The 72,089-nt window shown below is 38.4% G+C and overlaps 4 protein-coding genes across 8 annotated transcripts in view; 2 read left to right on the forward strand and 2 right to left on the reverse strand.

The window, feature by feature from the left end:
• Positions 1-3,850: 3,850 nt before the first annotated feature.
• il11b (interleukin 11b) lies at positions 3,851-6,779 on the forward strand. Its single transcript, XM_053638844.1, has 4 exons — positions 3,851-4,081; positions 5,415-5,504; positions 5,788-5,946; positions 6,461-6,779. The coding sequence occupies exons 1-4, from the start codon at positions 3,917-3,919 to the stop codon at positions 6,608-6,610; spliced, it is 564 nt and encodes a 187-aa protein (XP_053494819.1). The 5' UTR covers positions 3,851-3,916; the 3' UTR covers positions 6,611-6,779.
• Positions 6,780-13,446: 6,667 nt separating this feature from the next.
• slc2a3a (solute carrier family 2 member 3a) lies at positions 13,447-44,009 on the reverse strand. Of its 2 annotated transcripts, XM_053638241.1 has the most exons (10): positions 43,041-44,009; positions 36,706-36,804; positions 32,698-32,858; positions 28,756-28,996; positions 27,030-27,192; positions 19,125-19,312; positions 18,922-19,026; positions 16,838-16,936; positions 16,541-16,744; positions 13,447-15,052 (listed from the first exon to the last, which is right to left on the reverse strand). In XM_053638241.1, the coding sequence occupies exons 1-10, from the start codon at positions 43,053-43,055 to the stop codon at positions 14,681-14,683; spliced, it is 1,647 nt and encodes a 548-aa protein (XP_053494216.1). In that variant the 5' UTR covers positions 43,056-44,009; the 3' UTR covers positions 13,447-14,680. The 2 variants fall into 2 exon arrangements, with proteins under 2 accessions (XP_053494216.1, XP_053494217.1); XM_053638242.1 differs by lacking the exon at positions 18,922-19,026.
• Positions 44,010-52,388: 8,379 nt separating this feature from the next.
• On the reverse strand, positions 52,389-59,534 carry si:dkey-14o18.2 (neuronal pentraxin-2). The gene is made up of 5 exons (XM_053638125.1): positions 57,809-59,534; positions 54,919-55,429; positions 54,578-54,828; positions 52,829-53,008; positions 52,389-52,713 (listed from the first exon to the last, which is right to left on the reverse strand). The coding sequence occupies exons 1-5, from the start codon at positions 58,547-58,549 to the stop codon at positions 52,504-52,506; spliced, it is 1,893 nt and encodes a 630-aa protein (XP_053494100.1). The 5' UTR covers positions 58,550-59,534; the 3' UTR covers positions 52,389-52,503.
• A 9,367-nt stretch (positions 59,535-68,901) lies between these two features.
• cacng6a (calcium channel, voltage-dependent, gamma subunit 6a) overlaps positions 68,902-72,089 on the forward strand; it is a 5,873-nt gene continuing 2,685 nt past the window's right edge. The window contains exons 1-4 of one of the 4 annotated variants that reach the window (XM_053638836.1): positions 68,902-69,304; positions 69,396-69,484; positions 70,139-70,496; positions 71,124-71,198. In XM_053638836.1, the coding sequence (XP_053494811.1) occupies positions 70,196-70,496; positions 71,124-71,198 (376 nt within the window). In that variant the 5' untranslated portion in view covers positions 68,902-69,304; positions 69,396-69,484; positions 70,139-70,195. Of the gene's footprint in view, positions 69,305-69,395; positions 69,485-70,025; positions 70,497-71,123; positions 71,199-72,089 lie in introns of those variants that run through there. The other 3 variants (XM_053638835.1, XM_053638837.1, XM_053638834.1) reach the window with 3 other exon arrangements.

Genomic DNA, 72,089 nt, shown 5'->3' on the forward strand with positions numbered 1-72,089 from the left:
CTTTGCAATAAAAGTTTCGTTGTTTGTCATAATCCAAACGTTCACCTTGTCAGATGTTTGTGAAAATCTAAAACTAAGGATGGTATGAAATGCTTCAAAAAATGTATTGAATCTTCATTAAATAGTCTATGCAATAAACGCTGTACAAAAATATGAAGCAGCTGTCAACTTTTTGATTTGCCTGTGATTTGCATTTGATTCTTACATGATTATGTTTAGAGAGGAGAATGATGCTAACTATGCATTCCTGTGCAATCAGAAAGCATCACATGCTAAAAACACAGCCTGGCTCTTCCCTGCAGGAAAGAAACTATTGCTTGGTTGCAGTGCCAACCCAGAAATGCAGGATAAAGAATATAATGTGACAGGTTTCCTTAACTGAATTAAACCTTGACAATGAATCATTATATTAAATGCCCCCCCCCCTCCCTTTATATTATCAATAATTATTTAAAAAAATATTTACCAATGACCAAATCCATTTTTTGTGTACTTTTCAATTTTGATATTCAAATTCAATATATGGCTAAAACTAAACCAATAATAAATTAGTGTTATGTTAGTTGCAGAGAGATGCTTCCATATTGCAACATGTAATGAGGTCTGGGTGAAATTGTATACTGCACACTAAAATTAACTGAATTTCTGAGTTACCCAGTCACTTCCTGAGCAACTTGCAGCCTGCATATAATCCCCAAACAGCACTATCCTGCTCAGTACTCTTATCAGTCTTCAAGTGAGAAGCATTCAGTAGGGGAACAAGAGAGAGCATGTGTGTGTGTGTGTGTAAGTGTCTCAGTTGAAATATCTGGCGGATGTGTCACAGGGTGTCGAGTAGTTGATGTGTGGATGAAGAAGACAGTGAGCAGCCGGGGGAGACTGTGGCATTTGTTTTTTTAACAGAAAGAATAAAAGAGAGGCTGTTATTCAGTTTTTAAATACTGCTGGAATAGTTTGTACTGCCATATGTTCTCATATCTCTGAATGTGTATCTTTAACTTGACATCGATCTAGTGTTAGGTAATAAGTGTCCTAAAGATTTCTCATACTGTATGTACTGTCAGACTACCAACTGGTCTCTGTGTGTGATGATATAGGGAGGTAAGCGATGTCTTGTTAGAGATGTCTAAGCTTATGTGATTTTTTCCCATACTGACATGCAAGACTTGATTACATTAGAAAGTGTTTTTACCTTTAATCTGTATGATCACTTTGCTTTCAAAAAAATGTGATATTTTGCTGATATTGCACTTTAGAAAGGACACTACTCATTGAGACCGAACAGAACAACAACAACAAACTAAGTAAAGCAAAAACAAGTACTGAAAACTGATTAATTAAGTTCTTTAAAAGAAGATAATATGTTTTTTTTGTTGTTGTTGTTTTTTTAGGGGTGGGGGGCGGTGGGTGGGGGGCTGGGGGGGATGAGTGTGGGTGTATTTTTTGTGAATGAACAGAATGAGTCAGAGCAAAAGAGGGTGTCATAGTCATACTATAAATGGGGACTCTTACACTACTCTAAACATTAGTTGTGTGATAGATTGTGTGCTTGTCAGAGCCCCAGTTTACTGCTAGATTGTTTGGGATAGCCATGAAATGTAAGTTTATTTTGTATCCTCTATATGATTCTGTTGTCATTCTATCATAAGACTCTTTGGTCTTTGGTGTGAGTGTGTGCGTGTGCGTGTGTGTGTGTGTGTGTGTGTGTGTGTGTGTGTGTGTGTGTGTGTGTGTGTGTGTGTGTGTGTGTGTCCACACAGTCTCATGCCCATGATAGAATTTGTGTGTGAGTAAATCACTGTCCTGACTAATATTTTAGCACTCTGTAAACTTTAACTTTATCATTTATTTCTGCTACATATTGCAATCTGAAAGAAAACCAGTAATTGATATCCCACTAGTGACACAAGAAATTTTTTATTCAATTTCGATGATATTTATGTTTATTCATAGAACTTTTTAGTCATGGGATCTTTAAATAATATTCCCAGTTTATTCAGACAGTGTTATGTTTTTTAAACTGACTTTGAAATTTCCATAGCAATGACTGTCTGAGTGGACTTTCACTGAAAAGTACTTTCACTGAAAAGTGCTACATTGCCTGGATATTGACCTGTCAGCATAAGAGCATAATGACTCGGAAGCTGATTATTAATGGCTATTGCATGTTGATAGAAACTGTAAGTTCATTCTAAGGCTAAATCTGTACAACACAGGTTAATTTTTTTTTTAAAACATAATTTAAAAACTATGGTATTAATAAAATTTTCAATCAAAGTTAATACATTTTATAAAATGTAAAAATTTATGTGAAAAAAATTGTTTCCAGATGTGTAGAATTTGTAGTCAATAAATACATACTTTCACTTGATGAATGTACTTGAGGCTAGCACTTTCTCAGAACTGTGTGAAGAGAGGTGAGATGCTGTTATCACTGGAAATCACAGGAAGAGACTTGTTTATTTCCAGTGAAGTAGAGGCAGTTTACTTGCATCAAAGACTACAGGAAATAACACAGACTAGAATTTATCAGACAATTAGATCTTACAGTTAGTTCAACTGTGTTCTAGCATTGCTGTGACATACATTCAAAATAAAAAGCTTGTCTTGCTTGTGAGCATCCATTTATTAAGCAACAAATGGCTTTTTCTGTATATAAAGAACACATTAATACACAAAAGTCCTATCAGGTTAACACTAACAGAACCTATTAAAAGAATTAAACCAGTAATCTGTTAGACAGATTCAATTCAATTCAAGGCCTGTACTCATCATACTAACTTTGACCATGGCTCATTTGTGTTTAATGTTCCTAAGAACTGAACCAGACATCAAACAAGTCTGATGTTAGCATTAATTGTTTGTGTATGACAGTTTCCTGGATGTTTGGCCTTATGGCAGTCTGTGATATAACTTGGGAAGTTACAATGCCATTTAAGTGCGATTGGCGATTATGTCTCTCCTCTTAGCTGCATTAAGAACTATAGTTCAGAAAGTAAAAAACAAATGCTATCTGAAGAGGTTTGTTACAAATGGTGGCCATTTTCAGTATACCAGAATGAAATATTTTAACACGGATACATTTTAAATGTTTTAAGCAATCTCTAACCATATCTGACTTTAGAAATCTGACTTCAGATTTCAGGGTACAAATAGCATCATTTTGCATCATTGTGCTTTCTATGGCGTTCTGTATATATATATATAGCAATCCTATCCAGAAAGGGCCAGTATGGGTGCAGGTTTTCATTCAAGCAGAAGCCACATCTATTGAAATCCAAGATCAGCTGATTAAACAGGTGGAATCTGGTGTGTCTCCTGTTTGATTGGAAGGAAAACTTGCACTCATTGTGGACAACATTGGACAACCCTGATATATAGGAGAATATACATCACTTGGTCTCCATGCCAGAGTTGCCAGAGAGACATTTACAGTAAATTTAAGAATGATGTCAGACGAGTCACTTCCTTCTTCAGAAAAGCGTAATGTGTGTATCATAAACAGGTCAGCAACAGGGTAGCTTCAACAGTTACAAAGCCATTAAAGCCCTGAAGTAACTGAAATACCTTTTGACATTTGTAAGTACATCCAGCACTACATAAATTTAAGGGTGAAAATTCCAAAAGAATGAGACCAATTTGTGCCTCATAAATTGTGACTATGGCACTTTTATGAAACCATAACTGTTGCTAAAATCTGTTGCAGCAGCAAGTCTGCTCTGATTTGCTTTTTAAATATAAAAAAAGCTCTCTCTATGCCATACCTTAGTAATAACACAGTGATATCAGCATTTGAAGGATTGGAACACTTGCTCAAAATGTGCTGAATCAGGGTAGATGAAAGGTAATTGTTAAAATTACATGTTGGACTATCCAAAAAAATAAATAAATAAAAATCCTTTCTTCTCTTCCTTTGATGACAGTACTAACCGAGTCATCCTGCATGTTATTTTTATTGCTACTGGTGGAACTTCCTGTCTTAGCAATGTCTCGTCCAACCCCAATGAGACATCGCAAAGACAGCCTTACAAAGCTGTCTCAGAAGATGCGTCGGCTGATAAATATAGTGCAAAGGGCCGTGGTAAGTTTAATGTTGTTTCAGTACGTTTTTTTTATGATTACTAAATCGTTCTTATGAATTTGGTGCAAATGAATTGTTTGTTGGATGGGAGACCTCCTGGGGAAAATTAAGGTTGCTGCTGGAAGTGGTATTAGAGCGGTCAGCAGGGGGTGCTCACCCTGTGGTCTGTGTGGGTCTTAATACTCCAGTATAGTGATGGGGACACTAGAGTAGTACATTACTTTATTTGTCCCTGTGGGAAAATTGGTTTGCAGCACAATCACAAGGCATTTTATCATAAACATCACAAAGTAACCAACATAACATACTCATACACATACCCTGCACCTTGCTAGAGAGAGACTGGCCAAACCATCTGAACATCCCACTTATTGTTATGTATATTACCTGTATAAAATCTTAATGGATTGTGGAACAAATGAAAATTTTCATCTATTTTTAGTGAATAGATGGAGGCAATACTGTCACCCAGTTGGCAGCAATACAAATGAAGAGGCAAGGGGGTGCCTCTTGTCACCCACAATGTTGTTTGCCTTATTCATTACTCTCTCTCTGTAGATACATTCCATACTTGATAACTTAGTCTCTAGCAGTTTACTGGCCATTATTATCGTTTTTCTAACAGACTGTTTCTGTGCCTCCATAGCATTTCCAAACCAACAAATGATTCAGAAGGTTAGAACACTTTCAATAAAAGCACAGAAAAACATTTGGGGCATTTTTTTGTGGACATTAAAGGATAAGAATTTCTTTAAAAAGTACATTCTTTGTTGTGTCATAGTGCCTATAGTGCTTTACTGTATTATACTGTAAAAACAGCACCGTCTTTCAGATGAGACGTTAAACTGAGGTCCTGACTCTCTGTGGTCATTAAAAATCCCAGGACATTTCTCGTAAAGAGTAGAGTATAACCCAGGTGTCCTGGCAAAATTCCCCCATTGGCCCTTATCTATCATGGCCCCCTAATAATTGCCATCCCTAAATTGGCTACATCACTCTCCTCTCTTCTCCACTAACAGCTGGTGTGTGGTGGGGGTTCTGGCGCACTATGGCTGCCGTCGCATCATCCAGGTGGCTGCTACACACTGGTGGTGCTTGAGGAGATTTCCCCCCATACAATATAAAGCGCTTTGAGTGCCTAAAAAAGCGATAAATAAATCTAAGGAATTATTATTTATTATTATAAGTCTGTATTCAGAGCATTCCCAGGACTCAAATGGTGACTGCATACTGTATTTATCAACTTGTATTTATCAACTTTAACAACTGGGCTTCTGTATGTAACGTTCTCTCCTAATCTCACGCACTGACTATATGTATTGTAATTTATCAGCACCACCTTGACACCAGTTTACCCTTCGAACACAACCTTACCTCTCTGCCTACTTTAAACTTCAGGCCACGAGACCTAGCAGCAGTGAAGGTAAGACCTATTCAACATAATGTAAACATTTCATTGTAAATGCTCACATAGATATTAAACAGAATAGAACAGGATACATGGTACCAGCTATTACATTTCCAGATTATTTAGTTTTAGTTTCAGTTTTATATAATTACATTAAGAGTAGATTTTTCAGTACTTTTGGAAAACATTATCTTCCTTTGCTTTCACATTTTGGCAATGAGAGGGTTACAATCTTCAGATACGTGATGTTTTTTCATACATATGCCATTTTAATATATTATTCATTTACACCCAAAAGAGAAATAGCACCCTATCACAGCTCTCTTCAGGCCTCCACTCTTTCAAGCTGCACTTTGACTGGCTGCTGTACTGGCACAACCAATCAGGTTTGGTGTCAAATAAAATCAAGGAAATTGCAGACGAAATCCAGTCTATCAGCATGCTTGAACAAATACAGGTAAGAGGTACAATTCTGGAGTAGCTGCCAAGTTAATTTAATGCAGGACATTCTATATACAGCTATAAGTAACAGGTAGAAGAAGTACAAGATAGTGCACATAGTCACCACTATGCATTATATGTAATATCATCATATGTTGGAATATTAAATGAAGTGAATCATTAATGTAAAAATTTTAAAATGGATCATAAGAATATATAGGATAAACAGTGTAGTCAGTCATTCTTAACTTTAGTTTATCTTCTTCTTGCTGTTGTGTTTTCTGACATTTTTGAAGTCATTGAGTGAAAGAATAAAAATTGTGTTTGATCTTATACCTCAAAACTACTGCTAAGGAGGTATGGCCTCTTATATACCTGTTTTCTGGTCTCTAAGGAAATTTACCCAAAGGCATTGAAAGATGGTTCAATGATTAACCTAATATAGGTTCTGAGCAGACAGCTTAAATAATGGTAAATTGTGTGGTGAACTGAAAGTGAATTCTCCCCTAATTTCCATTATTTCTTTTTAGACAAATTCATCTGCACAAAATACTCTTCTCTCCATGCCTCCTCTTACATCTGCCTGGGACATATACAGGACATCTGCAGTAATTCACAAGAGACTACTGGACTTCTGTAACTGGTATCTTAGAGCTCTACAGGTCCTCATCTACAACTGATGACAAGAGAGGCCACTACCAAGAAGGACACCGCTAGATTTAAAAACGTGACAGTGTTGGATCTGGAAGAATTAGACAGTGGCCAGTTATTTCTGCCTTTGACGATTTTTTTTTTGTTAAAATTAATTGTTTTTACACTTAAGACACTTTTTGTCTCATACAGATTTCACAGCTGACCAAACACATCTATTTATGTTTTTCTGGCAAATCTGGAACTTTTCTATTTAATATTTAAGTGTATTTATTGAAGAAAGTTGTGTTTACTGAGGAAGCACTTTACATTATAGGATATTGTTGTTTCAAGAAGTTTTTAAGAAAAAACATTGTGTTGTTTGTTTATTTCTACACTCAAATGAAAAAAATGGGCATAAGACACAAAATTTCATACTCAGGAAGTATGTCTTGCTAGACATTAGTTTGAACAGGACAGTACAGTAAAACACATACTGAAACCAAAGTTATATATAAAAAGATGAATTCTTGAACTTGAACAGTGTCAGTAATAATTAATAACCATGTGACAAGATTAAAATAGCAAATATGCTTTACAAAACAAGATCATGTAGAGGAGATTGTAATGGCCTAATACTTCTCACTCAGTCTAGTCCACTGCAATTACATACTGTTCTTTTACTTAGATTTTAGCCCTTCATGTCTGATTCATATTTTTTATATGACAATCCTAGTTATAAAGTTACACATATGGATATTATTGGCACTGTGGATACATTAACTCATAGTAAATTGGATGCACATCACCCGATATGTCATCGGTAAAAGGGACAAAGTGAATCAAGCCACTGACATTTTCTCTCACTTGTTGTGCCCAAAACAGTCCCACATAATTCTCATTCCACGACCACAATCTTGTGAAATTTTTACAGAAATTTCAGTTGTTTATCAAATTAATGGTTATTGTATGATAAATAATACAGCATGATTATTTACTGTTCACTATGATTAAGAGGCTGTCAATACAGAAGTTTTCTGGTTAATACCTTAAGAATGCACTAGACTTGAATGTTTGGTGTATTTCACCAATTAATATCTGAATTAATTAAATGAATGAATGAAATAGGGAAGCCACACCTAATCTAGAAATGTATTAATGAATCCCAGATAATGCCAATAATCCTGGTGCATCACTGATTAGTATGATCAGGTACACAATGTATATGGCCAAAAGAATGTGGACACCTGACCATAATATCAGTATGTGCTTGTTACAAAGGCATTGCATAAATATAGAGTTGGCCCTGCCTTTGTTGATATACCAGCCTCCACTTCCAAACCAACCTTGGAAAACCATGCTTTCAAGGAGCTTGATTTGTGCACAAGAGAATTGTCATGCTGAAACAGGTTTGGGCCTCTAAGTTTCAGTGAAGGGAAATTGTAATGCTACAGCATACCAAGACATTAGAGACAGTCATGTGCCTCCAACTTTGTGGCAAATATTTGGGGAAGGCTCACATAATCAGGGTCATGGTCAGGTGTCCACATACATTTGGCCACATAGTTATGTTTGTTATGTAGAATGCATGAAACACTCTGACCTTCAGAATTCTATCAGCAATCTCTTCCAGCATGTGCCTTAAGCTTAGAGAAGCCACTGACTCTGTCTCTACATGTGAGGCAGCTGTTCTAAGCTCTTGCATTTGGCCCATACCCGCTGTCATCTTCTCGGTCTTCTGTGGTTTCCCAAGTAGGACAAGAAGGGAATTTGAGAGGGAATTGAATTAGCCCAGGCGTGCAACAAGACTGAACTCCACCATGATTCATTTTAACTCTCACAAGTTTATTCCAAATGTAAGTTGAGCAGTTGGTGTTGAAATCCTTATATTGGGTTGAAGTGAATTTCCTCCACAAAATCAGCAATGGATGGAAAATACCTCAGGAAGAAATGAATATCTTGAGATGAATCATATCTCAGGAGGATGCAAATACCTCAGGACAAAATGATTTTCCATAGATCATGCTTTAACATGCTGTTCAAGGACTTTTTGCATTCTAAAAAAAATAGGATCATTTACTGTTTAGAGTGCGGATGTTTGTGCTGTGCCCTAATTCTGGCTTCCTGCCTGGCCATCTCTTGCCTGTCTGCAATTGCACAATATGGTATTGTATTATGACATTTAAGTTCACATTAAGTTCACATTAGTAGAGATGCACACAGGTTAAAATAAAACACCTGGGCAAAGCAGGTGAGGTAGAAAAGAGTGACAAAAAAGACATGATACTCAATTCTAAGAAGGGAGCTTATGACATTAATTCTATTCAACGTTTCAAATGTGGACCAATGTAAAAAGGCTTCCGTTTATCACGTCCCTCCAGAAATGTCCCTCTCATGGTCACTTGGATGACCTGTGGTTGCCGACTGAGGAATCTGTCCATCAAGATTTTTCTTCCATTAATTAAAAAAAGACAGGTGTAAAAACCCCACATCTACTTAGAAAGAAGTGACTTGATGGGTGTTAAGGTTGCTATTCTGTCACATTACCAGTTAGTGGTATTTCTTTTACTCTTGGTGTTGATTAAGCAGTTAATAAGGTGTTTTACTTGCCTGCTGATGAAGTAGATTGTCTTTTGTTTGGAAATAGTATGTTAACCAGTAGTGATAATAGCTTTGGTGTTTTGTACCTGCATTAATTTGTGAAAAAGTCTGCTCAGTGTATTTTTATATATACCTGAAAATACACAACATTCTATTACTATCCTAACCGTAGACTATATGGATAACAAAGGCTCAAATGTTTTGTAATGACTTCCTAAAATGAAGTTTAACAAACACCGGAAAAGTAGTGCAGGCATCACATCTCTGGTTTGGTAATACTGTAAGGACATAAAGAGAGCCTTAATACTGGAAGTGTTGCCTCTCAGATCCTCTCTGAATGTGCAAAACGGGTTGATAAAATCACAGTTTTTCTGCTTTGGCATCACAGTCAATATTACCTTGTCACAATAAACAAGAGGTATAAAATAATAACAGAAATACTTTGGAGTTAATTAAGTTAAGGAAAAGTACAAAACAAGTGCAAGAATCAGTAGTTCGGTCATAGGGATACATTTTTGTTCTCTTCAAGGGAATGATGTTATTAATTAATTGTTTATTTATTACATATTACATGTTTATGTTTATTTTTGTCTTAGCCTATAGCCTTTGCCATTCTAAGAGAAGACTGTCCTCCTTATGGGCCTTTTTTGGGTTCCTTCGCATATAGTATCTGTGCTAGTGTGGTGGGAAGGTACTAGGAAATGATTACTGTATAATGGCACTGTTTATGTTAAATACTGCATCATGTGAAATTACAGTTTTCAGACATTGAAAGTTTTCATACCCCCCCCCCCCCCCGATTTTCATACCCCCTTAATATTATAAATAAATAAATCTTTGTAGTTACACAAAGAAATTCTTCTAGCTTGATTTACAACCTAAAACCTAACCTTCCAGTTAAAGCTGGAAACAGCTTTTCTGTTTTAATACATTATTGTTGTATTTTACTCAATTACAGCTATGCACAAATAAATATTACAACAATTCACAATCATTTTATTTATTTATTTATCCAGTGATTAGAGGGACAATCTTTTATACACACAAACATTCAGAAATGTTGACTGTTTCACTGTGAAGGGAAAAATATGTGAAGATGTGTATATTCTTTCTACTTATATACTCTCTTAATATTTGTCTAGAAGCAGAAGAGGAATCAAGATAAAACATCGATAATAATTTAAATATGGATACATTTACTTTAAAATGTTTAAAATATTTATTTATAACAAAATACCTCTATAGCTTTGCACATGAAATGGTGTTTACAGTGAAGCCACTAATGCAGGTTGGTGATTACAATGTATGAGTAATATTTGGTAATATTTTCTTTACATTCTATGGTAGGGTCTTCAATCTTATCCTGAAAGAGCTGATGTGGCTGCAGGTTTTTATTACAGCCAAATTGGAGGCACACTTGATAGTTGATTGGAGATTGCAGCCATACTGGCCCTTTCTGGATAAAAACAGTGGATAACACCCCTGTTCTATGGCATATCATTAATAATAATAATAATGATAAAAAAGATTTGGTTCCTGTTGCAGCAGCGGTGTGGTCAAGCGTCAGTTGTGGACAGAGGTGGCGGATCGAACTGGCAGGTAACACGTGATGATTCTCACCTGTGCCTTACTAGCCCGAGTTTATTTATGTATGTCTTTTTGTACTTTCAGAGTTTTTCAATAACGCACGAGCAAGCGTTATTATAAAGCATGCCACGAAGCGTGATATTGAACCTGACAGAGTGAAAGACACAAATTTTTTTGTTGTTTTCTGTTGTGTTTTGAAAGTGTGCTGAAACCTTGGTTTTAAAGTAGACTCCAACGCCACCATGGAAAAATCCCTGCTAGCTGAGATACCCTTGCCACCCTCCACCAAACTCAACATCAAGCACTCCCCGACCTACACCATGAGCAGCAGATGCACTTCAAAGCTCTCGTGCAAGAGCAGGTCGAGAGCCAGCGGGTACTCAAGAAGCTGTGCGACTCCTCCACTGGCTATCAGGGGAAGCCCAGCTCGCCACCCGGAAGCTGCCACCATGCACACAGGTGGAGTATTCCAGCATGAAGTGGGCGGTTCTGCAGTGCATCGACCAGACACCTGAGGAGCACCACTGACACTTCCGGTTGCTGCAACTCCCCGAGGTTGGCCGCCCTTCAGCTACACATAGTAGCTGAAGGACTCCTGTGGCCAGTGGTTGATGGCAGATGAGTGGGAAGCAAACCAGATAATCGAGCTGGTGGTATTGGAGCAATTAGTCACTCAACTCCTGACAGGAACGGCGAAGTGGGTACTGTGCCACTGGCCCACGCTCCTCAATGAAGCTGTGCAGCTTGTGGAGGATCACTTGGTGGCTGTTCCAGGTCCAGGCAGCTCCCTTCTCCCTTGCTCTCTCTCTCTCCTACTCCTCCCCTAGTCCCAGCTCCCCAAAACCGAGGGTATTCAGCTAAGGGAATTTGCCCCAGGAGATAAACTACTCATTTTACTACCTACATTGAGCTCTAAATTACTCGCAAAGTGCCAAGTCGAGTATGAGATCAGATGACTGGATAGAGGCGAGGCACTTCAAATATACCACGTCAATCTCTTGAAACCGTAGAGAGAGGTGGTTCCTGTGGATCTAGTGATGGTGGTTCCTGAGAGTGAGGAGCTGGGACCAGAGGTAAGTCTAAAATGTTCAGCTCAATTCACCCCGATCCCCTGTGGAGACCACCTCTCACCATCCCAGGGAGCACAGGTTGCCAGGTTGCTAGGTTGCATGAAGAATTTTCTGATGTGTTTTCGCCTCTACCCGGTCATCATAGAACTCCAAATTGAGACTCTTCCAGATGTGGTTTTACACAGGCACCCATACAGGTTGCCTGAACACACAAAAAATGTGGTTTGGGATGAACTCAAGGCTATGCTCAACATGGGAGTAATCACATAGTCCCACAGTGACTAGAGCAGCTGGGTGTTTTTTGTGTGGACTTTAGATAAGTCAATGTGGTGTCTAAATTTGATGCCCATCCGCATTGATTAACTGCTTGACCGGTTAGGCATGGCTCGCTTTTATTCAACACTGGATTTAACTAAGGTGTATTGGCAGATTCCCTTGTCTCCAATATTTGTGAAAAAAACTGCCTTTTCCAGTCTGTTTGGGTTACACCAGTTTGTCACCCCTCTGGGTTATCTGGAGCCCCAGTGACATTTCAACATCTAATGGACAGAATCCTCTGCCCACACAATGCATATGCTGCTACTTACTTGGATGACATAATCATTTATAATAATGATTGTCAGTAGCATTTACAACATCTGATGGCGGTACTGAGATCCTTGAGATAGGCAGGACTCACAGCAAACCCAATGAAGGTTGCAGTTAGAAGTACGATATCTGGGCTAGAGCAGAGTCTCTCAGCTAGAGCAGAGACTGAGACCTGCCCAATATCCAAGATCACAAAGGGCGTGAGGCAGTTTCTGGGGCTGGCTGGCCATTATTGAATGTTTGTTCCTAACTTTTTGGATGTCACCAGCCCACTGACTGACCTCACTAAAAAGGGGCGCCAGATCTGATCCAGTGGACAGAGCCATGCGAGCGGGCTTTTTGCCAGCTGAAAGTGGTTTTATATGGGGGCCCACTGTTGCATTCTCCTGACTTTTCTTTCCATTTTATTTTGCAGATTGACACGTCGGACAGAGGGTTGGGGGCTGTTTTGTCCCAGGTGGTGGAGGGAGAGGAGCTTCCCATTCTGAACATCAGCCAAAAGCTCTCAGTGAGGGAGACAAGGTACATCACCATTGAGAAGAAGTGTCTGGCCATCAAGTAGGAAGTCCTCACTCTTCGATACTGCCTACTGGGGTGCCCTTTCACCCTGTGTTCCGATCCTGCCCCACTCCAATGGCTCCACCGTATGAATGACGCCAACACGCCAATCACTTATTGGTGTCTGGCACTTCAGCCATTCAGATTTGAGGTGGTCCACAGGAATCAGGGGGTAGGGGGTGGCGGGGGCCTGGTCAAGCGTCAGCTGTGGACGGAGAGGAGGTGGGTTGAACTGGTAGGTAACATAAGCCCGAATTTATTTGTCTTTTTGTATTTTCATTGTTTTTTCCATAGCCCATGAGCGAGAGAAAGAGACAGAGTGTGAGTCTGCTTGGCAGAGCTTGCGAGACATACACACATGTACACATACCATGAAGCATGAACTTTAACCTGATGGAGCAAAAGCGGCGTATTTTTTGTTGTTTCTGTTGTGTTTTGAAAGTGCAATGAAAAGCACGGTTTGAATAAACGTGAGCCTGGAGCTCAGGTAAGATTCCGCCTGTCTCTTGAGTCTTCTGCCACACTCTCCCACACCAGCATACAGTTCTATTTTAGGCTCCTTTTTCTTATTTTTAGGCTTAATTTTATTTCTCAAAACATAAAGTCGATTAGCCCCCGGATTTGATGCATTCAGACTGAGAACGCTGTTACAGGTATACATAGACCTAAAACACACTAATTTGGCCTTCAAGGAGAAAAATCATATACATTAATTGCACATCATTTTGACAAGAAAGGATCACCTCGGTACAGGACATATAGTATTATATCACATTTTTGACATTAAGACAGGAAAAAACTATATATTTTAAACTCTCTCTTGGACCTTAAAAGTGCACAGAAATAAATAAATGTTTTACACAAATATATCAACATATCAATATTACCAATATTTTATATCAATATTTCACACAATAAAACTTAAAATATATTTCATAAATAGATCAATAACAAACAAACAAACAAATAGATAGAATAAATAAATAAATAAATAAATGTAGAGCTAAGCAAGCAAGGTGCAGTTTAGATTTAACTCATTTCTGAAACACAAACTGCTCTAATCTATAATCTCTACTCAATAAATTGGTATGGCACAAGAACATTTAACAAAACATGGGGAAACCTGATTATTGTCTGCCCCCCCCTTATTTTTCAAAAACATCTGTTATGTTCATGTCTAGGAATTTTAAATTACCTATACATTGGATTAATAGTTTGTTGGAGGCAACAATTACTTTGAATGAAGTTGCACTTGTAGAGGCCACATTATATACTAACTGTCATAATTATGTACTTACAGTTGCAAGCATTACTACTTAGTGCTTACCACTATTAAATCAGCAACTATAGCAACTCCTATATACTTTTTTCAAACTGCTTTTTGGATATCAACAGTTAATTATGATATTTAGTGATTAGTGGTGCCTAAAATGATAATTTTTCAGGATCACAAATACTACAATTAGCTATCATTCCCTTATTTGACTTTAAACCTAAACTAGGTTTCATTATGTATAATATGTGTATTGTGATGGAAACTTAATTCAAAATAAAGTCCAGTCTAGTCCAATATTACTATAAGTAATTCACCAGGTTTTCATTGCACTAGCTCCATCAAAACAGAAAAATGACTTCAATTTTACTGACTACTACATTTTACTGACACTGTGGACAGTGTAAAATTCTATCTAACATAAAAAAAATCTTCAATTTTAACTAAATACTTTCCTGCATAGTAGTATTGAATGTCTCATCTGTAGTAGATGTAACCAGTGGTTGTGTAGCAGATTCAGGTTTCCCCTCACCATTCACAGCTTCTCTAGAAATGCTCCCAGAGGAACTTCTCTTCTCCTTCGCTTCAGAATTCGTCGCCACCAATGGGACTTTTTCCTTGACTATAGTGGTAGGCACTGTGACCACATCAACCTCCTGTACACTGGTGCTTGGAGGAGGCGGAGCACCGCTGAAGCCTTGAGCAATCTCTTCAAAGGTCCGGCCCTTGGTCTCAGGAACACGGAAGTATGTGAAGATGAAAAAGAAGATGAGGAAGATCATGAAGATAATGAAAACATATGGTCCACACAGTTCCTGTAAAGTAAGATTCATAGCTTGTTAACAATCCTCCAAATAACAAAACCAGAGCATCTTACAGAGTCCTAAAATATTATATAGTATATATTGTACAAATAATAATAGGGTGCATCCAACCTTTGTTCTGGAACACCTACTAAATGCGCTTTATGTAAATGTACCAATAGCTTGGTGCTTGTATTTCACCTCTCATAACCACCATTGAGAATCATCTGGATACCAGACGACGCAGTATTTGGTTTAAAGACCATTGGTCCCATTCTTCTTCTCACTTCATATACATCAGACCTCATGGACCTTGGAGTGTAACAGTTTGTGACCATCAGAGCTACAGATAATCTGGACTCCTATGACCTTTCATTATCTGCGTTAATCTCTTCAGGCTCCATTTTTTGGAGCCATACAGAACATTGTGGCTACTAGCTTGAGTTGGTTAGCAAGTTATTTATTACTCCTGCACTGTCCAGGAGTTAGCTACAATCAGTTCTTTGCTCAGAGCTTTTGTGAAGTTTTGTGGGTGAGTGGTCAGAATTACTCCCTCACCATACCACACTCACCACTACTGAGCTTGTGAAATAAGCTAGATTCTGCTAACATGCATACAGATGCCTCCCTCAGTGCTTTGTCTCTGAGCCCTCTAACAGGCAGCCTTTTGACTATTGTGCCTAACATGGCTAAGTGGTCTACCTCAATATACCACCGCTGTCCACTGTTGAGCTTGTAATGTTAGCTGGACCACTGTACTTTATCACCTGATTTTCCTATGCCTCATTGTCTAGTGAACCAGCAGGCCTGACGCTAAGTCTGCTATCATGTTAAGACACTGTTCATAGCTAGTGTACTATGTTAGCCAGATTGCTAATTACTAGGGTTAAAGTTGAGTCTTTTGCACTAAACCCTCTTTCACTCATTTGAGACGTTTTTTTTCTTCCCTCGCCTAAGCTCCCTGGAAGCTGAGGACAAACACCAGCTATGTGTCCACTGCCATTGTATTGACCTTACAAATGTAGTCTCTAAGCAGGTTTAGACATCCACTGTGCTAAATGTGTAGTAATGCCAATGCAAACACAGTCCTTGACTGCATGCCTATTTGCAGATCATTGTATCAAATTTGTTCTTCTGGATGGTGCCAGTCAGGAAGGATTTCACTGTGCCACAGTACACAGCATATGAAGAGAACATTAAAGAAGGTTTTGAACAGTCTGTGATACAACTCTACATTCAGATGTACACTACCCAAGCAAAGAATGCACAAAATTGGAAAACTGGAATGATAGCTCCTAAACCCTGCTCCTAGCAGGTTACACTGAAAATGTCATATTAAAAAATATTTTGGCATTTGTGGCACTGAACAAGGTTGATTAGTTTTGAGGTTTTTATCTTTTCGAAATGTCTAATGTGGTTGTGTGTAATTTACACAATGCTTTTTTAGTAGTGTTTTTTCACATACTTTGGTGCTTTAACAACAGAAGTAACATTACTAACCTTTAACTTTGGGAAACTTATGCCCACAAGGAAGTTGGCCGTCCAGTTGGAACATCCTGCAACGGCCATGGCGGCAGGCCGTGGTCCTTGAGAGAAAAGCTCAGCAACAATGAACCATGGGATGGGTCCTGGACCCATCTCAAACATCGCTACAAAGGCAAACACTGCTGCAATGCCCAGGTATTTCAGAGACTCGATGTGGTCCTAGTCAGGAACAGAGACAATAACAATCAGGTCTTGGTCACTGGAAAAAGAAAATGAAAAAGGTGACATCAGTAAAGTGGCTATGGGACCTACCAATGCAAGGGTGATGGTCATTACCAGGGCACTGACTGCCATGCCACCCAAGCCAATAAGATGTAAAGTCCTTCGTCCGGCTCTTTCAACAAGGAAGAGCTTCAAGCAAAAGAAGTCTGATGTGAAAACCACAGACTAAGAATCATGTTCTCCACAATTTTAATTATTTAAAATATAGCTAATATATCTAATTCACATAATTTTCTACTTAACCCAAGTGTGATCAATCAGCCAAGACCTGTCTGGTATCTAGTGATAATATAGCTGCTTCAGTATTGCTTTATTAGCTTTTCAGCATATATCTTATTCAGTAAAGCCTATTCAGCTTATTCACCTAACTGAATTAATATGGTAAATGGTCTGCACTTATATAACACCTTTTAACCTTAGCGGTTCTTAGCAGTTCTACAAGCTCTACAGGTTCTACACTGGTGCTAGCCTGCCATTGGGAGCATCTTCAGTGTTGGGGTTTAGTGTCTTGCCCAAGGACACTTCAGCATGTGGAGGCATGTGGGCAAGGAATCAAACCCTGCGGTTAGTGGACAACCTGCTCTAGCACCTGAGCCACACCACCCCATATGCAATTCTGTTAAATCCCAAATTTATGGATGCCCACCTCATGATTCAACTCAGACTTGAACTTGAAAGAAAAACAAAGAAGAAAGCCTTTTTTGGCACATACATTACATTGTGGTCAGCGTGCAGGGTCAGCCATGACACGGTGCCCCTGGGCCACATAGGGTTAAGGGCCGTGCTACAGGGTCCGACAGTTTCAGCTTGCTGGTGCTGGGACTTAATTTGACTGACTTGGATTGGACTCGAGATTTAAGATTTGTGAAATTCTACCCTGGATAAAGACTTTTTTTAAATAAAAAAAAATAATAAATTAAACACCTAAGGGTTATCTCAATGATTTCTCAAAGGACAAAAATGTGCACTGGGCCAATTAACCAAGGTGTGTAAGTATGCTCATGTCAATAGTGAAACATATTTTTTCTTACATGTTTTCAGCTCATATTTTTCTTACAAGTTTTGTTTAATAGAAGCTGTGGTAACTGAGCTATCAGATGTCATGTAATCCACATAATGGAGGTTAGGATGGATGCAAGTGCAGATAAGAGCTTTTATTAAAGAGAGGCAGGCAGACAAATCCAATTCATGAGACAAAAGCATGGTCAAAAAACAGGCAATGGGTATGGCGATCTGTAAATGGGCATGAAATAGGCAAGGCAAAAGCATGTAGAGAGAAACAAGATCAAAGACTATGAAACAAACCGCAGAACAGGGTACAAATTCTTGGTACGGTGATAACACTCAATACTTCACAAAGAGTGAATACCTTGATAGTCCTTTTAAACTGTGGTGTGATTGTGTGTGAGATTGGATGCAGGTGTGCATGATTAGAATGAAAGTGAGTGTTCTGGGAATTGCGGTCCATGGCGACCATGTTTGTAGGCTGCAGTGCAGGATGGGAAATATAGTCACTGGTTTGCTGTGACATGGCAGTATGACATGATTAGAAAAAGTTGAATCATTAAATCATTAAACTTGCCTCGGGTGTTATCACTGTTTGTAGGACTACCAGACCAAAAAAATATAAACCTTTTCTAACTAGGCTAGTTTGGTGTCGCTAGCCAACAGGAGGCACAACTAAGCTATCACTGTATGGATTTAATTGCTACAGTTCCATGCAAAGTGTGTTAGCTGTCCTTATGCTCTGCTCATGTCATGTTCACATAACTTGGAACTCATACACACCTTGTTTGCCTGCTCAGCATGAGAGGATGTTGGTGTTTCATTTTCAAAACCTTTACTGGTTAAAAAAATAATAAAAAAAATCACAGTATATGCATTTTTCCACTCACACTGACTGTGAGTTAGCGTTTGGCAGAAATGAGATCTGTCAGTCAATAAGACACGAGTACAACCATGTGTTTTCCTGTAAACCCTGTGTGATTAGTCTTGCTTCCATTATTGGAGAATTATTTGGGGTTAAAGAACAAATCTTTGGGCCTACAGCCCTGAATGCCCAGCCCAGGTTATGCCTCTGGTACCAACAGTTTTAGCTAAGCTTGTTTACTTACAGATACCACAGTGAAAACAGTGTTCACAACTCCAGCTCCGATGGTAGCATATATTGGCTTGGTCACACCAGCAGATGCAAAAATACCCGTTGAGTAGTAGAACACCTGAAAGAAATACAGTTAAGTGCACAACGGTGTTACTTAAGTGCACACTAGAGTAGTTGTTAGAGTGTCTGGTGTGTTTTACTGTCTATATAACTCACAGCATTGATCCCTGACAGTTGTTGGGAGAGCTGAAGCATGATAGCAATGAGAAGCGGCTGACGATACACAGCTGTGCGGAAGAGCTCCGGGATGGTCATCCTCTTTTCCATGTTCATTTTTATACCTTCTTCCTTCATCTCTTGCATTTCCTTTGACACATCCTCATAGCCACGGAGACGCACCAATGCTGAAGCAGAAACCAGTGGTTAGTTATTCTGACTGTTTATTAAGGAGTGCAAGGGGTTTCATTTTGCCTGAAGAAGGAATTGCAATGTATCTGAAATATTAAATCTTTTTTCAATTTTAATATAATTTGTCGCTTAGTTGTGGTAAATTAAATCAGCTTCAAATGTTATGCATCGTATGATCAAATTTAATAGATAATATACTGTATTTAATCTGGTGATCACCCAGACTCCAGAATCAGGTCTGTTCATGTGTGGTACAGATGCAATTTATTAACATCCAGTCAATTAGAGCTGACTGGATTTCAAGACAGACCTTGAAGTGTTGGAATCACTTCACAAGGAGACACAATATAACATTTACATTTACAGAAGTGTTTTGTAGTCTCCATCATAAATATGTAGTCATGTTAGTACAGTAGGTTAGGGTCTAAGAACACCATCAAGCCAAAACCCTTCTTGGTGAAGAGGTAAGTCTTCAGTCTTTGTCTGAAGACAAGTAGTGAGTCAGCTTTTCAGACAACCAGGGGAAGTACATTCCACCACCTGGGTGCCAGTACAGGGAAAAGTCTTGATGCATGTCTTCCTTGTATATTGCGGAATGGTGGGTAAAGCCAAGTTGTGCTAGAAGCTTGAAGGGTGCTGCAGAGTGGGGTTTGATAATTGCCTTCGGGTAGTTGGGAGCTGCTTGATTTTTGGATTTGCAGGTAAGCATGAGCTTTTTTTTATTAAAACCGATGTGACCAACTACAGGAAATCAGTGGAGCAAATGCAGCAATAGGGTTATGGAGCAGAACTTGGGGTGGGGGGGAGTCTTGCTGAATTCTGGGTCAGTTGCAAGGGTCAGATCACATGCAGTTGAGATGACAAGGTCTGATCCTCTTTATGTTGTAAAAGAGAAACCTGCATGATCGAGTCAGGATAGCAGCATGAGGAGAGAATAATAGTTGGTTGCCCACGATTACTGCAAGGTTGTGGGCTTGTCAGAAGGTGTGATCCAATGGTCATCCAGGGAGATTTACAGCAACTTAGTCTTGTTGTGATTTAGTTTCAGCTGATGAGCTGCCATCACTCCAACACTCATGTTTCTGCCTGCATCTCAGACTGTCACACAGACTTCTTGTAATTACAGTCTGAACAATTGCAGGCAGAACCATGAGTGTTTGAGGTAGGAAAGGAGAGGATGAGTTGGGGGTCAACAAAATAACCATGTGAAGATATTACCTCATGGACAAAGTGGGTATAGAAGGAGAACAAAAGAGCACCCAGAACAGAGCCTTGTGGGAAACTAGTGGAGAGTCTGCATAAAGCATATGGAGACCCTACTACCTGATATAACTATATCTCTAGGTACGAAGCCTATGAATGCTGTGACACTAATTCCAAGGATCATAGTGGTGGACAGAAGAGTCTCATGATTAATAGTGTGTGTGGCTGCTGAGGGGTCAAGAAGGATCAGGACTGATGACAGTTTGGCCCATGAAGTGCCAAGAAGCTTCTCAGTAACAGCCACAATGGCAGTTTGTGGCTGTGGTTTGTGCTGCCTTTAAGCCAGACTTGTTAGGATCTTGGATGCTTTATGGGTAAGAAAGAGATATAAGTAATTGTACACAGAATGTTCAAGAAATTTAGAAAGAAATATGTGATATTACTTGGTAGTTGCTCATGTCTGAGGTATCTAGTGTGGGCTTTTTCAGGGGGGTTATAACCCTTGCTATCTTGAAGGCAGTCAGTCCAGGACCTGATTTTATGGAGCTATTTACAATGGAAATAATGAAGGGGAGTAGATTGTCTGGAATATTGCGGAAAGTACGGGTTCCAGTGGGCATGCGGTAGCTGCAGGACCTCTTTTGTAGAAAGCAAAGAAAAAAGGAGACAGGAGGGGAAGACATATTGTCAAATGTAGCAATAGGTCTAGGAAGAAGCTTTTGCTTAACCTTCTAATAAAAGAAGGTGGAAAAGTCATCAGCATTCAGGGAGGAGGGTGAAGGAGGAGAGGAAGGGCAGTTGCTCCCAGTCTTCCCTTGTAGAAGAATGTCTTAGCAGCAGTCATATCAGAGGACCTTTGACAAAATAGAGTGGTATGAAAAGAGATCAGCATCACTTCATGGTCCTAAGCAGTCTGGCTTCAAAGCAGCACAATCCACAGAAACTGCCTTGACCTTTCAGCAGTCTTCGACACAATCCACATGTTTCTGCATGGATCTCAGCATGTCTGGCAGATGTCCTGTAATAGATTGCAGTGCATCAGGTGAAACTAGCAAGATTGAGCTGCTGTACATCCCTGAAGATTTGCATCCCCATGTCAAGATCTTGTGATCTCCCTGGACAATTCTCAGATTTCAATCTCATCTGTCAGTGCACGCAACCATAGGGTCGTCCTGGACGACCAACTATCCATCTCACCTCACATTGCTAAACTGACTCAGTCATGCAGGGCTGTCCTTTGCAACATCAGGAGAGTTTAGCCATTTCTATATGTTGAGGCCACTTAAGTACTGGTCAGGCCAGTCACCTCGAAACTGGACTAATGCAACTGGATCTTGGTAGGTCTGCCCTTGCACCCCATCTGACCCCTGCAACTGATCCAAACTGTAGCTGTTGCAACTTGTTTTCAACCTCTCCAAGTTCACCCACTGTAAACTTCCAAGCAGGGTTTTAGACTGATGGTACTGATGCATTTTTGATAGAGACTAGAAAGCACTTCTATAAGTCACTTTGGCTAAGGGTGTCTGCTGTAAATGTAAAAATGAAACCTTTGATCAATTTCTGATAAAGTTTTTAAAACCCTAAGAATCTCTTTAGTACCATGACACTACATGCCTGAGGACATGAAGTTGTTGCTTTGACCTTCTCCAACCTTCTGCAACCTTTTCCAACTTTACTCCCTGTACATTGAGGATATGTCCTAAGTAGATTTCTATGTGCTTGTGAAACTTATACTTCTCCAATCTCACCTAGAGCTGATTCTTAAGGAGCTTGGTAAAGACCAGACATACATGCTTAACATGTTCTACAGAAGGTGAAGATCATGTCATCCATATATCACAAAGCAGTGTAAGAACTCTCAAAGTACTTAATTCTCAAAATACTTAACAAATGGTTAAAAAATGATTTCCCATTCATCCCCCTCTCTGATTCTGATTAGATTATATGCACTCCATATGTTTAGTTTGGTGAATATTTCTGCACCATGTACCTCTATCCAAAGGGAATGGGTAACAGTATTTCACTGTGATGGCATAAGACACCCCTGTACCCAATACAGTGTTTGAGTCCCATCCTCTATTCAATGAAAAAGAACCTTGCATTGGTTCGGAAGTATGAAGGAACATGCATGGTCAATGGAAGTCCACCCTTCCATTATACAGGAGGTTTCAATCTAGTGCACAAAAACAAAATGGCTGGGAAATAGTAATACTAATAAGTATAACTGAGCACCATGTCAAAAAGATTGTCAAAGTGCATTTGCATTTCTCAATACTCAGTACTGACATGTATGGTCACTTGGGCAGGGGATTATGTGCATGATTTATAATCAGCTTGGCAATGACCCTTCACCTCACAGTTTGGAACATCCAATTTCTATTGCTTCACCTACTACTTTTCTGTCAGACATTATTTGTGAGGAGCTATGAGAAATCATGGACATCTGGACCTTTACAGGCTATCAGTTTACAGGCCACTAAATTAATTGATCCAGTGAGTTTGTTGTCCTTGCAGCCTAGTTCTGTTTGAAGATTATCACTGGGTCCAAAACAAAAAGCAGTTTTGGGCAGGATTATTACAGCCACTCTCTCAAGTAAGAGTACAGAAACTATGTGCAAAAATAGATGTAGGATAGTTTCCTTGTTGCAGCGATAGTTGTTCCCCGGACACTGGATGACCAAATACTAGGGGTGTAATGATACACAAAATTCAAATTCAATACAATACTATAGTGCCTTGAAATGATGCATATTGATATGACAACAATAAGCATTACTTGAATATACAGGTTTTCATTTTCAATTGATTAAAACATTCAACATGATTAAATTCCAATAAACTTAATGAAACAAAAGCTGTACATTAGAATGTAACAAAATTAAACATGACTAAGTCACTGGTGTGACTCACAAGGGGCTAAGTATGATGAGCATGGGGAGTTTCCCATTCTGCTGTAAGCTAATTGCCAGAGTCATGTAGCTCTCTGTAAGCCTAAATTTTATTTTTGAATCTTGCTTTCTAAACTACCGAATATGAACCTCCTTAATATGAATGATACGACATGCCATATCATTATACCCCTAACAAATATCCATCTGATATCTTGTTTAAACTTCTGCAATGTTTCTTGTGGCAGTGACTACTATTCACAAATCTTAACCCTTTGATGAATCCATGGCAGTTGATAAAATGGTTAATGAATAAATGAATGAATCAATAATTGAATGAATCAAAGATTAAATGAATGAATATAATTTCAGAACATGCTCCTTTACACTATGTAGCTACTGTGACGGCGGGCCGGCGGTCCACGCACAAAGAAAGAAAAGCGCTCCCCACACAACTGCCGCAGCGGTGCTGAAAGAACAGCTCCGCTTCAGCACCACTTTTGTTTTGAACAGCATGTGGCTGCAAGACGGGGCTACATAAACACACACTTCTGGTGGCTAATGATCACAGCGGCAGTTGACCACGATCTTGCAGCCGATGGAAAAGTATAAAAGGGCTCTCCCCCAATAGCCAGGGGAGCTATAACTTCTGTAACTCTGTTAATGCCTTTCTCTTTGTCTCCTGGAAACCGGATCAGAGGAAGACTACACTCCCTGGCTGCCTCTCCAGAACCCCATGGGGAACCCCCTGGAGATCTGCACACCTCTTCGGTCACTCCACAACGCCACTTAACTGTGATACCGGGATCCCAGCACCGACCAAGAGCCTCCAGAGCACCTCACTCCACTTCCCTTCCCCCACTTCAAGACACTATTTCTCACCCAATTCACCTCCTGTGTGTCTGTGCTCAGTGCGCTGCAGCCTAGAGTCCCTACACTACACAACATTAACTTCCATTCACATCACCATCACAGTGTTCTCCTTAGAGTCAGAATGGTACTAGATTTCCCATTTCCACAAAAGCTTTTTTTCAGTATCACAATCAGCTAGATATCTGCAAAGTTAAATTATGTCCAATGCTAAAAGTTAATGTACTACACCAAAGACAGTAATTGGTCACTCTGAAGTAGTCTGTCAACAAACAAAGCACTGCAACTTTAACTACCATACATATTCGTAGATGGGTACAATTTTTTCCCCCTGCATTTTACTTTCATCCAAGTAATAGTGTGGATTTTTAAAACTGGTTTATGCTGGGATTCTGGAACATTAGTCAGCTTTTAACATAACAGAACTTGCCAAATATTATTTTACTGTACTGTAGGTTGTACTTTTTTCTGCAGAGGAAGGGGTCAATCTTCATCAGTTAGAAGGAAATGTAACCATCCAATCATGAGACCATTTTTTGAAACAACTGTGAAAAGAAGTGCTGAACATATGATAAGGAATCTTATTTACTGGTTATTTGTGGTGAGATCGGATTGAAGTAAAAAAAAAAAAAAGGCCCTGTAATGACATTTTAAGTAAAGTACAACAAGTTGCTCCTTTATTGAGTTCAATGGAAGTGTCATAACCTGCTGTTGCTCAAGGACTTTAGTTTTAATCTTGTGTGTGCACCAAAGAGGAAGTTTATTTTGCACTTAGGGCCTCAAATATTCATGTCTTTCTTTTATAGTTTAATACTTATTGTCAGAGACTCTCATTTCTGTTTAGGGCAGTTGCAGACCATATTCCTTTAAATTGCAAGAGAAACCTGGTACTGGTGCAATACTGGACTAGTAACTAAGAATGAACCAGTTACTACAGATATGGCATGTGGTGGGAGCAGATCATTTCGGGGACAGAAAATGGATTACAAACATCAGAATAAGTATACCTTGTCCTACCTTGTCACTGTTTTTTGGAATTCATAACTTTGTTTTTGGTTTGTTTTATTTTACACATTTTAACAGGATGTACCCTGGGCTGGTAAACATTTGTTTACATCTTCCTAAGGCGGGCTGAGAAACAAGTCCTTTTCTTGGACTCTGCAAAACCAGATTGCTTACTCAACAGATAAAATCCAAGGTCCTTCAACCATAAAGTGATAACTTCAGGGAGAAAAGGGAGGGAGCCCTCCCTTCCTTTTTTGACTCAGCACATTCCACAATCAGAGCACAAGAGACAATGACTGTAAAACTCTGAATACATCTTTAAAACCACTGTAATCACCTATTTTCTTCCAGTTTCTTCATGTTTATAACAACTAAGTTGCCACTAATTGTTTCATTTATTTAGCATGTATTAGTATAATATGACTAGTATGATTATTGTGTATTAATATTAGTAGGGTGTTAACAACGGTTAATATATGTCTTGTGTGGCATGTGTGTGTTTGTTGAATAATTTTCTGATAGATAAAAGTAAGGAAATTCAGATAGTATGTCATTATATGTACATGTTAGTTTTTCAGACAAAGTTTAATCCACACATTATGAAAAGTGTGGAACCACCCATCTGCAGAGACAAAAGACTGATTAAACATCATGGGCAGAGCATATGGCTTACATATGGCTGCCCTAAGACAATCTCTAGTTGGTTGGAACCCTTAAGGCCGGGACTAGCCAGAGAAAGTTCAAATCCAACTCTCTGTTCTTGCTCGTTCTTCTTCTCTTCTCTCTTCCCCTCTTTGCTCGCTCAGCTCATCAGAGGTGGTGGGAAGGCTCCAAACAAAATCTGCCCGGAGACCCAGCCTAGAATTCCCCAGCTTTTCAAACCTCCCGCCACCAGCTTTCCAAACTTTCCTCCTACTAGACGCCGTTCCGTTCAGCATTCTGATTGGTCTTCCGAGACGCAACTCAATGCCGACCAGGCGAACAAATAACCATTGCGGGAATCCCCTCACCACCACGATGTAACGAAGACACCCCATCAACAGGCAAGCAATACCCCAGAATCTAGCTAAGACTGGTGCATATAATATTAAGTTTAAAGCCCTTCTAAAGAAGTGAAATTAGATTGATAAAATTTATGGTTTGTTCAGGTCATGGTCTGTGAAATAACATCCTTTGTTATAAACTCTGAACTTCATTCACTCTGTTAAACTATTTTCACCTCTGCTTGCGTGTGTGTGTGTGTGTGTGTGTGTGTGTGTGTGTGTTTATGTGTTAGATTAGTTTCTGTGTCATAGAATAGTTCAATAATGTTTCATCTGTTTTAAACACGTGTCTTATTGCTTATGATCTCCACTGCCTTGAATTATAAGTCTTGTTATAGGCTCTTCAAATAATGCTTCACTATAGTTAGGATATTATTGCTAGTGGCCACAGAGGTACTATCTAATGCATAATTAATGAATACACTAAGTCCAACTTATATCTGGACGAATAGTTGACCAGAAATACTAAATTAGCCAAATTTCCCCTTTCGAGCTGGTCTGCTAGTCTCTCCTGCATATTTGGTGGAGAATACAATACCTCAATTTAACAGCTAATTTTCATTACATATAATGGTGGAGAATACAACAATTTAATGCAAACAGCAAATTTTCTCTACATAATAAATATTAATGATAGTACCGCTATCAGTGAATAAAAAACATAATAAATGAGACAATGCCAATGTCACATGTTAGGAGTTTACCTTTGCGAGCCTGTTCTTCTTTATTGAGATTAATGAGGAGATAGCGTGGACTCTCAGGGCAGAAAGGTAGCAGAAAACATTGTAGTACAGCAGGGGCCACAGTCAGAGCCAGCAGCAGAGGCCACAATTTATCTGAGCCTAGCAGAAACTCCAGGCCAAAGATCTATATGCAGCCAAAAAGTTAATTGGAGACACACCCATAAATTTACATATACACCGATCAGCCATAACATTAAAGCCACCTGCCTAATAATGTGTAGGTCTCCTCTGAAAGTGTACTGTGGTATCTGGCACCAAGACATTAGCAGCAGATCCTTTAAGTCCTGTACTTTGTAAGGTGGGGCCCCCATGGATCAGACTTGTTTGTCCAGAACATCCCACATATGCTCAATCGGATTGAGATCTGGGGAATTTGGAGGCCAAGTCAACACCTTGAATTCTTTGTCATGTCCTGAACAATTCCTGAACAATTTTTGCAGTGTGGCAGTGCGCATTATCCTGCCACTGTAAAAGGCTACTACCATTACGGAATACCATTGCCAAAAATGGGTGTACTTGGTCTGCAACAATGTTTAGGTAGGTGGTATGTGTCAAAGTAACATCCACATCAATGCCAGGACCCAAAGTTTCCCAGCAGAACATTGCCCAGATCATCATACTGCCTCCGCCGGCTTGCCTTCTTCCCATAGTGCATCCTGTTGCCATCTTTTCCCCAGCTAAGTGATACACACGCACCTGGCCATCCAAATGATGTAAAAGAAAACGTGATTCATCAGACCAGGCCACCTTCTTCCACTGCTCCATGGTCCAGTTCTGATGCTCATGTGCACATTGTTTGTGCTTTCAATGAGAGACAAGGGTCAGCATGGGAACTCTGACCAGTCTGTGGCTATACAGCACCATATGCGGCGATGCACTGTGTTCTGACACCTTGCTATCATAGCCAGCATTAACTTTTCAGCAGTTTGTGTTACAGAAGCTCTTCTGTGGGATTGGACCAGACGGGCTAGACTTCGCTCCCCACATGCATCGATTAGCCTTAGGCGCCCATGACCCTGTCGCCGGTTCGGTGAACCTTCTTTGGACCACTGTTGGTAGGTACTAACCACTGCATACCAGGAACACCACACAAGACCTGCCATTTTGGAGAGGCCCTGATGTCTAGCCATCACAATTTGGCCCTTGTCAAAGTTACTTAGATCCTTACACTCTCTCATTTGTCCTTCTTCCAACACATCAACTTTGAGAACTGACTGTTCACTTGTTGCCTAATATATCCTACCCATTGACTGGTGCCACTGTATCAAGATAATTAATGTTATTCACTTCACCTGTCAGTGGTTTTAATATTATGGCTGTTCGTGTATCCCTACATATATACAGAATTAGCGTGTCAGCAATAGAGAAAATTAGCATGTTAGCAATAGAGAAAATTTAGACAGCTTGTCTTTGCTTGAATTAAGTTAGCAAGGTCGATGAGGGACAGATTGGTAGAGAAAACAAGCCACTGACAGTCATATTTTCTGAGAATTAAATAAGAGAAATAATCATCTTAAAAATAATTTGATTATAGGCTTAAATGGCTTTGTAGTTGTAGTAAATTCACAGTAATGCACAGTTAAATTATGTATTTGGGTGGAATTATGAATAAAGTAGGAACATTTTGAAAGACAACTATTTAAATTCTGTATGAAATAACACAATGGCAGCATGTGAAATAATTCACCTGTGCAATCAAGATGCCTATTACCACGCCAAGCTGGTGTAGAGTCCCAAAAGCTCCCCGGAGAGGAGTGGGTGAAATTTCCCCCACATACATAGGGGTGAGACCAGTGAAAAGGCCACAGAAGAGGCCAATAACCAAGCGGCCAGCGATAACCATCTCAAAAGAAGAGGAAAGAGTGCAAAGCCCCATGAGTCCTCCACCGATCAAGGCCAAGATATTCACCAAAAACATGGAATTGCGTCTGTAAAAACAGAAAGAGAAAGGACTATGTGAGTTTGTAAGGTAACAAAAAGTAGGGATGACTCAAACAAGGGTGTTCATTGTGAGGTAGTGGTTAAAACAAGTGAGGCACAACAAAATAAATATTACTATAAGAGTTACAGGAAGGTAAAAAATAAAGTAGCGTGAGTCAGCAGTCATGATAATAGCAATGACCACTGAGTGCACATGAATGACATGTGATCTGGCAGTGTGCTGGAGGACTGAAGCTACAATAATATAATGATCAAAATGGACCCAAAAAAATATATAGAATAACTTTGCTTACAGATCAACTCTAGAAACTCAAGAGGCAAACATAAGATTATGGATGTAAACATGTTCCATGAACACTGGATAACCACCAGGGGTGATGTTTCAACACCAAGGTTTGCACAAATGTTGAGGCCTTCTGAAACTAAGACACATGGTGACCATCGTTAAAAAAAAAAAAGACATCAGTAATGGCTGATATTCCCTTTGGAACCTTCTCGCCAAGTTCGGCTTACGTTCCGTGTGACAGGGGCCCCTGGGGGTTATCCGGTGATCATAGAACAGGGTTACATTCATAACCCTAAATTTTATTTCAACCTCCAAATCTTCTAGAGGCAGTGTTTCAAGACTTGGATAACCTTATATTACTATGTCATGAGGAATCAATTCAAACTGACTGGAAAGGTGTCCAGGTATGCCAGTTATGGTTCTATGACCAAATAGCTGTTGTTTAGTTCACATAACACTGTCAGCTGTGTACTGGACATTATAGGTAATGTTCCACACACCCTTGTCGCACATTAGGTTTGAGACACCCAATATTAGGTAGGAATCTTGAATTCTGTCACACAGTTACCCCATGTCCATTCATACAACAAGTAAAGTTGTCAATCTAGGTCAGTCATGGATTACTATGCATTTTCCACTGGGCTGTTCAGTTCCACTACGGAAAAAATGGTGTACCAAGGTGAATCCCTAGATCTGTTCTACCACCTCAGGGTCCAAGCACCATTCTTCTGGGCATATGTGCTTACTCAGCAGCAAGAACACTGTGCCATTGCTCTGACCTTGTGGGTAAGTTCTGTGTTGCTACTGTTGGTGAGCCCACTTGGGTGAGAGCTCCTTGTGAGATGGAGAAACTCCTGTCATTCTGAAAATCACTGTATTGTTGGAATGGCTCAGGATTTTACAGCATCACAAAAAACTGGTAGGAAGGACTTGAGGGCTATCCAGGGTCCCCTAAATTCTGATTAGCTGACATGCCTTTTCCCATTCTGAGGTAAATCCCTGTGCTCCCTGGTAATTAGGACTAGTGTCTTGTCAAAGGGATGATGATTTGTTTCTGGCAGCAGGCTAAACCTATTTGGGAAAATTTCCTTAATCACAACCATCCTTGAGGGGTTTACTGCTGCTGCAGTGGTTAACAGCCCAGTCATGCCAACAAAAGCTGGACCCGCTCATAGCAGTCTATCCAAACTGGTAAGGCATGATAACATCATTCATGGGGGCAACAGAGTGGGCACATCTAAGGTAACTTGCTCCTTGGAGGAAGTATGCCTGTACTCCTATGCCTCTGGTCCATCAGAGGCATAAAGGCTGTCTTTCTATGCCCTCTATTATAGAGAGGAGGTAGAGGCTTTGATCTGTTATTGAAAAAGGCAACCATAATGTTATTAAAAAAGGTTACCATTGTGTTCCAGAGTAATAAGGGCACAATGGTGCAATGCTGATGTGACCCCATCTTAAAGAGGAGCTTAAAAGACTCAGATGGCTGTCCTTCTGAAAGCATGTGAAGTAGAACCTCTTGTTCAAAACATGGAATCTATCTTCCTCTGTCCAGGGACAGCATACTTTTCTGAGACAGATGGTTCTCAGTAGAATTAGAATCTGGCCAGGCCCTAAGCCCCAACAGCTGGGTCAAAGGCAGAATTGAAGCTTATATCAAAGTAGCTTAGTCGTTAAGAATCATTAGAAAAAAGTTTCTGGAATTAAGAGTCTCATCAGCAGACCCTGTCCTTCTTGAATGGTTCCATGGGGTGAGAGCATCCACTGAAAGTCCACCCCCATTTAAGTTGATAGTGTTTAGATGACTACAACCACAACGATAGGGATCTGCCCTGCATCCCATTGTGGGTGTCTTACTGTCAAGAGAAATGTCAATGGCTGTGGACTGAAGTAACTGCTCCCATGTACAGTAAGCAGCTGTGGTCAAATGCCTGTGGACACCATATGTGAGGCAGTCTCATAAAATCTCATCCAGATGACAAACACTGTGTTGTGGGCCTGAATTTCCACCAGGAACAGTTATATTACGACATATCACTAGGAATGTTTTTCTAAAATGCTCCTAGTCACTAGGAAAATTGTTCAAAAGTCTGAGTCTGACCACTGCCACAAGCTGTAGATGCTCCACATGTGTATGAAACAAGAAGAATAAAAGAAAATGTCTACCATTACCGACAGCTTTTTCTAGTTTGGTCACCATGTGATTAGTGTCATGCATGCATGAATTAAGAAGGTATCCAGGTATTGAAAAACTGCCCATGGTGGTTAGGAGGAGTGAAACAAATCAGTGTACTATTTAAAGCTAAACATTACATTCTTAATATATTCTTTTCTAACCTTCAAAAGAACACAAATGCAATTGATTTTATGACTTGTAAGGGCTTGTTTTACTATGATTTGCATGAAATAAATCAATAAATCAAACCAGCAGTAAGGAAGTTTTTACTGTCACTGGGGCTTGTTACCATGGTAACTTGGATAACTGTCACGGGCACAGGCCTCAGTCTGACCAAAGATGCAAGTGCTACTTATAATTAGGGCTGTGACAGTGGCCATGACAACCGCATCACTGCAGTGGTAGTTTGCCACCGCGGTGGTGGAGTCCCGCCTGCAGTAGTGTCACATCACACGCCACGTTACTGTTTCTGCTTGAGTGGGCACTATGATAAGTCCAAAGTATAACAATTGGTACACATGTGTAATAATAATAACAGTTGTTATATTAATTTGTACTTATAGCCTACCATATAGCGGGAGAGTTTACATTAATACACAAATTACGTAATCATATTGAAAACCTTATATGGTGTTGTCTGTTAGTTTGGCCCAGGTTTGTTTGAGCAAAATCCAGTCAGGCAAATTCTTCTATTTCACTGCAATGGATCTTGTTGGGAAACCAAATGTCACATCAGCGATTTGGGAATATTTTGGATTCGTGCCGAGAGAGAAACGTGTGTGTGTTTCACTCCATCTCTTTATTGTTCACGTCTTCTTTGCGGATCAATCACAATACCGTATCCCACAGCGCCCTCAGGCTGTTTCTAAATGCAGCAACACAACACAACAAGGCTGTATTTGAGTTGTTTAGCTGATGGAAGTGCTAAAGCAAAGCCTCATTAAAATTTTTTATATTTAGGTTCATATTTAATTTAAGCCTATACAATTATATATCATATTAAATTTAGATTATATAGTGATATACATTTCTGCAAAACAACACACACACACACACACACATACACATACAGCCACCACCGCTCACCCCGGTGATAAAAATCTGCCACCGTCACAGCCCTACTAATAATAAATAATTATGACAAAATGACAATTGTACACTTTAGCAACAACTTATTTGTGGTAAGGACTAAATATTGGCTGAACAAGAACAAGAATCAGCACACTGACCGTCCAAACTTATTGGCAAGGACACCAACACTAAAGGAGCCCATCATTCCACCCACGCTGAAGATAGCCACTGCTAAACTCCACACGACTGTGCACACTCCAGGCTCGATGGGCTTGTGATAACGTTCCATCCATGTGTTGTTGAAGAATGTACGCAGTTTCTGATAAAGTGAAAAACAAAAATAGCTGTTATGATAAGGTGAGTGATACTGAGATGATTATTTCTTTGATAAACATGATCAGTGATCCCTGTCATAATCTAAGGGATAAAACTGGCCTTCTCTCTAATCATATAAGAAGATAAATTGTTTACAGGACTTTATGAATTATGTAGGATTAATATATTTAATATAAATTAACACATCAGCACTATATACAGTATAAAGGAGAAAAGCATATAATCCAAATGACAACATTAAACATGTGTGATATTATCATCCCTACATAATATTCCATTGCCTGAGTGACATTACATTTATTATATTATTAATATAATAATAATAATAATAATAATAAATACATCAATTATATTATGTTACCAGGCCTGCCAACCATTACACATTTTGTGAAGGAACTGCACAAAAACATCGGAGTATGCATCGGAGTGTTAGATAGTAAATGGTTAATGATTAGATGCACTGCATAATGGGTGCTGTAGTTTTAAATAGCTTATGAATGCCTGTGCAGCTGTAATTGATTGAGAGGGAATGTGTTGGTAAGTACTGGTTACTCATGTTTTTTAAATTTCCAGACATGCCAGTTATATTTTATATATATATATATATATATATATATATATATATATATATATATATATATATATATATGTACACACACACACACACACACATATCTGTTATATAGTCAGTAAACGCACGATGCCAGAGAGAGACGGCAGAAAATTAAAGAAAAACTGAAGAAGAAGTCATTGAAAGGGACATCTTATAACTTTGAGACTAAAAAGCCAGTTCAGCAAGCACTGCTGCAGTTTTATGGAAATCAAAGCTGCCAAATGTAAAACTAACTGTGAAATTAATAGTTTTACTGACTTTACAGTAAGTGATATGCAGTGGGTGTGTCACTACATTTGTTGATGGTAATACATTTCATAACGTTTAAATGATTCTTTGGATTCATCTCTCCACTAAAAGTTTACATTTGTTGTAATTATTTCTATAAATGTAAAAATAAAATACCATTAGGTTATATCAGTAGTGTCATTCTCATATTCATTATTGTGACCACACACAGTCTGTTTATAATGTCAACCAGGGTGATAAGAATATGTACTTAAATTAAAGTTAGTAAAGTAGTAACGTAGTTAAAGTAGTAAAAATAGCTCTTTGGTGATATAGCCCCCCCCTTACATTTGAGCCCCTGCCCCTGAGGAACTCTCTGCATGTCCCTGGTTCATTATTATTCTTAATGAAAAACACAACTACAAAACATTACAATGACAAACTCGCTTATATTAAATCAAATCTTCCGCCATCGTCTTGTCAGTCAGCTTGCCTCACTCTTCCTGTCAGTCAGCTCGCCTCGCTCTTCCTGTCAGTCAGCTCGCCTCACTCTTGTCACGTGATAAATGAAATCTGACACCTTCTGCGACTCTGACTCATGCTCATGCTGAATTGGGCAGACGTGTTCAGTTTTTAATTGTATCGTCCGTTCTCTAACAGAACTAAATGATTTTTATTACTATAAAAAAAGCAAAATGACAGTGGAGGCAGTGCCGCGGTGGGCAAGTGCTATAATCGGTGTGCGGCCGAACACCGTGTACCGACTATCGCAGCAAGCTTAGTGACAACCATCCATCACTTTATAGTCAAATATAAAACCTGTTTAAATGTTTTAAGTGTGTGTATCAGCACTTTTTGTACATTTTCAACACATATTAACAATACCATGATAATACTGATAACCGTGATAGTTTTGGTCAGGAGAATCGTGATATTAAATTTTCATACCGTTACATCTCTACACTCCCCATGCTTTGTTGCCCCATGCAGGTTTATCAACCCTGTGTTTGAGTTGGGATTTCAATTTTATTTTCCTGGATTTTGTAAATAAATACTTCTGCAAAGGGATCCTCACAACTCCTCCAAGTCTGGTCTGGTACAGAAGACTTCATCTAATGAGGTCAGCCTCTCAAAGTCGCCTGCAAGGAGCTCACACCTATCAGATCCAACGCTCTGCTGCCATGGAGGAACAAATAATAATGTGCCATGGAAATAGCAACATTGCTGCCCATGTCTCAGTTACAATGGTGAATTCCCCAGGGCAATGTGAAAATAAGGAAATAGCTGCACCTAGATAAATATGATGGTCCTTCAGTAAGGGGTCCCTAATGAAATGCTCCCTCACAATCAGCTGCCCAACAGAAACCTGTTAAGGACCAGAGGCATAACCCTCCCACAAAAATACATGAACAGAAATCAGAGAGTAAACTGATTGAAATTGGTTATTCCATGCTTACATTCAAGAAACGAATATTTCAAAGGAAAGAGAGACTTTGTCTGTACTGTGTACAAAGGATCACTTATGTGCTGAATGCAGAATATGGCCTCAAAACCTCTCATCTGCCCAGGACTTGGAACCATACTGACTGAGAATGGAAAATGCATTATTCCTATTAGTGTTCAAGTTCTCTTTATTTTCCACCATGCATTGATTCTGTGGCACACAGGAATTTCATGGATGAGTAGCTGAGATTTTGAAAGTCCTTTTGTCCCACTGAAAAGACTCCTTAATGTTTATACTTTCCATATTGCCCACTGGACTATATATATACATGCCAGGCCCATTCTCTCCAAGCAGCTGAGTTTACCCATTATCAATCACAGAAACACAGGCTATATAAGAATATGTGCATGAAACACATGCATTAGGCTGCATACGTACTACCTCTTGTCTTTTGGACAAGAGGTAGTACGTATGCAGCCTATTGTATCTCAATCCATGCAGGAACAGTTAATAAGTTTCAGGGTATTCCAGGGTACCCAGGAAAACAGTGAACCATCTCCTTGATTAGCAATTAAATTCTGGTGGCCTTCTGTGTGCACAAACCAGGGACTCTCATCATCTGCTCACGTGACTGTTAGTAACATTCCTAGTGCCTTGATACCTCTGGTCCTAAAACTGCTGGACTAAATCACTGATTTACCATTATTAAAAGGATTCAGTACTATCCTTGCAATTACTGATAGGTTCTCAGAAGTCTGTCATTAAGTACCTTTGCTCACATTTCCCACAAAACGTCATCTGTGACGTCCATCAGACAGCATAATGTTAAGATTTATTGGTCCAGTTATAATAATTAAGACAAATAAATCCAGTTTCATATAATTTACAATTACCGCCATTGTATAAAAGTGCATCCATTGTCCATCAAACTAGTGTGGTATTCTCGTCATTTATTCGTAAATATTGGTCAAGTTCAACAGTATTTACTAAGTTTTGCCAACCAATGTACAGTGTAAGTTGCAGTGTAAGTTACAGAGTGTTATATTCTTGCTGCCTGAAATAAGGGATAGAGCTACTAAGTAATTCTGTAAGTTGTTCTGGATAAGAGTATCTGCCAAATGACATAAATATAAATGAAATGTTTATCCAGTATGTCACCCTTACTTTGGATTACCCTCTGACCTAATACAGGGGTGTCTACCCCTGCTTTGCCTGTTTACAAATGCTGAGTTTGAGCAACTTCATCTTTGCTTGCTTGAATTTTTGTAAATAAATACTACTGCACATGGATATACTTCCTGACTCTTCTTCTGACTATGTTTAATATCTTAGAATACATTAATTATATTTAACAAATATAGAAGATTCTGACATCAGACAAAAAGGGCATTTGCCTGAAAGTTTAGGAAATGCAATTTGATGGACTTAAAATAGACAATCTTAAACATTTTCAAGTGGATTATTGTGAAACTGTGGAAGTTTGAATAGTATAAAATATTGAAAGGTGCAGGGATTAAGCTATAGGGATCTCACACACATTTTTACCTGCTCAGGTGCATTGATGACCCCTGTGTTGTAGCCGAACTGCAGGGAGCCAATAACAGCCGTGGCCAGAGAGAACAGAAGATAGCATGTCACTTCCTTCTATAGAAGAGAAAAGGGAAGAAGTCAAAATAAAGTAACTGTTGTAGTTAAGGTAGTGCACTGCTACAGGGATGTTAAATAGATTACCAAAAACTTAAACTCAAGCACACAAAATACAAAAACCAACCCAATCACAGAGCATGGCATTTTCACAAATATACAAATCTTTCTGTTGATTCATGATATCTATGGCTATGGTCCTCAAAGGGAGGTCCAGGGATGCCCCCAGGGTTCAGTCAATAATAGCCAGAGGATCCACAACTTTCTATGTATTCAATTTATTGATGAATTCTTATAGATATTAGCCTATTTGACTGGTCACTTGAATTGAATGAGCTTAATCCAAACTTCTGTTTAAAAAAGAAATGAAAAAATGTATGCCAATAAATAAAGTCAATTTGAATCTAATGAATATGGGTGTAAATAAAAATCTTTGTGGCTCCAAAAAGAGACAAAATATTATTGCACATATTTAAATAATAAACCTATTTTAACCTAAGGCCCGTTCACACCGGTAAAGGGGTCCCTTTGTACAAAACAGTTTGATAAGCCCTGATCAAGTATAGGAGGCTGTAGTGCTGAGTGAACAAAATCCACTGAACCACATGATCCTGAAGCTGCCAAAGCTCTCAGTTTATGACCTTAGGTTCACCTTCACCTCACATTTTAAATGTGAAAAATTCATGCCTTGTGAAGTGCATGAGGATAAATTTACCACCGCCAGAATTACTGGTACAGAAAATGTCACCTCTGGCTTGCTCATTAGGGATAAATTCATACATTTAAAATCTATATCCTGAATTTATATATTTCTGTAAAGCTGCTTTGTGACAATGTCCATTGTTAAAAGCGTTATTCAAATAAAACTGAATAAACTGATAATGTAATAATAGATGTCTTTGTGGTTAATTATCTTAATCTCATACTGGATATATGAGAGAAATCTCACTTTTAACTGAAGTATTTCTTCTCATTAAACCACATGTCTCCAATATTGGCCTTTGTTTTTTCCCCAAATCTCATCAGAACATTGTTAGGATATAGGGAAGGGACCTGCTCTGTATGCGGAGCGATGGCTACTGCACAGCCAGCAGGAGGAACAAAGCTCAAGGCAGAGCCTGAGGGGGAAGCGACATTCCCCATTACGCTAGAGGGGGGAGTGCTGCTCTCCACGAGGCCAGAGAGGGGAGCGAGGTTCTCTACGAGGCCAGAGGGAGGAACAATGCTCTCCGCGAAGCACGAGGGGGGAACGATGCCCTCTGTGGAGCAAGAAGGGGGAGCGACATACGGCGTGAAGTAAAGAAACGGAGCAACGTCTTCAGCGGAACATGGAGGCAGAGTGACGTCCTCAGCCGAGCAGGAAAGTGGAGCGAAGTCCTCAGCCGAGAAGGAGCGCAAAGCGAAGTCCTCAGTGGAACATGGAGGCAGAGCGACGTCCTCAGCGAAGCAGGATGACAGAGCAACGTCCTCAGTCGAGCAGGAAGGCAGAGCGACATCCTCAGCCGAGCAGGAAAGTGGAGCGAAGTCCTCAGCCGAGCAGGAAGGCAGAGCGACGTCCTCAACCGGGCAAGAAAGCAGAGTGACGTCCTCAGCGGAACAGAAAAGCAGAGCGACGTTCTTAGCGGAGCAGGAAAACAGAGCGGAGCACTTGGCCATGCTGGGATGCGGAGCAAAATCTTCAGCTGAACAGGGTGACTGTGCGGCGTCCTCAGCTGAACAGGAATGCTGAGCGGCGTCCTCAGACGAGCAAGGAGGCTGAATGACGTTCTCCGTAGACTCGGCATGCTGGATGAAATCCACAGTGGGGGAGGGAGGGTGGTCAATGGTTCCAGCCTGGTTGGAAGGCTCCCACTTTGGCTTCTCCCTCTTGTACGGGGCCTCTTGGAACCACCTTGGAAATATTCTACTGCATCCAGGTTCATGGTCTTACGTTATGTCACGTTATGGAGGTTGAGACGGATACAAGTGCAGAATTTTAAAGTTTAATAAAGAGCCAAACAAAATACAAAAAGACACTATGACTTTGAGGCAAAACACTGTGGCAAAGACTAAACATCAACCAAAGAACAAAACACGGCGACAGGGTCAAAGGCAAAGAAAGACAAATGTAAGACAAGGAATGCAGTGCAAACTGTGGCTATATACACGAGTGATCATTAACAGAAACGTGATTCAGGTGCAGGTGGTCATGTGCCTATGATGCAGTGGCTGCTGGGAACTGTAGTTCAGAGTTCCTTCTCTGATTACATGACACAGGAAGACAAATCCAAAACGTACAATAGAGTGGTCAAAAACAGGCAATAGGTCAGGCGATCGGAAAATGGGCATTAACTAGACTAAAAAAGATTTGAGCAACGAGGGCAAGAACAAGATGAAAACTATGGCACAGAAACATAGAACAACTGCTTGGTATACGGAAAACTCACGCAATACTTCGCAATGAACAACACGACATGAGGGGTTTAAATGACAAACGTAATCAAGGATGAACACAAAACAGCTGAGACTAATGTGACACATAAGGGAACCAACCAATGACAATACGGGGGTGGAGACAGGACAGAAATCATAACAAATACACATGTAGAAAGTAAACAAAGTCAATGTCACCAAAAAACTTTGGGTTTCAGAGCACACCGCATGCTCCAGCGCTTTGCACGAGTGGAAATCATGACAAGAGATATGAATTTTAGCGAGCATAAGCAATTGTTGTCTTCATATGTTTCTCTACCTGTTAAACCATATATTAATCTCTTATTTCTAATACATTAGTATTTCTATGGTAACTTTTTTTATAGAAAAAAGTATAAACTTATAAGGCAGGCTGGTGAGTAAACAACTGTTTCTATGTGTTATAATGAAAGTGATGAGAGGAACTAACTTATTTCACTGACATGCTACAACCAGAGGCCAAAAAATGGAATATGCGCCTGTTTTGGGTGTGCCCGTGATCAGCATTGAATTTATTTGAGATGTGACACTCCACAGTAGTGTTTAATAGCTCATCTGAAAGTAGACAATCAGGGCTTTAAGAATTTGCAGTTTTTCATGTGCATTTCTTTTTTTACCTAGCCTACTAGGTTTAAATGTTATAATTTTATTGTGCCTCTGACTGGGCCATTCCAAAACATTGATCTTCTTCTTCTGAAGCTATTCTTTTGTTAACTTGGATTTATGATTTGGGTCATTATTGTGCTGAAAGGTGAAAATTTTCTTCATCTTTAGCTGTCTAACAGAGGCCTACCGGTTTTGTGTCAAAATAGATTGCGGCTATCCACGATTCCCTCTATCTTGATTAGAGCCCCAGTCCCAGCTGAAGAGAAGCAGCCCCATAGCATGATCCTGCCACCACCATGCTTCACCATAGTTATGGTGTTCTTTGGCTAATAAACTTGTCTTGTTTTTGCACCCCAAAAGTTTCATCAGACCATAACACATTTTGCCACATGGTTTTGGGTGTTTTAGGCAGGCTTGGATTATTTTTCATGAAAAAGGGCTTCTGTCTAGCCACCATACCCCATAGCCCAGACATGTGAAGAATATGAGAGAATGTTGTCACATGTAGGGAATGACTAGTACTTGCCAGATGTTTCCTCCTTTAACTTGCTGTACAGTATGTATCGTGGTAGGCTCCATGATAAGTTTTCTTCTTGTCCTTTCGTCAATTTTGGAGGGACGTCCCGTTCTTGGTGATGTCACTGTGGTGACCCATTTTCTCCACTCCACACGATGGCCTTCACAATGTTCCATGTTAATGTTTTGGAAAATCTTTTTTTTACCTCTCTCCTGATCTATATATTTTGACAATACAAGCTTTGTAAGCTCTTTGTGACCATGGTCAAGGAAATCCTACAGAAACAGCTGATCTTTATTTGGGGTTAATCATGGTTATCCAAAGCAGTCATATGACTGTTCCATATGTTATTTGAAATTAAAGATATATTCCAACATTTTCTGTGAACATATGTACTTATGTTTTATATATTTTAAATGCTGTTTAAATTATCAAAATTGATAATGTTGTTCTGTGATGACAGGAAATTTTAATATATATTAAAAGCAGAAATATATATTTATAAGCAGTCTGATAAAATCAAGATGTCAAGAAAATCAGAACAGAAACAGCTGATCTTTAATTGGGTTAATCATAACCACTTCATCATTGACAGGTGTATGATAATTACTTTTGAGCATGAGTTTGAATGTGATTGGTTTATTCTGAGCGCAGACACATGATTCCTAAAACATTTCCATTTGTATTTCACTTGAATTTTGTTGTTTGATATGTCACATTAAAGGTGGGAAAATATCAGACATGATTTATCTTGGTTTCAATTTTCTTACATCACAAAAACCAGTAGGGGTGTGTAGACGTTTTATATCCACTGTGCTGTGTAGTATATCTGAGAACCTCACAGTGACTCATTGCCAATCCCCCACGTGATGTGTAATGGATATTCACAGCAGTCACATGGCCGTTCTCTATAAAATTAAAGATGAATTCCAACATTTTCTACCATCAACATCAACAGTTACCACATTTGACAGTATTATTTTAGTGAGAGCATTGTTTAAATGATCAAAATTAATAACATGATAATAATCTGATATTACAGTCAGGTTATTGTGTTATGACAAGACATTGTAACATAAAATTATACAGCACAACTATTTTGCCATTGTATTATGTATATACTGGTTTGACAATTACATAGGCTACAATATTCATTTAGATCAGCAAGTGATCACATACAGAGTTATGCACAATAAAAATGGGAAAAAAATAGGCATGTGGCAGGGACATGGTTTGAGTCCTTGGTCCAACAAATTGTGCATTACATTCTTAAGTAGTTTTTCCCCTCTAGATATACAACCCGAATTCCAAAAATGTTGGGACGCTGTGTAAAATGTAAATACAAACAGAATGCGATGATCTGCAAATCTCATAAACCCATATGTTATTCACAATAGAACACAGAAAACATATCAAATGTTTAAACTGAGTAAATGTACAATTTTAAGAAAAAAAAGGTCATTTTGAATTTGATGGCCACAGCACATCAAAAGATTCAGAAAATCTGGAGAAATCTCTGTGTGCAAGGGACAAGGGTGAAAATCAATATTGCATACCTGTGATCTTCGGGCCCTCATGTGGCACTGCATTAAAAACAGGCATGATTTTGTAATTGAAATCACTGCATGGGCTCAGAAACACCTCTAGAACTCATTGTCTGTGAACACAGTTCGCCGTGCCATCCACAAATGCTGGTTAAAGCTCTATCATGGAAAGAAGAAGCCATATGTGAACATGATCCAGAAATTCTGCCGTCTTCTCTGGGCCAAAGCTCATTTAAAATGGACTGAGGCAAAGTGGAAAACTTCGCCACGTCCTCAAAATTAAAGAGGACTAAAGAGGAGAGGGACCATACGGCTTTTTATCAGCGCTCAGTTCAAAAGCCTGCATCTCTGATGGTATGGGGATGCATTAGTGCCTATGGATTGGGCAGCTTGCACATCCGGAAAGGCATCAATGCTGAAAGGTATACACAGGTTTAATATGCTTCCATCCATATTCCATCCCATCTTTACTTCTGCGAGACGCTGCCTCTCTAAGATACACTTTTTATACCCAATCATGTTACTGACCTATTGCCAATTAACCCAATTAGTTGCAAAATATTCCTCCAGCTGTTTCTTTTTAGTAACACTTACTTTTCTAGCCTTTTGTTGCACCCGTCCCAACTTTTTTGAGACGTGCTGCTGCCATCAAATTAAAAATTACCTTATTTTTTCCTTAAAATGGTACATTTCCTCAGTTTAAACATTTGATATGTTTTCTATGTTCTATTGTGAATAACATATGGGTTTTATGACATTTGCAAATCGTTGCATCCCAACTTTTTTGGAATTGGGGTTGTAATATTTTGTTGCTAGAGAGTTGTTTAAATGTAACTGTTGTTGTGTTATGATATAATGCATACTTCTCAATGATTTCCTACAGTCTTAATAACTCTTTTTGTGTCTACAATACAGCCAGTTTAGGTATTCTGTTGATGTATTGCCTTTGGCGTAATGCAGTGACGTTGATAAGAAGGCTATACGCCATAATAGGATTTTTTAAAATTATTATTATTATTATTTGACATTTTCTTTAAACCTCTGTAATCTTGTTTGTCTGGAACCATCCACTATTAAGCACGTTCTTTTTGTCTAGGTGTAGAGCTCGTGCTACTCACTTTCTCCCCCTCCATGTTCCAGTGAAATGGGAGCGGCGAGTCAGTCGTGAACGCGCAGTTTTGCACGCAGGTTCCGATGCAAGATACACTTAGGCTGAAAAATGATAAACATTAGAAATGCAGAACCCAAATGATGCAGATATGCAATAATAATTACTACTAATAATAACAACAGCCTAATAAAAATAAAATGCATTTAAAAAAAAAATAATAAAAAAGTGCAGATATGCAAAAATAACTCAAGATTCTTTAGACCGACATACAACAGGTGCTTGACTGCTGGGGTTTTTTTTCTTCTTGAATTAACACATTTATACTTCACTAACACTATTTAGTTGTTTTTTTTTTTGTTGTTGTTGTAATCTTGCGATGATGAAAATAATGAAGAATTCCGCCTGGTGCATCAGTTCTGCACATAGCCTACGCCCTCAGTGACATTACAGATATTCAGGTAAACTCATGGTTATTAGCTGAGAATAATATACGCCATCTTTTTTTTTTTTCGTAAACATCAAAGAACGCATCGCGCGCTTGCATGCTTACCTTTCCTGAACGCCGTGTGTGATCCGCTCCTGCGCGCGCCTCTCATCCACTGACACTCGACGTGTATTGCCGTGTGTGTTTGTCACACTGTGAATACGTGGTGAGTCTCACGTTGCCCTTTGACGTTTAAAAAAGAAAAAAAAAGGAAAAAAAAAAAAGCCCCCTGGTTTGCTTCAACCAATACCATCAGTAATCAGCGTGACCTCTGCGTTCCTCCTCCTCCTCCTCCTGCTCTTTAATTTAAAGCCGCATCTTTGCGTCTGGAACTCGTGATGGTTCTCCAATGATACACAGTCACACGGAGAATCCGATACTTCCCGTGATGCTTTGTACGCGCGACCTTGAAGATAGATTCTGCGGATGCGGTGCGACGCTATTTCCACATTTCCACAACCCCTGGTGCTATTGGCTTGTGGTTGCTATGCTAGCACAGACCGCTACCTGAGCACCAGACCGCTTGAGAGAGAGAGAGAGAGAGAGAGAGAGAGAGAGAGAGAGAGAGAAAGAGCTAAATAGCCATTTTTTATGGGGGTTGGGGGGTTGGGGGGTGTAATGTCGGATCGTGTCGTAATGTCGGATCGTGTAGCCTCTGAATATTTCCGGAAGTTTGCACTGAATACTAGCAGCGCAGTAGAGATGCAGCAGAAGAGACTGTTTGTGATGCACTTTTAAATGGTAAGACGTTTAAAGAATAAATTCGCATATTGTCAGTGCATCTGAGTCTAATTAACTTGTACATTAAAGCATGCTAGTGAATTACTCCTTATTAAATTAGTAGCTTTAGGGTTTGTTATCAGATAATAGATTAGGCTAGGATAGACTACTGGAAGTTGCCTCATAACAAACATAAATCAACATGAACAGAGCAAACCATGAAAAGCCTATTTAATTAATTGTAAAATTCGTTCTCTTAATGCAGTTTCATCCATGGTTGTGAAATTATGGAGGGGTTCAATATTAGTTAAATATAACACTGGGGCATGTGATAATAGTGGGTGGACGTGGTCAAATGAGGATATCAATTTCATTCCTGATTACACATGTAATGAAGAATAAAATTCCTTGTTGTAGGAAGAGAGCTATTTAAAAAAAAAAAGATGCATCCTATTGATATATCTTTCAGTGTCTTCATCCCTCCTTTCCTTAATCATTGAAATGGATATAGGCAGAAGACATGGTACTGCTAATGTATAAATATTGAAAATAATATATCACTTCAACATAAGAAATACTACTACAATTAGTAAGGCTTCATACATATTATACCTGTGTCACCTGTAACACTATAGCTGTGATCAGCAGTAATGTGCTCTATGTTTGTAGGTCCAGGAGTGCATCGTGGTGCAGGGAGGCTCCTCTTTTTGACCACAGGACGATGCACAAGGGTCGTGTAAATAACATCTGTTCTCAGCCTAGTCTTGGCCTTTTTGGTCCTGACAAACTGGTCTGCCTCAAAATGTGCTTTCAGAGTGACTTGAGTTTACTTCCCACACACAACTCCATTTTGTCTACCCACATACTATACATGCCCCATACTGATTAAATGCACAGTATTAGGGAACACTTTCTACATAGTTAAAACACAACTAAGAACATGAGACAAAGGCCTGAAGACTCACCATGAGTCTCAGCTCCTTGGGTTTTGCAAGTCTTTTGCTGTTCCTTATTTTTAATAAACCTAACATTAAACGTTCCCATGGTGTGGTCTTTGTGAGAAAGTGAAAGTATATTTAAGTAGGATTACCTCACAATTGTTTCGGTGTTGTAATGTTTTGTTATGTTTAGATTGCTCCTGCTCATTTGAGCCAACCGTTTTTTCCTCCTCTCTGTGTCAGAGGGGAAACCATGCATTCATATTCCTTTCTCTGAGCGATTGAAGCATCCCCATGCAGCACAGCAAACCATGGTGGACATTATACAAGGGCAACATGGAGGAAAGGACACAGACAAAATGCTTGATATGCTTTTCAGTTTATTAGACATGTATTTATAAATCCATTGCTGTAAATAAATGCATAGCAAAAGTCAAAATACATAAAATATATATGATTATGTATGAACATGCGTTTAAGTTGAATATATTATTTATTAATGTATATTTAATTAAATTATATATTTAATTAACAGGGGTATGTAAGAATTGTAAACAGATAAAGATTAATTTAATTTTTCATTTCACTTATTTGCAATGGATTTTCTAAGACAACACACTTAACATCATGCTGCTGCTGCAAGTCCATTTACCCACTGTACAGCGAGTTGACAATCACTGCTAGTCTCCTGTCAATTGTCATATCTGAAAGTCATAAAGATGACATTAGTGATTGCCCTTGACTAACTTACAAGTTTAAGAACATAAAAATATTAATTAAAAACAACAACAACACGGTCTTTAACCATGGTATGTTAACATGTTAACATGGTATGTTAATAAGGCAGGTTAATGCTAATTGACCACACTAATCCTCAAATATTTGTGGAATTTATTTATTTTTTTTAAACAACATTGATGTAACTATATATACATACTACATACACATGTCGTTGTGTTATATAAATATTTGAAATCAATGCATTTACTGGCTACTAATTACAAAAAATCGCAGTTGTCTCTAACTCTATGGATTCAAATAGCCCACAAATAACTTCCTGGAACTATCGGAAGTCTACATGAATCACGTGACGATCAAACGTTTTGAACTTCTGTTGGCGCAGCTCTCTCTCTCAAGGGCTCTGCTGTTTCCACACCGTTTCCACATTCAGTCGTACCCATTACGTAGCTAATTTATGCTAAGCATATTCAGAATATGAACCAGCCTACAGTGCCCTCCACTAATATTGGCAACTTTGGTAAATATGAGCAAAGAAGGCTGTGAAGAATTGTCTTTATTGTTGTCCCTTTTGATCTTTTGTTAAATTCACAAAAATGCTCTGCTCTCTTGGATATCAAACAATTGCAAGCAAAACACAGGTTTATCAAAAAAAAAATGTCTTTGTTAATTATAGGTGTGCAACAATTATTGGCACCCTTTTAGTCAATACTTTGTGCTACCTCCCTTTGCGAAGACAAAGGTTTTCTATGGGGTTCAATTCAGAGGACTGGGATGGCCATGGCAAAACCTTGATGTTGTGGTCAGTAAACCATTTTTGTGTTGATTTTGATGTATGTTTTGGATCATTGTCCTGCTGGAAGATCCAACCATGGCCCATTTTAAGTTTTCTGGCAGAGGCACTCGGGTACTTTCAGTGTAAATTTCCATTTCCATTTATTCATTTAGCAGATGCTCTTATCCAGAACAACTTACCAAATGTGAACAGTAGATGGCAATACAAAGCCCCTAGAGAAGCTATAAGAATTTTATAGCATGAAATGACAAAAGCTCGTTTTTAAAAGTGTAAGAGTGGTCGAGTTCAGCCAAAAAGACCATTTAAAACCTAAGCCCATAAACAATCCAAATAAATTTTAAAAATCAAGTGGTAATACAAAGGCAATCAAGGAAAGATCATTGTTGTCTCAGATACTGTCTCCATATGAATGTCTTGAGACCTTTGCAGAAGAAATACATAGAGATATGGTGCAGAAGAACAACTGAGAAGCAAGGATGCTAAACCAACACATGTCCAATATGAGAGACATGCCAGATACAATGAAATCGAAGACCTGGGTTGGCATGTAGGTTTAGTAGCCACAATTAAGTTGTCTAGTCTTGCCTAGTCTATTTATATTCACAAAAGCCATTCAGTTATGTGGCATTGTGACATTGATAGAATGTCTTATTTTGCGTGACTAACATTGGGATGAAACTGAGGACAAGGCATAGCTGGAACAGGAGCAAAGGAAAAAAAAAACAATGACAGTTTGTATATCCAGTACCTATGTTTTATAGCACAACCTTTTCTGTACTTTTGGCATTCATAATTCACTTGCAGGTTTGACACATTCATTTAAGTGGAGAGCATCACTGGATCCACACCATGCATGTCTGTAGAGATGCAGAACAATCCGGCTCACTGTGTAGAGGAAGACGTTAAGCAAAGTTCAACTTAATGTAAATGAGTCTGTTTACTGCATTGCATGTAGCCAGTCAGATCGGCATAACTGTATCCTGCACTAAAAAATTACATTTACTATGGTTAGTTCTTTCTTCCTTAATAAATTACAGGGTGCATTATTAATTGCTATCCTTGTGTTTTCCAGTTAGTTATTATTATCAATTTAGAAGAATGTAAAATAGTCCCATTATGTTTAAGAGATTAGTTAGTAATTAGTCATTTATAATAAATTACTTTCTTTGTATACGAACCACCACATTGCTGTTAGATCAGTGACCCACCCTGACTAGAGCCTTTGTCACAAAGTAACAAACTCATCACAGCCTTCTTTTATCATCTAAATGTATACACCGATCAGCCATAACATTAAAACCACCTGCCTAATATTGTGTAGGTCAACTCTGCACCAACAAAACAGATCTGGCCCGTTGAGGCATGGACTCCATAAGACCTCTGAAGGTGTGCTGTGGTATCTGGCACCAAGACATTAGCAGCAGATCCTTTAAGTCCTGTAAGTTGTGAGGTGGGGCCTCCATGGATCGGAATTGTTTGTCCAGCACATACCACAAATACTCGATCGGAGGCCAAGTCAACACCTTGAACTCTTTGTCATGTTCCTCAAACCATTCCTGAACAATTTTTTGCAGTGTGTCAGGGTGCATTATCCTGCTGAAAGAAGCCACTGCAATTAGGGAATATTGTTGCCATGAAGGGGTGTACACAAGCAAGAAGCTCCCTGAGTGTACTTGGTCTGCAACAATATTTAGGTAGGTGGTATGTGTGAAAGTAACATCCACATGAATGCCAGGACCCAAGGTTTCCCAGCAGAATATTTCCCAGAGCATCACACTTCACTTCAGTGGTTTTAATGTTATGGCTGATCAGTGTATAATGCATCATCTAATTATTTAAAAGTATACAATAATATTTTGCATATTTGGCATAATTTTTTATTTGTTCCTGAAGTTTGTATTCAGAGAGTTTATATTATTAAAATTATCAACAACATTAACATTTTTCCCTTTCAGGCATTAATGAATAAGGATTTTGAAGGGGCAAATTGTAATCTAAAACTAATGGATCATGAAGTATGTGAATTTAGCCCTTTTACATCAACATTAATTTGCCATGATCTGAAAAAAAATCATATGGTGCAACCATGATTTACCGTCCAAATAATATATTTCAAGAGATTCAAAGAGATTCAAAACCACAAGATTAATATGCATAAATATGCACAAATATGCACACACACACACACGCAAGCATGCAGGCAGGCACGCACGCACGCACGCACACACGCGCGCGCACACACAGAAACTATTCATTCTAACAGCGCGAATCCTCCACTAGGTGGCAGTGTGAGCAGTGTGGATTGGAGTCTTAACCAACGTGACCCAAAATCACCTGTCATTGGGCATAAAATCACGTGATCCTCCATTGCGACGGCAAAATCGCTATATTATGAAGCCATTGAGTTTCTAGGAATTTCTCCTAGGTGAATTTATCGATAAGAAGACGCTAGACACACTGTTTAGCCTACTTGAAATTATATATATATATATATATATATATATATATATATATATATATATATATATATGTATGGATTTATCCAATCAGTTATCCAAGTAAAAATCTGATCATCATTGGAACACAGCTTCACATTTGGATAGAGTTCTTCTGGCCTCTGTGGTATGTTATGTTGGGAGTACTGAAGCCCAAAAAGCAGGCATAAACATCGTAGTGTACTCTTATTCTACAAAGAAAAAAATGGTGCCCGGCTTGTTGCCATGGCAACTGTGTGCTGTACCTGACAATGATTGTGAGATGTCATTAACTGCAGTCTGCGTCTCTGTATGAGCCATGAGACATAAACACCGAAAACCACCGACTCAGGATCTACTCAGAGAATGCTAAATTCAGAACCAGTCACATACGATTTTTAGGATTTAAGATTCTCTCTCACTCTCTCTCACTCACGCACACACACACGTAAACACGCTCAAACACACACCAAGCTAATTCTCTCAAATATTAGTACATAGAAGTCATTCATGTAGAGGCTATGAGCTAGAGATACATTGGGCATTTCTTCATTTCTGCAACATTTTACAAAACAGATTTTACTGTAGCATTTGCATAAAATAGATTCAATTCATGTTCCATAAAATTATACAGAAACTAAAAGTTTAAAACTGTTTAGATGGTTTTAAATTATACAATATGTGTTCCCTCAATATAGAATTGTTCACCAAACCACTGTATTTATGTGAATGAAGACGTGACACAGAGAGTGAGAGCGATACAGGGAGAGAGAGAGAGAGAGAGAGAGAGAGAGTTAGTTTGCATGTTTTGCATTCTAAGAGAATAGGCCTACATCAGAGTGTTCTCTTTGTCTTTTTAATCCTTCTTTAAGCTATGTTGCCATGGACACCTCTGCATTCTCATGCAGCTCTTGGTTTGCTGCATGTACATATGCAGACCCATTTCAACACCCCACCTACCTGTAGTATTCAAATGCAAATTAGTATGAAATATAGATAACATTTGTATGAAAATAAATACAAATACTTTGCGCGATATTACATAGTATCAACACACACCACCCATACAGATATGCATAAACATTACTAGTTAAAAAATTATCAGATAGCAGTTGCATAAGTATGGGAAAAAAAACAACCTAAAACTAAGCTTTTCCCTGCAGTTACACCTGAACCTGAAGAGAGAAGCAGACTAAAAGATTGGATTATAATTTATTTACTGGACTAAATAAAGTTGTTTTTTTTTGTTTATTTACTTTTTAGTATGAAACATTTGAATACATTTAAATAGGCCCCAAAACCTTCTCACTGTGCTATGCTGCTAAGAGCTGCTTCAAGATCTAACAAAAACCTTTTAAAAATATTCCCTTGACGCTCACCAATATTTAATCAATAATCCAAATGGTCATAAAATTTGTCATAACATATAAAGCACAGGGATAATATTTAACAGCATGTTTGAATATTGCATGGATATTGCTTAACCCTTAGAACCCTAGACTGTATTTAAAAAAAAATCACATCCTTTAACTAAGCATTAACATTGCAATCACTACAGAAACTCCACATGCTATAATTTTTTTTTCCAAGAAATCCTTGGCTACACAGATGTGTCATTATTTGACATAGAAATACAAACAGATTTTTGATATTACCAATCAAATAAAATGTATTTTACATCTCTTCAAATGAAAATCAAAACGTTATTTCAGTACAGATGGTAAGAATAGGTCACCGTGGTCTAATTAAGCAATATTGCACATGCATAGTGTGCAATATTGCTTTTTCTAGGTCTATAGACAATTAATTAATATTGCGTAACTGACATTTATATTGAGTAATTGACATTTCAGACACAGTATGGCCAAATATTTAGTTTACTTTTGCTCCATCAACAAAAAATCATTCCAAGAGACACCACAGATGGATAGGCCATTGTGTGTTGCCATGCACAGATTGAAATACAGCCCATAGTACAACCCCAATTCCAAAAAAGTTGGGATGCTGTATAAAATGTAAATAAAAACAGAATGCAATGATTTGCAAATCTCATAAACCCATGTTATTCCCAATAGAACACAGAAAACATATCAAATGTTTAAACTGAGTAAATGTACCATTTCAAGAAAAACATAAGGTAATTTTGAATTTGATTGCCACAACACATCTCAAAAAAGCTGGGACGGAGGCAACAAAAGGCTGAAAAAGTAAGTATTGTGAATAACATATGGGTTTATGAGAATTGCAAATCATTGCATTCTGTTTCTATTTACATTTTACACAGCGTCCCAACTTTTTTGGAATTGGGGTTGTAAGTGTAGTAATGGTTTCAATGTAACGAATAATTGCTAGTATTGGAATTTTATATTGAACACAGACAAACAGAGTGATACAAACAGTGAAATGTGCCAGTGCTGTTACACTAAATAACACTACTTATCCAATCAAATTAGTTGACTGGAAACTAACTGTTGTATAAGAATACATGAACTTTGGTATTACATTCTATGGCTTGGTAAGGTGAAGAACATATGATTAGTATAAGAAGAAAATAAAAATTCCTTGATATTGTCTCCTCTTGGTTTCATTGACAATATGGCAAATTTTTTTGTTACTTTCTATTGTATAATTCTGAATGACATGGGAATTTAGTATCATATTTTGAAACTGAAAGATAAATTTCTTGATTGCTATCCCTGTCTCTCCAGCAGGTGTGCAACTGTAGTCTTCTGTGTTTTTGTGCAATATACAACTAGTCTTTATAGAGCTAGTGTGTGAATCATCATCTGACTTTGTTTTGATTGACATGACTGATTGACTAACTTTTGACAAAATAACCAAAGAATTCACAAATAAAATAAATAATATATAACGATAGTGAAAGTAATATATATTTTTGAAGGTAAATGAATGAACCACTTTTTTTCTAGATATTGTGACAAGTTTGTGACATCAATGACTTAAATGCAATCATTCAAAGACACATAGAAAGCATGGATGTGAAGTCTAGGCCACATCTCTGAAAAACAAAAACTTTGCATTCTCTCTAATCTGAATATAATCTGTGAGATAATATGTGTAAGAAGTGCCCTTTGAACACAATGCTAAACATCTATGTATTTTTAAAAACAGATCACTGATACTGTATTTTATAACCAGGATGTTTGGAAAGGGTCTTTCTGCTTTTAACAGTGTGCGCCTTATTTCCGAGTGATAAATCATTCTTATTTATGACATCCATATATCTACAAAAATGCCTGCAACTTGTGTGTGTGGGGTTCTAAGGGTTAAGAAGCAGCAGAGGCAGCCCACTAGGGCCTTTACTGACAAGGGTCAAATGGATATTTGATAACCCCTCCATGAAGTTCCACAATGGACTCACTCCAAGCGATAACATCTCCAGTGAGGTGGATGGAACAGGAAGCTTGGTTGTCTATCTCTTGAGAGTTAAGAACACGTGACCATACCTGTAGGTCTGACATTTCTCCAACAAATGATTGTGTGGCATCAAAGCGGCCACCAAGAGTATCCTGTTATTGTTCAGAAGGATAGTCAGGTAAAAAAAAAAAAAACATTGCATATTTTAATATGGATTAATCGTCTGTATGAGGATAAAGCATGATTAATAATCATTCATTTACTTACCTGCTCTTGTCCCAGTATAAAGATTCCTCCTGGTTTTATGGGATGCCAGGGGGACAGATTCTCCCCAGAGCCCCTTTTCACTCCATTCTGATAGGCTTCCCATACACCATCTCGAGTCGACCAAGTCACACAAAGATGGTGCCACTTACCATCTTGCAGAGATAGAGGAAGCGTTACGGCCTGAAAAAGGGAAATAAAAAAGAGGGAGGTCTTGTAACTTATTTCCTAGATACTTACAGAAGGTACATTATATGGCCAAAATTTGTGGTTACCTGACCATAACACCCATACAGGGGCCTTCGCTAAACTGTTGCCTGAAAGTTGGAAGCACACAATTATATAGGATGTCTATGTATGCTGGGGCATTACAGTTTCTCTTTGGTTTTCCAAAGCTGAGGTAGAACAACTCAAGTGACCTGCATAGAGCCCTGACATTAACCCCACTGAACACCTTTGGAATGAATTGGAATGGTGACTGCACCCCAGGCCATTTAGCCTGATATCGGTACCCAACCTCACTAATACTCTTGTGACTGAATGGGCAAATCTTCATTCAGTTCATTTATTTAAAAAAAATATATATATTTATGGTTATTATAACCGAAAAGGGGGACTAAATCTGGAATGAGATGTTCAGAAGGTGCATACAGGTGTGACGGTCAAGTGTCCACAAACATTCGACCATATAGTGTAGCTTTTAGACCACAAAAAATCCTACTCCCTTCCAGAAACTAGAGACTTATGTTCTCTAGGCATAGGAATCTCATCACAATGAACTTTTAGCAAATTCAGATCAGCTTTTAACAAATGTTCAATCACATTTTCCTCCTGTGATGGTTGCTTAGCAGCCTAGAACCTCCTGGCTTCCTTTAGAATTAAGGCATAAGTCCTGTCAATGAGCTATGTCTGAACAAAATGTCAAAACCTCTAATGACCATTGTCCCTTCCAAACATATATTTTGTGCATTTGGATGCACAATTGTTCTATACAGTGCCCTACACTAATATTGGCTCCCTTGATAAATATGAGCAAAGAAGGCTGTGAAAATGTGTCTTTATTGTTTAACCTTTTGTTATTTTATTAAAACAATTCACAAAAATACTCTGCTCTCATGGATACCAAACAATTTCAAACACAACACAGGTTTATCAAAAAAATAATTTTTTGTTAAATATAGGTGTGTAACAATTATTGGCACTCCTATGAATTCATATGAGAAAAATATATTCGAACTATATTCCCATTGATATTTTACATTTTTAGAACACCTGGGTGAAACAGGGAAACGGGGAATTGTTCAACCATGAGTTCCTGTTTCACAGGGGTATAAATATGAGGTAACACACAGGCCAAATTCCCTTAGTCATTCATAACAATGGGTAAGACCAAGGAATATAGCTGTGATGTGCAGCAAAAGGTTGTTGAGCTTCACAAAATGAGTAGTGGCTATAAGAAAATAGCACAAGCACTGAGTTGCATCTTTTTTTAATTGATGCACACCTATATTTAACAAAAATATATTTTTGATAAACCTGTGTTTTGTTTGCAATTGTTTGATATCCATGAGAGCAGAGTATTTTTGTGAGTTTCTTTTAACAAAAGATCAAAAGGTTAAACAATAAAGACAATTTTTCACAGCCTTCTTTGGTCATATTTACCAAGGGTGCCAATATTAGTGGAGGCCACTGAATTGTGATGGTAACTTTGGAAAATGGAAATGCTTGCATATATTGCATATATGTTCTTACTTTGTCATTCACCAGTAATTCTATTGGACTGTTGGCCCATTCAATCAAGACAAGCTCATTAGCCTGGCCAGGAACAGAGTAAGAAAAAGGGGTGCCTATTCCTGGGCCTGAACCCCCCTTTAGCCAGAGGCAGACAGTTAGGGCAAAGATTTCATTCAGAAGAGTGCGCTTGATCCGGCCATACATGTAGTTAGTGTGCATGGGGAATCCAATTTGAAAGCCATCAGGATTTTTAGGTCTCTTTTGGTTTCCTATGAGGAGGCAAGAAATTATTAGTATTCTATTGCTGTTCAGAGGTTATCATTAAATCAAATAAGAGAAAACTCTTCAATGTAAGACACCTGTTTCTGGGGACCTATGATACAGATGGCTCAGCACAGAATCCAACTTATTGTAGGCACCACGTGCGCTAGACGCTATTGGTTTAAGGGGGCTACGGCGCTGGTGGCCATGATCATTGTTGCCTTGGTGACCACTGTCATGGGGGTCAAAATGGCGTTCATTCTGGTGGCTGTCATGGTGGTCATCATGATGGTCATCATTATGATTGTTATGATGGTCATCATTGTCATTATCATTTTCACTCTGGTGTATGCTGGATTGATCATAATGATGGCCATGATAGTGACTGTAATGATGACCATAGTGGCGGTTGTTATCATGATTATCATGGTGATCTCCATGGTGGTCATCATGGTGATTCTCAGGATGCCCATGCCCAGGGTGGGATTCGTGAGTGCCATAGTCATGGTGACCATCATTGTGACGGTGGAGCTGTTCTTCAAGTGCATTAATTTTCCGCTGCAGAAGGTCTTTCAGTGAACTAGAATAGGTGCTAGACGAATTCCTTGCCTATGGGGAGAATACATACAAAAAACAAAAATAAAAAAGAGCATAGAAGAAAATGGACGGTATGTATTTAACATCTTAACATTTTCACCATCAAAACAATAATGTAATAATGCTAAATTTAATTGATAAGAGAATGCACATACAGTGTGTTCAGAAAATATTCAGACCCTTTCTGTTTTTGCAAATGTTTGTGTTATAGATTTAATGTAAAATTGATTACATTTACTTTTTTGCCATTAGACTACACAGAATAATCCATAATGTCAAAGTGACAACATGACTTACTTATTTATTTCAGATGTATTAAAAGTCAAAAACTGATTTAGGCATGGCAAATTGAGCTCAGTTGCATGCTGTTTGTTTTGTTGAGATTATCTTAAGATGTTTCTAAAACTTGATTGGAGTCCACCTGTGGCAAAGTCACAATGCATGTCGGACCAAAAACCAAGTGATCAAATTGTGTGAAGGCATACCGACACATGTGCAAGGGTATAAAACCATTTTTTTAATTCTAAAGATTTGTATGTCCCCAGGACACAGTGAAATAGAAGATGTATGGAGCCACCAAGACTCCTCTTAGAGCTGGCTTGCCAAACTCATTAAGCAGTTAGGTGACTAAGAACCCAATGACCACTCTAACAGAATTTCAGAAGTCCTTCACAGAGATAGGAGAATCTGCTGAAATAATAATAAATAAAAAAACATATCAGAAAGACTCCATCAATCCTTTATTGGTAGAGTGTCTGGACAGAAACCACTCATGATTAAAAGCCATAGGGCAGGCATATGAAGGATCTGACTGAATGAGGTAAAAGATTCTCTGGTCTGATGACACAAGCATTTAACTCTTTGGGCTGAACTCCATTTGCTACATCTATCTGGCAAAACCAGCCAAAGCACAGACTTGGTTCCATAGAATATCTGCGGAAAGACCTGAAGATGGCAGTTCACAGGTGCTGCCCATCCAATCTGATTGAACTTGAAAGAATCTGCCAGGAGGAATATGAGAAATTGCCGGAAATCCAGGTGAGCAAGCTTGTAACCCACTTTAGTACTTGCAGAAGTACTAAATAATGGGTCTGAGACAGTTTTTTTCTGTTCACATTGTCATTATGGGTTATTGTGTATAGATAAAAAATGTTCATTTGATCTATATTAAATTTAACCTATAACAGTAAAATTGTGCAAAAACTGAAAGGGTCTGAATACTTTACAAACCCACTGTAGGTGAAAATAGTACACTAGGATGGCTCACACTTTCATGAAAATAGAATGACTAAGATTAAACAAGTCATTGGTCTCAAGCATGAGGTTAGGCATGCATAAAATACACATTTGTGACACTTTTGTGTTTAGAATAACCTCATATGTGCAGTGTTTGTTATGTAAATATGTAGAGAAGCTTGATGACATTTAAACCAGCCCCTCCTTCACTGTTAACCTCCTTCCTCTTATTAGTCAGAGCAAATCCGGCTTACTCGATGCCATAGTACACTACGATTAAAGGCTCATCAAGGTGGATAAGTGTAATTAGTTGGGAAACTAGCTAGCATGTCACAGAACCAGGTTATAGATGTGCTATATGAGCACATCCTCCCAAAGACAGGTGCAAGTGTAATAAAGCTTGAGCCATATTTTCCAAATGTATTCAAAGCAAAGCCTCACAGAAGTTTGGGTTGTTGTTTTTTTTTTTTTTTTAACAAATTTTCATATCTCTGCTTGCCTCCCTTGAAGTATTTATGATGGCACAATATGTAAACCTAAGAGTTTAAATATTTTCTTTTCTAATTTTTTTTTATAAAATACCATATTGGCTATAGGTAACCAAGGTTTTCTTAATGGCAAAGAAATACTCAAATATACTGTAAGCCTTGAAGTCAGAAACACTCATAATCTTAAAAAAAACCTAAAAGCATAATTTTAGAAAGTTAAATATGTGCTTGTATTATGTTTTCTTCAGCATCTTTTCATCTCGGCTTGTTTTCTTTCAGCATTTCAAACAAGGTGTTCTCCTGGGAATCGGACTAATTAAATTAAGCAAGCTATGTAAGGTTGCCTGGGGGGGGGGGGGGGGGGCACTGGATACGGTTACATCAAGTGCTGGAGAGCAGGGACACTAAATATATATATATATATATATATATATATATATATATATATATATATATATATATATATATATATATATATACACACCCCCACACACACCCCCACACACACCCACTGTATATTGTATTTACCTTAAGACTTACAAATAGCAAATTTGACTCACAAATGTTTTTGTTCAAGTTTTATATATGCACCATATTATTATAAATACAAATGACATTTTTTTTAGCTAATAAATAAAAAAAAGAAATTCTAAACATTATCCCAAACCTGTAAATTTTCCAGCCTCTCTTTCAAAGCCTGCAAGGTCTTCCCTGCCTGCTCAGGGGAAAATCCATGTTTCCCCAGAAATGGTGGCTTTCCTCTTTGATGGTCATTGTGGTACCCATTGAGAGGATAGTGGGGATCAGAATGGTGGTCACTGTCATAGTGATGTGAAGAGTGGTGAGAGCCATGATGTCCAAGGCGGTCTTCATTGTGGTGCCCACTTGAACCTCTCCCAAAGCCCTCACAGAGTGTCAGTTTTGCAGTCAACTCCCGTATAGTTTCTCTCTGATCCAGAATCGTCTCCTTCTGACGCACTAGACTTTCCCTCAAGTGCAGAATTGTAGCTTTTGCTTCATCGGATATGCCCCGCCGACTACTGCTGCCAGTAGGACTGTTAGGCAAGCCTCCAGAAAGATGTCCCTTCCCATGTCCGTTACTATGGCTATTGCTATGTCCATTGTTATGTCCATTAATGCTAGGGCCATGAGTAACCCCATCTGGGGGAAAACAACTTGGATCAGTGTCTGCAGGTAGAGGCATGCAAACTAACTTGGGGTGAGCTCCCCAATCATATTCTACTCCTGGTACATTGCTATGTCCCACTGAGGATAGTACTGAAAGGATAAGAAGTGAATATAGTGGTAGAGGCAGAGGACAAAGTCCTCGAAACATTCGACCCCTTTGTCCATTGTCTGAGAATACTAATGGAAAAAGCCAAATGGCTATATTTGTGTCCTTAGCCATTATTAAGGGCAGTCTTTATTCTTTATCCGGTTTTTATTATGTATTTATCCAGCTGTGTGGACATTGTCCTTACTCTTTTTCATGAGTGTGGTATGGAAAAAGGTCATGGAGAAATGGCAAATGCACAAAAACATACAAAATAGATCAACTTTTACAACACGCCGTGTTTGCCCACAGTAAATTTGAGGAGGGTTTTGCATCCAGTCACTATTTTTATTTATTCATTATTTATTAAAAGTGCTTGGATAGCTCATAAGTCCACCAATCCACAGTGTTCCGGTGTCCATGTGTCACAATCCAGTATTGTAATATGATAGAGGAGAGGTAGGCATGGTTTACTTTTTCCCAGATGAAAGTGATCTCCTGTGTTTGGCATCCAGATAATCTTTCAGTTTCCAGACCCTGTTAATCTGTGTCACCACCACCAGTATACTCCTGCAGATAACACAGAAAACCCTTTAATAAGAATGACTTGGTCTCACAGCTTGCAGAAACCATGATCTATTGGACTAAAACTAAACAACATGGTGGTTTAAGTTTTTTGTTTTGTTGTTGGAGTGAGACACAGCTAGATCATAAACAACTCAATTTCAATTACTGACTCACTCACTCATTATCAGTCTCTCTGAGCCAGCTATGCCCCTGAGGGGAATGACGTGAACAGATGAACCATCCCAGGAAGCTGTAATCAGATTACAGGTCTTTTAACATGATACAAATAATGAAGGATGATTTTCAGAATAATAGAATCAGTCAAAAATTGCCTGTAGCAAGAGGTAACAAATGTAAGGTTCATAGGAAAGATAGCAGTAGGAAAGGTAATTCTTCAAAAAAGGCATTATGGAGTAAGCGTGAGGTCACATGACTTTAATAACTATATGGGGAAAATGAGGCAAATTGAAAGAAACTTAAAACTTAATCAAAATAGTCTTATATAATGTAATATAATGTATTAGTGTATTGGAAATTTATATTGCTTTGTTCATTCATGTACACATTACAAACTTCTAATTCAACAGTTGTATTTGAACACTTACTATTTTTTTAAACCTACAAGGTAAAATTAATATTTTGATCTTTTCATTGTTTATTATTGGGAGAGCAATGATGACCTTATATGCCCAAATGCTATATTATTGCACTTACTGTTCAAACCTCCTATCATTGTGGCAAGAAGCATCATGCACCCCATTATATCAACCCTACTTCTAAACATGGACACGAGGGGTTTCATGGCCCCAAAATTTTATCCCATAATATTTTATATGAAAATTCCCATCAAACATGCTATTTGTTGCCCATATTTAAAAACAAAAATCAGATATAAATTATTTGATAATCTCTTAGACAGTCTTTTATTTAAAATGGCCATAGTTTGGTGTTATTTATTGTACTACTATTGTTGACCAAATGCTTACGGTCAAAGTTGTTGAAGCCATTTTTCTCATGCCAAACAGTGAATCCATGCACCAATTAAATTTTGAAAACGAATACCTTATTTGGATTGAACACCGAATGCATTATAAACAGGTAGAAATACAGACATGAATAAGAGGTGTACTATTTTCTTTCTTCCTTTCACAGGGCTTCTGGTGGAGAATAGAGCCGTGTATCAGAACTGGTATCCCACAGATAAAAAAAGGCAAAAAAGGCATGCAAGCCTTTTAATTTCATATGTCTTATTGGTCAGATGTGAACCTCAAATGAAGAGTATGTTAATTCTCAGGGTTGTGGTGGTTTAAATAGGTTAATAGGTTAAGTTTGTTTAAACTTTAGGAATAGAACTAACAAAATTAATCAGAAAATATCATGGGCAGATACAAACAAAAACAAGTGCAGGAGTATTATTTCAACAAAAACAATCCTGTGCACATCTCTAGTTGATAACAATTATGAACTTGAGGAGAATAATATTGCATTTCTACCTCATGTTATTTCCCAGTTTTTCCAGGGACATAGTGTAGGTTTCATATTTTATTTTAAACAAATTCTGTTTAGGCCACACCCATGTCAGTTAAAAAAAGAAGAATATATAGAGCAGATATATACAGGTAGTGTCATTGTGTTATACCCCTTATACGAATGCTTTATGACCACCCAAGAAGGAAATGAACATTTTTTATCTTTTAAACATGTAAACCATATTATAAATTATATTCATTATATTCATATTATATATTATTTAGTAACTACAATGAAACATATAAAAAAAGATAATAGTAATGCTAGTGAGAAATACAATTGCAATACGATTTTAATCAGTTAAAACCCCATTTCACCCCTTTTTGTTATGAAAGTCGGGAATGCCATACTAGGAAACGACAACCATCTCTGGTTTTGATTTGGACTTGATTTTCTATAAAAAAACCCTACACATTTCTAATAGTTGTACAATAATTTGTAAATCAATTGAAAAATTTCAACAAAATAGCAGAAAATTGCACAGCAAAGAGCATTTCTATTAGTATTCCGTGTGCCAATATGCCAACCTTAAAGGAGCTTCCTGAGGATGTACCATGTCAAACTGTTCCGTCTAAGGGGAGTATTTTCTACATGTCAAGGTTGACTGGATAATAGGATCTGCAGGGGATTAATAGTCATGGCAGATTGGCTTGGCATGCCCTCAGTATTTGTGTAATCACACGTGTTGACGATACTGGCTGGTAGTCAGACTCAACAACACTACAGGGCAATTCAGAAGCACTCTGCATACATTTGTCCATGGTCTCTTAAGAGACTCAATCTTCCAATCCATGCTAATATTTGTCTATGAGATCATTTATATAAACCTCATTTCTGTGGAAAATCGCACTTTCATTGACAGAATCTAGCATTCATTCTGTATTATCTAAGTACAGTTCCAATTTCAATATTATTTACAAAAGTAAATTTGGCACAAACCTGGTTTGTTTTATTCATACACATAGTTTATTTCAATCCTTACTCAAGATATCTCTCAATATATCATTAAGTTCTGCTGTAGAGACCATTTCTATCCTATCCTATCCAAATCCTCCAAAATCTTTTGGCGTTTGTATGCTGAGGGTAAAAAATTACACAGCTAAGATCCAATGATCCAGGAAGCAATGTAAGGATATCTATTAATCATTATAATATTTGATGGTATTTGATACTATTTTACTTTAAATCTTTCCATGTGCTCTCCTTATGCTAAAAGAAATAAAAGAATATATATATATATATATATATATATATATATATATATATATATATATATATATATATATATATATATATTTCTGAAGAGATTTAGTTCTTGTTAAAAAAGAAAAGTTTATGTAGCTACACTGACCAGATCTAATATAACATGCCTAAGCATGTCAATCCTCATATAAAGCAATGGCTATAAATGTCAGATAAGCATGATATATTTCAGAACTATGTCAGTTAGGTCTATCAGCATAAAATAACATAGGTTTCCCTACCTGTTGTCAATCCATGGAGCCACAAGCTGACTAGATCATCTCAGCTGCAGTGATGAGATTGAAAAGGATTTGCTTGAGAGGAATAAGTTTAACTCTGTCCTCCTTTACTCCTCTTTTCTGTAACCCCCCCCCCCCCCCCCCCCCGTCTCATTCCTTATCTCCTCCATTTGCTATACACACTTTTTTCCTTCTCATTTCACAGTTTGAGTCTTCGAGCAAATTAACATATATTTTATCCACTCTAGAAGTTACGTTTGCGTAACCAAACATCATAAAATTACTATTTATTGTTATTGTCATATGATTTTACATATATATATATATATATATATATATATATATATATATATATATATTTGTGTGTGTGTGTGTGTGTGTGTGTGTGTGTGTGTGTGTATAAATATGTCTATATGAAAAGATACAGTACATAATGTAAATAGTCCTATTATACTATGCACTGGAAACCAGAATCAGTAGAATACAGTCCAAGTACATACAGTAAAGAAAGTTGAGGTAGCTAAACAGTTGAGGGTTAGGAACTTGCTCAAGGGCACAACAGTGGCTCTCTGGCAGTCTTGGGGTTGAAACTCACAACCTTCCTGTCCTTTTCATATATTTGGATTTAGGTTAAGGTAGCATACTTAATGTGCATTAACTATCATTCTTTTTCAATTTAAAAATTTTATTGAATTTTGAACAAACATGATATACATAAACAAGTACATACATACAAGCCCACCCCCACACACAATACCTATGCAGTGGACAAAAAAAAGCCTACACACTCTCCAAAAAGAACATTGCTGCCCATCTGTAGTTTGCTAAAGATCACATGGACAAGCAGGAATGCTACTGCAACAATATTTTGTGGACATAAAAAGTCTACAAACCCCTGATAAAATTACAGGTTTTTTTGATGTAAAATAATGAAACCAAGATAAATCATGTCAGAACCTTTCCTACCTTAATTGTGAAACTTTAAACTACAGTATTAATTAAAGTGAAAACAGTAGGCATCATTTTAGGGGGAAAAAAGAACAATAACCTGGTTGCATAAGTGTGCACACCCCTAAACTAATACTTTGTTGAAGCACCTTTAGATTTTATCACAGCATTCAATCTTTTTGGGTAAGAGTCCATCAGTTTGGCACATCTTGACTTAGCAATATTTTGCCATTCTTCCTTTTGCCTGTGCATCTCTTGTGCACAACCCTCTTCAGGTCATCCCACAGATTTTTGATTGGAGTTAGGTAGGGCACTTGCTTTGGTGAAGCCATTCCTTTGTTGATCTGGAGGTTTGCTTCTTTGCTGTCGTTCTCATGCTTAAAGGTGAAATTCCTCTTCATCTTAAGTGTTTTAGCAGAAGACTTAAGGTTTTGCACCAAAATTGACTGCTATTTGGAGTTATTCATTATTCCCTCCACCCTGATTAAAGCCCCAGTTCCAGCTGAAGAAAAGGAGCCCCAAAGTATGATGCTGTTGCCACCATGCTTTCGCATGGGGATGGTGTTCTTTTAGTGATGTGCTGTGTTTTTTGTGCCAAACACATCTTTTGGTATTACGGCCAAAAATATATCAATGGTCTTATCAGACCTTAAAACATTGTTCCACATGGTTTTGGGATATTATATATTTTGTATGTATTTTTGGTTTAAAAAAAGGCTTCTGTCTTGCTACCCTACCCCATGGCCCAGAAATAGAAGAAGCCAGGAGATTGTTGTCACATGTAGGGAGTAACCATTACTTGCCAGAAATTTCTTCAATTCTTTAATGTTGCTGTAGGTCTCTTGGCAGCCTCCCTGACCAGTTTTCTCCTGATCTATTCGTAGTGTCACTGTCATGCCATATTTTTTCCACTTGTTGATTATTGTCTTTACAGTGTTCCATGGTATATATCAATGCCTGGGAAGTTTTTTGTAACCCTCTACTGATTTATATTTTTCAACAATGGGATCCTGTACGTGCTTTGTAAGCTCTTTGTGGCACATGGCTTTTCTAGTTGGATGTTACCAAGGTGTCAGGAAAATCCTATAGGAATAACTATACTTTATTTGTGGTTAATCAGTCACTTTAATTGATGGCAGGTGTATACTAATCAGTATTTAACATGCATTTGAATGTGATTGGTTGATTCTGAACACTGCCACATTCCAAATTATAAAAGGTTGTGTGTGCACACTTATGCAAGCTGGGTATTGGAAGTTTTTTCGTTTTCTTTTTTCCACAAAAAAACATTTCCACAAAAACCTGCCATATTAGACTTTTTATATCCACTGTATGTTTGGAGAAAGGAAAACACAGCATAAGAACCTTATCCCATCCGGTGGTGTTATCATGGTTTCATATTTTTGTCTCATTTGTTTTATTGTTTTCTTTTTATCTACTTTTAGGACTTTGAAAATTTAATGGCATTTTAGGTAATTTTCTTTCAGAAATACAAACTTTCAAGCACCACTGTAAGTCAACAAAGGAATGACTTCAGAAAATGAAGACCAAAGTTTTCAGAATGGCCCAGTCAGAGCCCAGGTCTATATCCTATCAAAAACCTATGGAATGACTTGAAGAGGACACCGGAGATCTCCTCGCAGTTTGTTAGATCTGGAGCATTTTTAGCAAGGAACAGTCAAATAAAATTACCAACTTAAAATGTGCTAAGTTGATGGAGTCTTACCCAAAAAGACTGAGTGCTGTATTATAACCAAAAGGTATATTAACAAAGTATTAGTTAAAGGGTGTGCACATTTAAGCAACAAGGTTATTTTAAGTTTGTACTTTTTAACCATTAAGACATATTTGTTTTTCACTTGAATTTTGTTGGTTGCTATATATCACATTATATGCAACAGTATAATGTGTAGCCATGTCCCCGCTACACATACTGTATGTCATTTAATGACCCCTCTTGGCCTGCATTCATGTATGCTTGCACAATGACTTTCTTTAATCAACTGGCTAACCTGTCTTTAGACAGTGGAGCCCCTTTATGGTACTTCCAAAAGCACACAAACAACTAGTCAGTGATCCTCCAGCTGTCTGTCACTTCCACAAAGCACTTAAGCACCCTCACTGGACACAGAGAACGTTAGTGCGCATTCTCACCTGCAGAGATTGGACACACAGATACGTTTATTTATATACTGCAGCATCAGCATCTTTGATATGAATGTTAGGTTTGGCCACAGCATACAATGCAAATATTGAATACCGACTGATAATGTAATTTACTCACTCATCTGTATATAGTGATGGCCAGTTGTCTTCATTGGCTCATAAGGCAGGTGGCACAAGCTGTTTAGTACCAGATCAGATTCCACTGTGGTTGGAGACAATATGCACCTGTAAGAAAGGTTTTTACTAGTTTACTAACTCTCACAAAAAAGTCAATCAATCCCCTGTGCACAGACAACACTGCCATATACACTTTAGGGTAAATCCAGAAAGAGATGCATCAAACTGACTCTTCAAAAATTCTAAAACATCACTTATCATGTAGAATAAGGGGTTTATGCCTATTATTTCACACCATCATAAAAAAAAATCACACTCGCCTGCAGCCAGCACGTATGCAGATGTGTTCAAACTTACAAGAATGTGTCTAACACCTTGTGAACATCCCAGTATGCTGCAGTTACCCCCAGTGGCCATACCCATAATTTCAAGATTTGTGGTCTTCTGTGAGGCAAGGAGGGCCCATAAGTGAGGTGGAACCATGGAGTATGCTGGAACCCTGGGCTGTATTTGCAAGAATGGTGCTATCATGCTCTGCACTGTCATCCATAACAGTGCCAGCAGTAGGAAGGCATCCAGCTGTCAATTTGGCCAATCCTCCACTAATGTGTCTGTCTCTGCTGCCCATAAACCACACAGTCTGTCTGAACACAGATAGACCACCTTGATGTAGATGTTCCAAATAAGATAAACCGCCTTCATGTGCATTTTCCAATCCCTGGGTATAGGCTAACTGTGAGATACTGCTTATGCTATCTGCTTGTATTGGCCCAGTAGGTATGCAGCTTGCAGAGACAGGAGGTGTGCATCCAGGTCTTGTTTGCCCATCTCAACATACGTAGTTTGTGACTTTGTGCCCCATAGTAGTTGATATAAAATTGTAAAAGGTCAGGTTTTTAGGGCTTTCATAAAACATTTCAGTAACTGCATAGCTTTCTTTTCGATAGTAAATTAATATGTGGACATTGTACCTTGGTTTTCTTTTCACTTTCAGGTTTTCCATACCCCCATAGCCTTGCTGGGTGGCATCTCTTGTTACTGTGTCCTTCTTTGCAGGGAGATTATCTCGCATACCTCACAGGAGAAAACTCACACTGAACCAATGCCTCAGGTATGTAGACATGCCCTTGTCCAAATTGTGGCACATTCAGCCAACAATGACGGTCTGAGATGCAGCAATCCCGGTTTTACCATTGGGGTTGCTGCTGTCAGCATCCCTGCCAGATGTAGAAATTCTACACAGACCACTCATAATTTTATGATGGCCATTATGATGGACAACTCTGTCTTCCATCAGAAAGGCTTACATAGCCTGCAAATTCAGCTTCATAACTATTAACTGCATTGTCTTTATGTCAGTTAATAAGTCAGATGGCTTTCCTCACAGTTGTCTAGTACATGAATCAGAATGATAAATTTTTGGCATTTCCATTTGAAAAGCTACACTCTGAGCACAGAGATATACTGTATATCTATAGGGGTAAGAATCAGTCCATTGTTGAGAGACTAACAGGCAGACATAGTAGCATGCAGGCTACACACTAATCTTGAAGTTTTCTTATTAAAGCATTGTGACACCCTGGCTTTCATGAGGAGAATTACCCACTCCTTTTCCAAGACTCATCCCTACATTCATAAGTGACTGATGTGTAGCACTGGGCACTCCTTTCTCTCTACCAGCTGGGACAACATGGCACGCAGCCTTCTGTACAATGCATCTGTCTATAAAACAAAAGTAAGAGAGAATTGAGGAGAATGTGAGCGTGGTCTACCAAAAAGTTGTGAGGCAAACTCTCCTGTGTTAGCTGGCCAAGTGTGTGAAGTTTGGCTTCCAGGTGAAGAAAGCATTGAATTTCATCTCTGGAATTCCAAGGTTTGACCTGTTTTGCATTTTGAGATGTTTTTCTGCTCACCACAGTTATAACAAGCAGTTATTTGAGTTACTGTAGACTTCCCGTTAGCTCAAACAGCTCACTTGTCTCTTACCTTCCTTATTACTTCCTTATCAGTCTGAGAGATCTTGTGTGGCCCACTTGCTCAGGGACGATTAGTTGTGGTTCCATGAACATTCCACCTGCATATTATCGAAACCAATTGTAGTGACAGGTATATTTAATGTCTTTGGCGCTGTAGCTGTAGCTTTACTGTGTGTGTGTGTGTGTGTGTATGTATATATATATATATATACATAATATATATATATATATATATATATATATATATATATATATATATATATATATATGTGTGTGTATGTATGTATGTATGTATGTATGTATGTACAATGTCAAAAGATATTATGTGTGTATATTTGAAATGGATATACTGTATGCACAGGAAGTATACTATATATACTGTAAATGTATGTAAATTGTCTGAATACTGAATACAAGCAATCTATAAAGAGCAAACAATCTATAATCTATCAACACTCAAAACAGCAATTTATTGCCAAACTGCTCATATATTCATGTAAATGAATTTCACAATTTCTAGGGGCACACATGGTACAATCGTACAGTCTGAAAGTGCAGTGAATGGATGATGTGTACAGACAACTGATATTTAAAAATGGGATCTTGCCAAAAAAATATTCTGTGTATCATGATTCCATTTACAGATGCTTAATATATTATACTCAGGAATGAGTCTTAAATTAAGATACCAGAAGGTTTTCCCCAGTACCCCAATAATGTACCCATGACCTGGAAGTGTTCGATATATGAAGTAAATCACAGATTTTGTATTGTTCATCTAGTTTGAAAGTGTTGATAGATGCTGGGGCAACTCTGCCCATTGGCACCACCTACTGGGTAGTAATAATGTAACATCTCTGTCATGGGGAGTGAGCCAGCACGGCCATCATCATGCTAAGCACATAAGACTGCAGCTCTCTCTCTCTCTCTCTCTCTCTCTCTCTCTCTCTCTCTCTCTCTCTCTCTCTCTCACACACACACACACACACACACACACACACACACACTCTCTCACTCTCTCTCTCTCTCTCTCTCTCTCTCTCTCTCTCTCTCACACACACACACACACTCTCTCTCTCACACGCTCTCTCTCACACACTCTCTCTCACACTCTCTCTGCATTACAGATGAGCAGTGCCATAATTTTTTAGGCCTATTGAATGCAAATTCATCTCCATCAAGAAAATAAAGACTACAATATTTTACACACACACACACACACACACACACACACACACACACACACACACACACACACACACACTGTGTTCCGCACAGTTCAAAGTGACGTGCTGGGTGTCCACACTAGACAAACCTTGAAACTTTAAACTATAGTCCATAGTGCATTTTAGCATGTAAGTCAAAATCATAAAGGGTGTTTTTTGGTAACCAAATCCACAGCTAAGATGGCAGTGTTATATTCTCTACTTGGGGTTTACTTTGAGTTTATTATAATGGCACATGGTTAAGGGAATTATATAACCTGTATGGTGTATTGATGTGTTCCCAATTACTAAGGTGATGTCTGTTGGCTCAAATAATGACAGACTTCCCAGGAATCCATTAACCTCTTTCCCTAAAGATGTCATGAGCACACACAGACACACAGACACACACGCACACACACACACACACACACACACACACACACACACACACACACACACACACATACATTTGCTGACCCTAACCCTTAAGCAGCTGTCTTCTGCTGCTACTTTTTTTTATGTGATTAACAGGTGGCTTTTAAAAATAGAAATGCAAAACACATGCTTCAGTCCTCACATACATAACTGCTGAGACATGAACAGTAAGAGTGCAAAAATGCACAAACATATTTGAGCAAGCATGGGGTAACACTTACTGAGGCTATACACAAGCTTAAAAAACACCAATATCTTTGGTATGGCTATGAAGGTAAGAGCTTGTGAATTGAGTAACCCACCTCCCCCTCATGCCACAGCACCAACAGCATGCCACTGGCCTCTTCCCTCTTCTGCCCTCCCTTTTCCCCCTCTTCTGTCCCTCTGCCTTGTCATTGCTCCTAGACACAGAGAAAACATTTCTTTCCTCACTCTCCGAACTGAGCTTCTCACACCCAAAAGGTTAGCAGCTTGTTTGTATCATTATTATGATTTGTTATTGAAGCACTTTTCTAGTAAACACTTGTCACAAAGTTTGTCTTGTCTTTGTCAGTTACAGACTGGGCATAAACCCCGTGACCTAGGTTTAAAATGTAACAGATCCTGTCGCTCACTGAGGTTGGAACATTATTAGATGACCTAGTATGAGTTTATATTTATTATCATAATCACTTGTTTGTTGTGAATAGATGGGAATAATTTTTTTTTTATTTTTATATTTTTTTAATATTTGATAATATTGGATATTTGTAGCATTATTTATATATTGTATATTGTAGTATTCTTGTATGTTGCATTTTGCACGTCATACTGTTCTTTTTCTTTGATTTCCAGATATACCACACTAAAGTTCCTTCCTCAAATCCTTTACTCCATGTATATTTTCTGAGTCTTCATCACCACTGTCAATTGGCTTTTTTTAAACTCCTTGTCATGTCATGTCATGGGCAGAGTCCAAGTGCCCCGCTTACATCACTCATTGTTTTTCAGCTGTCAATGTTGGCCTTGACGCAGCCATGATTAACACCTTCTGCCAATTTGTTATCGAATGTGCCACCATTCCATAACTCTTAGCAAACAGCTCAGTTGATTATACCATATTTTGCTACCATCCTTTGTTTAGCATTAACTCTACATCCTTGAATTCTTGATCCTTGACTTATTCTTTTTACCTATATTAGTATCACTAGACAAGTTCCTCACTGAGTAGTCTCCACCCTTCTACTGCTCCCCTTATTCCCCCCAATCCTTTCCTGCTCTTGATACACTGTCATGTGGTCCACCTTCGTCGTGCAGGACGAGGAGGCCAGGTCCACAGCCATATCTGGCAGAGGTACTGAAGCACTATCAGGAATGTTAGGTGTGCAAAGTGGAGGATGCAAGCGGCGGACAAGAGTGACCTCATCTTCCCTAAGTGAGCAGCAGGAAGGCAAGATCAAGCTAGTTTTCCTTGTGGCTACAGTGGGCATTACGCTGACTCTCCTAGGGGTGGGCACAGAGTTCTGGGTAGAGCTGGCATCATCAAAAAACCTTTACAACAACGAGACATGCCTGGCTGCACACTATGGCCTGTGGAAGAGCTGTATGAAGAAATTTTGGGTTGCTGATGTCGACCCTGAGCGGGAAACCTGTGGGCCTATCGACCTACCTGGAGGTAGGCTATAAAAATCTTTAACTTTAGAATGTTTATCAGTGGTTAGCATTACTGCCTTACAGGTTCCCCAATTCAATCCTGAGCTTGGGTTACTGTCAGAGTTACTGCATATACTCCTGGTGTTCATGTGGGTTTCCTTTGGGTTCTCCAGTTTCCTCTTATGGCCCATAAATTGCTCCTGGCTATTCTAGATTGCACCTAGGTGTGAATGTGTGTGTGTACATGGTGTCCAGCAATGAACTGGTGTCCCATCATCCAGGGTACGTTCCTGCCTCATGCCCAGTGCTCCTATGTGGGCTCCAGATCCATCACTACCATGACCAGGATTAAATGGTTACTGAAGATGAATGAATGACATTTTTACCAGTCTGAAAAAGTTAGAAAAATAAATGCAGAAGAGCATCATAAAATGTAAACTACAAACACATACAGCACACCAGTTACTAAATCTGTTTTCTCAGTTAGTTTCTGTGTTGTAGTCCTGTGGATATTTTTATTTTTATTTTGGCCAGGTACATCTTTTATAACAATCCAGATACGTTCAGCTAATAAATATGATTATCCTCTTTAAGAATAATGTTAAGATGTATTACCCACATTAATTTAACATTAATGTGCTTATTCCAGAATCAAATTGCACCTATTTCAAGATCTATACAACTGGAGAAAACATTGTCCTGTTTCACAAAATGCCAGCAAAGAGTGAGTTAACTCTATCAATCAATCAATCAATCTATCTATCTATCTATCTATATATCTATCTATCTATCTATCTTAAGTCAGACCAATTTACAGAAGTGTTTTCCCCCCAAGTCTCTATCAAAAGCATATTCTCATGCTAGTTCATTAAATCAGATGTATTTAAAAAATTTTAATTGAAAACAATATTTGATCAAATTCTCTGAAATATCATCTGGTACAACCATCAAGAAAATACCATTTTGAGAATTTTATTGAAAACAGTTAAATGGCAAATTATAACATTAAACAGCAACATCCCAACATCCCTAGTTAGAATCAAATTTGGAAAACTTTCACCTTTTTATGTACTGCTATGTTGTTGCCATAGTATATGGCTGTCATTTGGTGTGACATCATAAAACAGTGAAATAAAATTACATTTGTATATATTTATCCATCTATCCATCCATTTTCTCTACTGCTTATACTACACAGGGTCACGGGGAGCCTCTACCCTATCCTATACATTTAAATATTTTTAAAATAAATATTATAATGGAGGGACAAAGTCTTATTTGGCTTCACTGGTCAGTTCTTTGCCTGTTAAACTTGAGAGAACTTGGAAAATATCATGTGGCATGACCATTGTCTGTGATAGATGAATGTCTTCCATTGGTTCTCTGTGCTTTCATACCCAAATCCTAATTTGTATACATTATTTATATACATTACTTATTTGTTGCAGTTTAATTTGAAATACATTTTTGTCTGCATCTGCAATGTGTTTTGTTACGATTAAAATTGTATCGTGGACATATAATTTATATTTTGAACAACATCATGAGAAAATGCATTTGTAAATATATTATTTTATTAATTATGTTTTTATTAATTATCCTAACCTATTTAGAT

The sequence above is a fragment of the Ictalurus furcatus genome, chromosome 12, assembly GCF_023375685.1.
Source record: "Ictalurus furcatus strain D&B chromosome 12, Billie_1.0, whole genome shotgun sequence".
Classification (NCBI taxonomy): Eukaryota; Metazoa; Chordata; class Actinopteri; order Siluriformes; family Ictaluridae; genus Ictalurus; species Ictalurus furcatus.

Coding starts and splice junctions, on each gene's coding strand:
- il11b (XM_053638844.1), top strand. CDS start 3,917: ATGACAGTACTAACCGAGTCATCCTGCATGTTATTTTTATTGCTACTG. Junction 4,082..5,414: donor ATATAGTGCAAAGGGCCGTG/GTAAGTTTAATG, acceptor GTAATTTATCAG/CACCACCTTGACACCAGTTT. Junction 5,505..5,787: donor GAGACCTAGCAGCAGTGAAG/GTAAGACCTATT, acceptor TACACCCAAAAG/AGAAATAGCACCCTATCACA.
- slc2a3a (XM_053638241.1), bottom strand. Junction 19,313..27,029: donor AGAAGAACAGGCTCGCAAAG/GTAAACTCCTAA, acceptor TTTCTGCTTCAG/CATTGGTGCGTCTCCGTGGC. Junction 16,745..16,837: donor TGACCATCACCCTTGCATTG/GTAGGTCCCATA, acceptor GTTCCTGACTAG/GACCACATCGAGTCTCTGAA.
- si:dkey-14o18.2 (XM_053638125.1), bottom strand. CDS start 58,549: ATGGCTAAGGACACAAATATAGCCATTTGGCTTTTTCCATTAGTATTC. Junction 54,829..54,918: donor TCATAGGTCCCCAGAAACAG/GTGTCTTACATT, acceptor GCCTCCTCATAG/GAAACCAAAAGAGACCTAAA. Junction 52,714..52,828: donor TTATACTGGGACAAGAGCAG/GTAAGTAAATGA, acceptor GAACAATAACAG/GATACTCTTGGTGGCCGCTT.